The sequence below is a fragment of the Montipora foliosa genome, chromosome 9 (assembly GCF_036669935.1).
Source record: "Montipora foliosa isolate CH-2021 chromosome 9, ASM3666993v2, whole genome shotgun sequence".
Taxonomy (NCBI): Eukaryota; Metazoa; Cnidaria; class Anthozoa; order Scleractinia; family Acroporidae; genus Montipora; species Montipora foliosa.
The window spans coordinates 25,531,282-25,588,781 of NC_090877.1; the positions used below are offsets into that span (position 1 = coordinate 25,531,282).

Below are 57,500 nucleotides of genomic sequence, written 5' to 3' on the forward strand. Positions count from 1 at the left end.
AATGCCGCATCATACAATGTTTTCATGTCGTCTCTCAAGTCTTCCTCCCGCTTTTCTACTAACTGAACTGCTGCATCTCGTGTACTTTAACTGCCACTCTCTCTGATTCATTAACCCGCTTAGGTTTGCTAAACTTAACATCGTCTATTTCGCTTCTCAATAACTCCTTTAATACTTTGCGACTTATCGTCCTTTTGTCTACCCCGTTTTCCTTCAGTATGCTATTATAAGCATCTTGAATTTCTGCCATAACCAGCACATGCCCGTTTCTCAATGCTACCTCTGTTGTTCCCAGGAACTAAAATTTTGCTGCAATTTCTGATGCGATGAGTACATTATAGCTTCGCTCACCGTTCCCTTTTAGGGCTGCTTTGGACACACCCGTCCGGTACTTTTTTATAGTCCTACAGGACCCAGATTACGTCTCGTAGCCATTGCATAATATGTCGACTTCTGTATCAGTTTAGGATATTTGCCACGTTATATAACTGGCCCCAATATGTGAAGCCATTTTCTTTGCTAACAGATCGCTTGGATAGAACTCAGTTCTACCCGGACGATCGAGGTCCTCTCAGTCGCCCCGGTCATTAGCGATCTGGGTAGTGCACATGTTTCCATATAATCGTCCCGATCGCCTCTGAACATAATTTGAAACGAATTGGGGCAATAGGGACGATCCTGACGATCATATCGAACCAGGCTTAAATTTTGTTAAGTGTTCACGATTTTAATTTCCTCGAACTGTTTCTGTATGCGATGCGATTTGCCGGGTTTTCAGGATTGGCAGGGGTGGTGCAGTTGTGAGAGCACTCTCTTCCCACCAATGTGGCCTGGGTTCGATTCACAGATTGGCGTCTTATGTGGGTTGAGTTTGTTGGTTCTCTACTCTGCATCGAGAGGTTTTTGTCCGGGTACTTTGGGTTTCCCCTCTCCTCAAAAACCAACGTTTGATTTGATTTGCGTTAATTTGTTAATTTCAGTTTGCAGTGTCCCCAATTAGGACCAATTAGTGCTCCCAGCGCTATCCAGGGCTTATTTGAATAAAAACAAAAGAATATTTAAATGGCGGCCATTTTGGAATAAGGTGTATTTAGATGTTTCAACCACTTTAGAAGCAACGGATGTGGTAAACTTCAGATTTCAAAGAAATATCCGAGGCGTGACCCACCACATTACACCTTTATCTTGTGTGTGTAATCGGCATTGTACCAACCTTCTGTTACTATCTTAGGATTGTGTCAAATATGTCCTCTGCTATGTTGGAAGATATACCTGGATGATATAGTTGATGCGTGATCACACCACAGGTAACCCAGGCTCACTGTGTGCGTCACGTAGGTATTAAAATATAGAGAACATATGAGGCGAAGTTTAGGTCTGAAAATTTGCTAGAAAATGGTAATAAAAATCGATAAAACTTACCATGTGGTGAGCTGTTGTTGTCTTTAATACGTACACGAAGTTTCGGGGAAAATGGTCCCCGTTCACCTTCCTTCATAATATAGTGACAAGGTAGGAGACGGAAGCCGGCGTCGGGACTCCGATCGACCCAAAACAAGCACGATTTTTTCCACGAAAATCAAATCCAGTCGCTAAATAAACACGCCAGGTTCGTGGAATAGGAATTTCTGTAAACCATGAATCCACTGAAGCATCTCCAGGTAGCAACGCGGAGCCACCAGACTCCGTAAAACTTGTAAGTTAACCTGCTAAAATGGCGGCCAGAAAGCGTGGTACTCACGAAGTGCCCAATTCAAAATGGCACTGAACTCTGGACGCCTGGTGACGAGTATAATAAGTCTCCCTCGAGGGAGGGGAGTCCCAAATTGCTAAAAACAAAACTCACTGAGCAATTTGGGACTCCCCTCCCTCGAGGGAGACTTATTATACTCGTCACCAGGCGTCCAGAGTTCAGCGCCATTTTGAATTGGGCACTTCGTGAGTACCACGCTTTCTGGCCGCCATTTTAGCAGGTTAACTTACAAGTTTTACGGAGTCTGGTGGCTCCGCGTTGCTATCTGGAGATGCTTCAGTGGATTCATGGTTTACAGAAATTCCTATTCCACGAACCTGGCGTGTTTATTTAGCGACTGGATTTGATTTTCGTGGAAAAAATCGTGCTTGTTTTGGGTCGATCGGAGTCCCGACGCTGGCTTCCGTCTCCTACCTTGTCACTACATTATGAAGGAATGTGAACGGGGACCATTTTCCCCGAAACTTCGTGTACGTATTAAAGACAACAACAGCTCACCACATGGTAAGTTTTATCAATTTTTATTACCATTTTCTAGCAAATTTTCAGACCTAAACTTCGCCTCATATGTTCTCTATATTTTAATACCTACGTGACGCACACAGTGAGCCTGGGTTACCTGTGATCACACTGCCGACCGGCATATAATCCATGTTAACCTCCCATGTATATTCTCCATAGCGCTTCACTTCCGTTTCCAAGTTTTGAACGATGCTCTTCTTCAAATTACAACTGGGATAGATGAGCTGATTGTCAGGATACAAATGTTTTCAGTCTGGAGATGCAGCTTAGTATTAACTTCATTTTAAAATAAGTAAACGATCTCTGATAGAATACACCATTGGTTTATTTGTATTTGATGCATTTTTGGCGAGACAATGAAGTAATGGTCTTTGTATAAACAAGAGCAATAGCACTTTCTTTAGTGATGTTTTTCGTTCCGGTTCTTGTCACTTAGCCCATTGTTATTTAATACAATTTTAATAAAGTAATTCTGTTGTCAGAATAGAATTTATTGATAATATCTAATAAGTACAGTACAACATAAGGCAATTGGATATTTTATTTTACTGATTTTTATATTAAGGAGGCTCGAAAGAGTTTTCAGCTGAGGGTGCGCGCGTAAGCCACACACGCAATTCGTAAGCTGCTCGCGTCAGCTCACGATTTAAATGGGTCACCAGGAATAAACAGCCTTAAGCCCCGTTCAAACGGTCATGATAGTTGATGATAGTTGATGATAGTTTCAACTATCATTCACTATCATTGACTATCATGTTTGCGATCAAACGGTCCATGATAGTTCATGATAGTTGACGAAATCGCGCAATGTGCTGGCGTAGCTAACTGGTACCTAGTCTCCTACCGCGCGCGATTGTAAACAAATATGGCGGGGATTTGAATTTCGTGACGAAAATGGCTGTGTATCAGCCGAGAAGAGCAGCTATTGCCACAATTTTAGTGGCTGTAATGCAGGATGACATACGTGAAGAGTTGCTGGGCCGCCCCCGCTGACCGAAAAACTATCATGCACTATCATCCGCTCGGTCAAACGGTAAAAACTATCATGAACTATCATGTCGAATTTGAACATGTCCAAACTGCATGATAGTTGATGATAGTTGATGATAGTGAATGATAGTTCGTGTTCAAACGTGCGTGATAGCTGAAACTATCATCAACTATCATCAACTATCATGACCGTTTGAACGGGCCTTTACATTGCGCTTCTCATGATGTTCGACTGTAAATTTAATGAATACCCGGACCCAGATTATCTTCATTCTTGGTGGTGACACTGGACCATGGAAACAAGATAAAAATTAGTGTATTTATTCCAAAATGGCTAGGCACACTGTTTTTTACTGATCGATGGGTATTGCGAAGTGTTTGAAAAAAGGAAACGCTAATTGAACGGTTTAAGATGAAACGACATAACTCATCGAAACATCTTTTGCAGATGAAAAAGGAATATTATTCTTGAGACCATTTATTTTCTACAAGAATTCCAAATGTCAGGATGAAGAAACCGTTGTATTCCTTCTTTCGAACGTTTTTGGTAAAAAGGGTCCCTCGACACTTAGCCTGCGAACAAAGACGTATTTCCGGCTGTCACTGGAACCAGTGACAACCGGAAATACGGCTACTCGACACTCGACGAACCGTAGAACTCTCGACCCTAGCCTCAAAATCGACAAAACGGCCGCACTGCACTCCCCCTAAAACACCAAAACCAGATGGCAGCGGTCTCTATGGGGTTATTAAGGGCGTCATGTATAGGAACGCGACGTACCCACGAAGAAAGTAAATTTTGGCTGAGTGGATAAAAATTGGAAAAGATCAGTTTGTAGCCATCACATCGTTCATGGTTTATGGCGCAGTGTTGTTCTTGGTTATCACTAGCTAGAAAAATCGTTTTCCACTAGTTTTTAGTTCCTGGAGACAATGGACAATCGCTGCAAAGGAACAGGTGGTAATTTTTTCCATCAGATCCTCTCAAGGCAAGAGAAACTCGCCTGATTTCCCAAACTAGGATAGACGCTCTCTTGTATGAACCAAAATGGAAGAAGCTATAAAAGCTTCTCAGGAAAAAGAAACAAAAAATTTAGATGACAAAGAAGAGGAATCAGTTGGGCACAAAACGAGAAGTTACGGAATATCAATTGATTCTGGTTTGATTCCATCGGTGCCTGTTGAGAAACAAGTGTCAGTTTTAAGGAATTTGGGCGTTAATGTATTCAATCAGGAAGAGTTTGAAGAAGGTGTTTTAAAACAAGTTGACCAAGCGATCGCTGTTAAGGAGACAGAGGAGATTGTCAAAGGATGGGAGAAGAATTTAAAAGTAGTTGATGAAGACATCAAGTAAGTGGACTAGTAACTGCTGAATACCCTGCACTTTGTTAAAGCATTTACTCAGGGAAACCACTATGAAAAGAGGATCAAAATTTAATGTTTTGGTCTTTTCATGCGATTTTTACGTTTTGAAATGCTATGTTACAGTTTCATTCCTTAATCTTGATCTTTTTTTTTTGTGGTGCCTTTACAGTAAAAGAGCTTAAAATTTTTCTTTTGAAATTGAGGAAGCAGAAATGAAGGAGAGGAAACTGGTATCAAATTGGAATTTCTTGTGGTTTTCTCAGGGAGGGTTATAAAGCCGGGCTAAAACTTGCCAGTGGCCAGGGCATCCGTGGCGACTTAAAGACTTACCAGGGCGACTAAAAATTGAGGTTTAATTGCCCAATATACGACTACAATGCCAAAGAAATTCGTTCTGATATATTACCAAGTTGAAAGTTGAAATAAAAGAGCAAGTTGTTTAATTTAGCTACCTTTCAGTTCTTTTCCCCAACTGAAATTTCACTGAATCCTGTGAATTTTTAGCTTTTGCAAGTGGAAAATTCAATGAGGAATTAACCATTATGAATTCTGAGACAAGTGATCCATAATTTTTCTGTTGCCATGTTACTCCAGCCTCACCAAAAGTGCTTTGTTGTAGTACCCAATCCTTGAGACATGCGTTCATTTAAATTCAACTTACGGAATCCATGTGACTTAATTATGTCCCGGGCGACCATGAAATCAAAGAAAGTGGCTCCCCTGGCCACCAAGCACTGGAGTTAAGGTGGGATGGAAGGGAAGACCATTGACTTTGATCCATCCATGGATCGTCATGGTAATGGAAATTTCTCATCTGAATTAACTTTTAGGACTGTAGAAATAGAACTGGAAGAAATCGAAAAGTTACTAGGGAATCTTAAGAGAAAAAGTGGGACAGGATATGAAGTATGGCGTAGAAGCCAGGTGGTGCAAAAACAAAAAGATATTAAGGTATGAGTTACACCTGCACGCAATTCAAACAATTTTTTAGGAAGTTGATTGTCATCTCAGTCATCCCTAGATTTGATAAATTACTGAATTACCAGGATAGGGGTATTTCAAGTTTTAGGAAGGTTCAAGATTGCACAGGGTACTTCAGTGGCTCAATTTAAAGACCTACGTTGTAGGTGGCACACTTAAGTCTTCAAATTGAGCTGGTTTTAGAGAACATGCTTTTTATGACAAAGATTTCCTGTTATGGTAGAATTAGGTAAGTTTATCCCCAGTTTTTTTTGTTTCAATGTAAGTTTCTGGGTCTCTTAAGTCCAGTGCCTTGCATATGTTTAATTAAAATACACGCACAGCATAATGATTGCCTCTTTCCTAGAAATGCTAAAAGCCCAGACTTTTCAACTTGTTACAATGGATGCTAGCATTATTATTTTAATATTATTGTGTATATCACATTGTATAAAATTAAAACAGTTGCTATGATCTAAAGGATTGGATTTCCTCTATGACTTCTTCATCAAAATGAAAACTGTCTGTCAGAAGACTGAATCTTTTAAATGTGCAAGCATCAGCAACAACATCATTTTGAGATTCTGGTTAAGCTAATGTCTCACAGGCTTCAATGTTAGGACAAACCATGTTGATTTTGTTGACAAAGAGTCAGTCAATGTTATCAACCATTTTTGAAGAAGTGTTTTAATTGGCCATTTAAACAAAAAATAGTATCAGCCAGACACTGAATGAAATATGAAAAATGTTATCCCAATTTGTTTGAAATAATAGTTGTATTTGCACACGCTGTTCTTTTGTACAGCTGCGACAGTTGAAGAAACTGCAAGCAACTCAAAGGTCTTTACATCACAAACTGGGTCTAGGACAGGAAGATGTGCATGATTCACAATTGCAAGGTGAGAGTTTAAATAACATGTAATCTATCATGTAGGCAGTGACTTAAAAAAACCATAAATAATTTGGACAATTTTCACTCTCTTTATTGACCAATGATGTTAAAGATTTCATTAGATCATTTAATTTCTGATGGGATGTTAAATTATTATTATTTTGCTCTTTACAAAGTCTGACTGCATTTGTGATAACTGCATGGTTTTCAGGATAATGGGATGTGACAATACATTCACTGTCAATAAAACTCATCAAAGCAAAAAGACTTGAACATTATCGAAAAGTTATGATAATTGTTGCATATTATCATAATGGAAAACCCCTATCATCTATGAGAAAACTAAATGGCAAACAGTAACATCAACAGTAACTTTAAATTGTAGGTTTGCTTTCTTGTCTTAATTACTGTATAATGCCATTGTGCACTTTACAATCAACATCCCCAAAATATTTCAGTTGCATTCACTGTTTTCAAAGCTTGATTGATCCCCTGAAAATATCATTGTGATAGATTTAAACTCTTACTGGTACACATGTAAACATACAATAATTATGTCCACTATAAGCTATCGGCTTCATGGTGCTTATTTTTGATCAATTTTTCATATCAGAAGAAATTCAGACAGCTGATGATGCTCGTCATGATAAGAACCTACACAAGTTTCCACCTGAAAAAGGAAAAGAACAATCTGTGAGAGATATGCTGGTCAAAACAGGAGAGATGACACCCTTTGGCGGCATTGTGGAAAATGTGCAAGGGATAAGAGATCTGGAAGCTACAACCAAAGAGTTTGACTCACAAAGTTTAGGATTAGAAATGATGGCTACTGAATCTTGTGGATATGATCATCTAATAACAGAAAAAGAAGAAAATCAGAAATTGCTTGTCAGATCGCTAGGAGGTGGAGTAAATAGTGATGCTGATGACGATGATGATGAATATCTTCCTAATGAGGGTGAACTGAAGTACAGCTGGTATGAAGATGATTTTGATGAAATGGAAAGTGGAGCAAGGGCCAAGATACGTAGAGGCAAGAAGTCAACTGCAATGTCGAAACAATCGCTCAATGTTGCATACAGAGAAGATGATGCTCTCACACCAAAGAAGAAGAAGAAGACAATAAAGAAAGCAAGGAAGAAAATTGATACCAAACCTCTTGACGATGGAAGTGAGAAAACTTACCGCCAAAGAATCAGGTAAATCTTGCCGTCTTTGCCATCAAAGATTATTCAACACAGAGTTGTTTGACCCGTAATTAGCACCAATCTAAGTTAATCACTATCACTGGTAAATTACAGGTTTTGGAAACAGCCCAGGACCAATGACCAAAGAATTAGTTTCCTGAGAGCTACAAAACGTTTAGGGTATTTCTGGTACCAAAGCAAGATGTTTCGATGTATCAAGCTTGCCAATTATTGTGTTTTAAAAGACTTACGTAGTCTAGCATTTGGAATAAGGTGCTGTTCATAGTTTAACAATATTAACACATGCAAATTTAATTCTCTGAGATAAATGTACAAGACAAAGGACCTACTCTAAGGTTCTGTGTAAAGTTACAAATTATTTGTTCATGAGGATTTTAGATAAACACTAGGCATTCTTGGTGATAATTACCAAGAATGCCCAGTGTGTTATTTTTAATTGACATCTTTATCATGTTTGGCAAAAATTTGTTGAGAGTAAGGGGAGCATAAAGGATACTTAAAGTGCCTTTGAAGTGAAAAATAAATTTTGCTTATTTTAAAGACCTTAAATAAAAAGAATGAAGAATGGTGTTTTCTATTTTGGAATATCTTCTGTCATTTCCGAGATATTCAAGTTTTTCAAAAATTGATGACGTCACCAGCTGTTCACATGCCAGAAATAAATCCCAAGATTGAGAATACCTCTGATAATATTGGATGGGTGTTGTTCAAACTTGTCACCAGTAATGAACATAAGATGAGACGCAAAGTGACGCAGATTAAATTGTTTTCATGGCAACACTCTTGTTTCCAGTCCCTCTACCATTAATCAAATATCTCAGCTTTTGAACGGATAAGTCAGGCAGATAGATGGCCAGACTTGAAATGCATGTGCTGCTCATAATGCTTTACATCTCTGTATAAGCTTACTGAGAGTGAGCATGTCTTATTATGACAATAAATGACAAAATCAATTGTGCATTAAACAGACCCAGAAGCAAAAATGTAGATTAGCGCTGCCAAGTTTTGTGATTTATTGCAGTCGTGTACAGTTTAATTGTGATGTTATCATTTTTTGAGCAAAAACTTGAATATCTGTGGAACAAAAGAAGATATTTCAAAATAGAAAACACCATTCTTAATCATTTTAAAAGTAAGCAAAAGAAATTTTTTACTTCATAGGCACTTTAAGCTGCATTGGAAGACAGAGAATAAAAGCAAAATGTTGAAATGAAAAGGAAATTTGTAATTTTTTATATTTAATATGCTTATACATATGCTTATATGCTTCATCGAATCATTTTGAAAATGCTAAGTTGTAAAATGAGCTGCTTAATAATATCTTAAAATGGAGGTTTCAACAGCATCTGATTTTAACCCTTTGAGACCCAAACCAGCCTAAACTGGCCAGACTTAGTATTTTAGTCTGTCTAGCACCAGATGATTTTACGAGTTCGTCAATGGGGAACCCCCGGGAGTCATTGGGTTAAGATAGAAAAATGACTTTGTTATCAAACTTGAAAGTCTCCCAGCAGATTTCATTAAAATTCACTTGTACATCCAGGGCTTCCACTGTTTCGGAGACATCCTGGAGCTTCCAGCTCCAAAATGGAGACTGACCCAATGGCTGGCAAAACCTGACAATCCAGCCATTAGCCTTCATGCCCCCGAGAAGACAGGCACCCGTCACACTGATAGACAGTGGAGAGTGGAGGGGGAAAGGGAGGGAGAAAACCGCCAAACGCTCCACACACACTCCTTTTTCCCTCCACTCCAATGGATAAGCTCTACAACCCAACACACAAGGAATCCAATGCATGTGCAAATATAACAAAACCACTGACAACAATTTACTGCAGTCGCTCCTAGTTTTTAACTCAGTTAGACTGCATTTAACTTCATTAAACTATTATTATCATGAAATTACAGTAATTCAGTTTATCTTCTCGTAAACTAGTGTCCATTCCATCAGTTTTATGTTAGCTGTCTTAATTCCATTTGGGTGAGTTTACTAACGTTTGCTTCTTTCTTAACAAATTATTCAGGGAGGTGAGAATCAAAGAACTTCTAAAAAAGAGAACTGAGTCTCTCACTGATGACACTGATGTTGAGGAGCTTCCTGATATGGAATTTGACAAAGGACTGAAAGTTCCTGGCAAAATTTGGCACAAGTTGTACAAGTAAGCTTAAGTGACAGCAAGTGCAAAATGATTTATGTGATTTAAGTAATATGCCTGCCCTGTAATGGACTGCAAGAAGAGATTTGCTTGCTTATTGAAACTTTGCTACCTTGTATAATAACTATTATATTGAAAATATGGTTAAGAACACCAGGATAAAGGGATTCTTAGAATTCTTAGATACATTTACATTTGAATGCAGTTTCTTGTCAAAAAAAGAGGATCAGTCACTTAGTCAACCTTTCAACTAGTCCACCACTAAGCAGTCTGTCAGTCAGTGAGTTATAGTCAGTCTCTCAGTCAGACAGACAGCCACATCATAAGTCAATCAGTCAGTTTGTCAGTCTGCAATTCAGACAGTGGCTTAGCCGATTGGTACTTGATACTTTTTTGTTACATTTCCAGGCTGAGTGGTGATTTTGCCATAACATTACATAAATGTATTTTTTATTCCCACATCCATTGTTCATTCTGTGTTGATACAAGCCATTCATTGTGTTCTCCACATGCTTTGATCAAGGTACCAGCAGACTGGTGTTCAGTGGTTGTGGGAGCTTCATTGTCAGCAGGCTGGTGGCATCATTGGTGATGAGATGGGTCTGGGAAAAACAATACAGATGATTTCTTTTCTTGCTGGGCTCAAGTACAGCAAAATCTCAGCCAAAAAATCAAAGTGAGTTTTTAATATCAAAAATGTGTTAAATTTTGCCACCCTCAAATTTGTAGCACTGTTGTCAGAAACAGCCAATAGTTGGCCAGAACTTCCGCTACTCAAGCATGTTCAACTTTTACCATTATTAAAAACACCATGGAGAACATTCTTTGTTTCTACCTTAGAGTGAACCAGAAGTTTGTCATGATGGCATCCAAATATTACTTTTTTACCTAGCACTTTTTCCTGGATTTGGACTTATAAATACACATGTAAGCATCACTTGCAGTTTGGCTGGGGCTAGGTCTAAAAGAAACACTGGTATGCCCTCAAAAAGTCATTTCCTTCACCTATTTACAATAATATTTTGGTGTACAGACGTGGGGGTCTTGGCCCAGTGTTAATAGTCTGCCCTGTCACTGTTCTTCATCAATGGGTGCAAGAGTTTCATATATGGTGGCCGGACTTTAGAGTGGCTGTACTTCACGAGACAGGAACTTATCAAGGTTTCAAGGTTAGTTAAATAAATTTACCAGGCTTCCAAGGTAATTAAGCTCTGGTCAATGAATTTGATGCTCAAAATTGTCTGGGTGTTACTTCATTGTTATTCTGTAGTCTCAGGTACTGAAGCAACTTTGTTATGTGTTACTGAATATCAAAGTTATATTTTAAGCCCACAGCAAGTGAAAATGAATAACAAAAGGCTTGGGAGGACATATTGTTTTACCGTTGCATTCTTCATGTTCTAACTTTTGAGTATTATTATATAGGCTGGGATTGATTTTTAACTCATTCACACCTCAAACACCCTAGTCCCCCCCCCCTTCCTCCTCCATTGTCTGGCATTAATTAGACAGAGTAAAATCTCTTAAGTGTCACTCTCATGGGTCAAAATTGGTTGATGCGGACATGTAGTTGTTGACTGCGTTTAACCTAGGACACCCCCCATTGACAAGTAAAATCGTCTGACGTTAGACAGAAATCTATTGAGTGTCAAGTTATCTGAGGGGTTAATGGGCTAAAGAGGCACTGTCATGCTAAATTTGCTGTTCTTAGGTCAAAACTGGGTAAAAAATGTAAATTAGTAGCATTACTCACACATACAACTTGCTAATATACCTACAGAACATTGTCCATGGATTTCTTTTGCAATTCTTGCAGTTCTCTTCTTTCTTGATTTGTGTGAAGAGTCGAAGGTCGTAAGGTGGCCATCTTTGTCTCAAAATGGTCAGCAGTTCTTTCCTTCATATAATACTCCACAGTGTGTCATCAAGGGAAAATGACAACCAACATTTTCTTCATTATTCCTTCTTTCACAAAAAGATCGCCAAAAGGCTACTTAGGTAACAAAACTGCAGCCTTACTTTTTGGTCTTCATTGATGCATCTTTAGTGTTTTCAAGCTCAACTAAAATAGCGTGACACTGCCCCTTTGAGTTGTTATAATTTATAGATAGGATTGCATTTGCTTTATAAAATTAGTCGTATAAACATAACAACTTTCTTTAATTTTCCAGACATGTTTCGACGGTACATCCGTCATCTTCAGTGTTACATATTTTGAAATCGCCGTTGAATTTAAAGCGCGCGCGATCTTACAAACTTCGTTACATTGTGTTGTCAATATTGCGTATTAAATCAAAACAGAACAAAACAAAAATTTAAATGAGTGACGCTTAGTTCCTTACAGGGAGAGAGTCAGGTTAATGTGTTTCACCTGCTGGTTGAGATCGGGCTTCTCCCATTTTATATACATGGATTCCTTAAGCTTCACTTGGTACTTAGTGGCTGCAGAGTCCAGAATCTCGAAGCAATCCTGTGTGCAGGATGCCTTACAAGACTCTGAACTCTGCAGATGTTTAAAAACGTTCGAAGATCTGTCTGAAAGTAAGTGCTCGCGCACTCGTGTGGAGAAGTGTCGGCTGGTTTCACCAACATAACAAGCATTCCAACTTGCACACGAAAATTTATAGACCACACGCGTGCAAAGCACTGTTCGGTTTGGTTCAGTTTGGTTCGTCTTCTGCTTATGATATGAGGTGTTGTGTGAAGAAACAGCCATCTCTCTTTTGCCATCTTGTTTGCTTCTCTCATGGATAGGCCTTGGTAGGAGACGATCTCTTTAATCCCATCTATCCATCGCATCCTGGGTCGACCTCACGCTCTGCTACCAGTTCTTCTGATGATATAGGCTCTGGATGCAGACTGATTTGACCTCAATCTAGTCATGTGACCGAACCAATAGATTTTCAGTTGGTCAACATACATGTACTCCATCACATGTCTTACTCCTACCATTTTCCTGATATCTTCATTTCTGATCTTGTCTCTTCAGGTCTTGTTGACGGCTTTTCTCAGGCACTTCATCTCGCATCTGATGATTTTCCTAATGTGGGCCGGGTTGTTCGAAAACCGATTAACTTAATCCAGGATTAGCGTCAACTTTGTTTCACGTTTTCCACTTTTTGGCAAAAGTTTCTTTTGCTTATTTTTGTTTTTCAAGATTGACTTCCTCCGATGTAAAGTTTTGCCGAATATCAGCGTTGAACAGCATTTGGGAGTAGAGAAATAAACTCCTTGGTTAATTTTTAATCTGTTATTAGCGTTAATCGGCTTTTGAACAACCGAGCCGTGGTGTTTAGTTGTTGCCCATGTTTGGCTCTGGTAGCACAGAGTAGGCATGAATATGGCATTGGTGACTTGGAGTTTTGTTTACATCTTAATCTTTGGATGTTTCAGGATCAGGGTTTATCTGATAGATGATGCCTCAATTTCCCTGTTGAGTCTTCCATTTTGGGTGAATACCCTTCCAAGATACTTGCGACAAAACTGTGAAAGTTAGAAATTAAAGTACCGATGCAAAAGTATGGCTTATTTTTTAAGGCCATAAGCTATATAACAGCAAACAGCAATAATATTTTATATTAATTTTCATTGTTAAGCAGGGCAGTTATTTGTTCTGGTTCCTTAAATCTAATTGTATTTTATTTAATTTTGCAGCAAGAGTTGATCAAAAAAATCTGTGATGAAAATGGTGTGTTAGTGACTTCCTATTCTGGTATGCGTCAACATCAGGATAACTTGTTATCTCAGAGGTTTGACTATGTGATTCTAGATGAAGGGCACAAGATTAGAAACCCAGATGCTGAAATCACTTTGGCCTGTAAGCAGGTAAGATTTCCATGACATTTTTTTCCTTTTTGATAAGAAAAAGTTCCAGAAATGTTCCTGTGAATTGAGCATGTTGCAGTGGTTGGAGCATATGGGTCAAGTCCTAGAGGTGACTCGATAAGTTTGCTTATTTTACGTTTTTTTTTCCTGGGTTTTTCCATTTTCTTCCATTAACAAAACAGCGTGCAGCTAATTCTGCTGCTGGTAGATTCCTTAACTTACATCCAACTCTTTAAACTAATCATAAATTACTAAGCATGTTTTCTATCAAAAAGATTATTTCCTGCACTGAAAGCATAACATGATACAACTAAATTACTGACAGAGCAATCAGTAGTATTCATACCTATAGAAATAGTTATTTTAAGTTATCACAACATCTTCATCAGTCAAGTGTTTGATGTAACTATCGGTCATGTGATTGTAAACGGAGGGAACATTTAATTGTGCCATAAACAGGGAGTAGCACCAGACCCTATCCCTGTTAATAAGTTTCAAACTTAATTCCTCACAGGCTTAATTTCCCTTGGACCTCAGACTTCCTCCATTCATGTGTGGCTGATGGTTAATAATAATATTAAATCAAATTAATATGTGAGGGATGAAGACATTGTGATAAACTCTAAATATTCTGTCTAAATACTGATTGCCCTGAGTTGGCTTATTTTTTTGGATCGGGTTGACCATGTTTTATTGTTTATTAAATAATATTAGCATCATCATGATCATGGTCATCATTATAATTGTGTTGAGTGAAATAATTTCATTGCATTAGCTGGGTCTTGGGTTGCAAGGAAAATGGAATGTAAATATAATGGAAGTAAATTTGAAAATTAATGACTGTTTGGTATTGCAGTAGGTTTTCAGGATGAAGAAATAACAGTTACATGTAAATTTCAAATCCCTCATAATCATAATTGATTATTTAATAAATTGACCCGATTTTGGGACTTTGTTTAAGGGTGCTTTGCTTTCCTCAGAACTGGCCAGCCAGGGCCAGCCAGACCTGTCAGTTCGCAAAGAAAATGCAACAGTTCAAAGGAGCATTTGAATGATAATCCCTCTGGAGGAGTATATATCATTCTTGAAGTGTGTTAATCTGAAGGCGTTGTAGATTTAGTCCTTCCAAATTCCTGGTCTGGCCGGTCAGTTCTGTCAAATGAAAAGCATTCTAAGTGACACATGATATTGTGTCTTCTATATTTTCTTTCAGCTTAGAACTCCTCACCGCATCATTCTCTCTGGATCACCCATGCAGAATAACTTGCGCGAACTTTGGTCACTGCTTGACTTCGTATTTCCTGGCAAACTTGGCACATTGCCAGTGTTCATGACTGAATTCTCTGTTCCAATCACCATGGGAGGATATTCTAATGCTACCAAAGTACAGGTATTGACTACAAAGCTGTTACAATGTGAGATCAGGGTTGGTAAAATGTCAGAAGTGTCATGACTTGTTCTCTCACTGATGTCAATGCCATTGTTTTGAATAGGTCCTTATTTCATTAACTCCTGTGTTAGTCAGTAGCCACAGAAATAATTGAGTGTTAAAGTCCAAGCTCTGTGGTTCCATCTTCTCTAAATGTAGCCAAACAGTTAATGTTCTACATTACTTGCTCGTAAAAGCAAGGAAAGTAACAGACAGAAGATTCAGGTGCATTAGTTTTCAGGTCACGCATCATCATCATCATCATCATCATCATTATCATCATTCAATTGTCCTTGTAGTGTGGTGGTAGTGATTCTACCTCTGGGTGATTGTCGTAAAGGGTTTGGCCTGTTTGTCATTTAACACTATATAGTGCTACTCCAAATATCCTTATGAAGATTTTATTTAGCTTTCTTCCCTGTGCCTTAGTTAAGGTCCAAGTTGCACCTGTTAGACGATTACTAGACCTCCCCAACTTCAAACTAAAAGCAGTGGACAGTTCATTATAATGTTGCAATGAAACATAGTTCCTTATAACTTCATTTTTCAAGGCATAATTGCTTAAGGTCAATTCCTCTGTATTCAGTGCCCTCAGTGGTGATTAGGCATAGAGCCTGTGACAGTCATAACTTGCAGAAATTATTGATAATACTTCACACTTGTTTTGGTAAATCCTGCCTCCAAAAGCAAGCTAATGAACTACCGGTAATAAAACAGTTAATGAATTATTCTAAAAAAGGTAAAGTAAACCAAGTGACAATTTAATAAGCCACTTTCAAAAATACTTTTTGTTTGTCCCCCAAATTTTGCATAGGCATTACTTTTGGTTTCCCTTGTGACCATTGTAAGTCCCAAGAGAAATTGGAATCAATGCTTATAAAAACTTTTGGAGGGCAAACAAAGAGTATTATGGTATTTTTGAAAGTGGCCAATTGTGCCAAACAACCGTGGGTTGATCAGACGGTGCAGGTTCAAATCTCGTTTTTAGCACTACCTGGATTTGTGGTCGGTGGTTAAGAATTCAATGACTTGTAAATAAGCAACTTGTTGGCTCCTGTCAGTTGAGGTATGTTTATGTGTGTTGATCGCTTCCTTAATTTTCCCCGCAAGGTGCACGCTGTAATTAATCACTGTGTAAGTGTAAGTGTAAGTGTAAGTGTAAGTACAGGTTTTGACACTAAATTCATCATCCCTGTTTGGCAGGTGGAGACTGCTTACAAGTGTGCGTGTGTCTTACGAGACACTATCAACCCATACCTATTGAGAAGGTTGAAGAAAGATGTTAAAATGAGTTTGGATCTACCAACTAAGAACGAACAGGTCCAGTAATATATTTTTTGTCGAGTTATGACTGGATGTCCATCTAAGAAATAATACAAATTCCTTGAAGGTGTCTTTCAATACACTGACACAAGGAAGCTTCCACTTATGGTGATGAGTCAACATAACATTGTGTGGGTAAACTGACTATGCAGAGGAGTTTTTGGTGTGATCTTGAAGCATACTTATCAAGCTTTTCTATTTAAACTAAATGAACTTAGTGCAAATGCCAAAATAAACAAAAATCTGATAAAACGTACAAACAACAGCAACATGGTAAACTATGAAGTTCTTTTATTACTTTGTTCGAAGGAACAAAGTACAGGATTCGGCTCTGACTCTTCTTTTCTTTCTGCGCGTGTGTAAGATTTCTTTGCCACTGGTAAGTGGGTACCCCAAGTAGGATTTCGAAGTCGCTATCTCCTAATTCAGAGGCGATCGCTGGGTTTGATCGTACTGACCAAGCTACATGTATTGTAACCAGAACACTGAAATACTGTGAACTTTGAGGAAATTGGCTGAAAATTCTTCGAACAAACTGTAGGCTACCCGTAGACTCCTGTTCTTGGGAGTGACATCTAGGGTCTGCTAGATTTTACAGCATAAATTTCTCACAATAAGACACATTTAAAGCATCGGCTCTAAATCCCGCATAACTCATATTCACATTTTGCTGCATTTACTTGTGAAGTGGAATCTCTCAAACCTGGAGGCCATTTTTTTTCCGTAATAGGACGAACAGGTGTAAAGAGCAATCATAGTGGTTGTTCTTCCAATCTTAGCTAACCTCTTTTGACGCTATATTTTTTCTTGTTCAGGTCCTTTTTTGCCGGTTGACAGAAGAGCAGCGTGAACTTTACCAGCAGTATTTAGATTCCAAGGAAGTTCAAGCTATTTTAGCTGGTAACTACAAGGTACAATTGCTCACTTTTTATTCACATGAAGCTTCTTAAGCTCAACCCTCTTTCTTCAATCTTTTGCCCCTTAGCCACTCACTATATGACCTTGGAGAAACTAAATTCAGACCCTGACACCACATTGAAGTTGTATTGTATTGAATTTATCCTCTTGACAGGTCTTTCCAGGTTTGATTATGTTACGAAAGATTTGCAATCACCCAGATCTAACATCTGAAGCTGGGTCCCTTTGGAAGGCCAAACAAGACGAACTGAAAAGTGAACAAGGGGAGATGGGAGAGGCACAGGAACCTGACCCCGAGGAGGGCTATGGAGACTGGAGACGGTCCGGCAAGATGATTGTCATTCATGCTTTGTTTAACATGTGGCGAGAACAAGGACATAGAGTGCTCGTTTTTTCACAAACGCGACAGGTTTGTGAACGACGGAAGCATCAAGTATCAGTAAACATAGCTGATAATTCATTCGCAGTGGCCAATTTACCTCAGGAACTCAGCGAATAACAAATCTTAGTCTGTCGAAACAGATCTTTTTGCATGGTTATCTCAGGTGACTTGAAGCGTCTGTACCTTGGAACTCTTTTCCTTGGAACAAAGCTGGGGATTTTAGGATACCAATTTTATGCCCAAATATGGACAAAAACAAGATCGTAGTTGGTCGTAGCTGCACGCGCGGGAAAATGCGCAAGCTACGTTACTTCCAAATGACGAAATTTTTAAACTCAAAAAACCCCAGCTCTGAACCAGAGTTCAACGCTTCAAGGTCACGAGTTTCTGCCGTTATATGTTTATTTCTCCTTGTTTCCATGGAGACTAGACTTCCACCGAAAGTTTAGTTGTCTTTTAACTCTTACGACTTATTATTGATTGACGGAGTTGATCTTTTGTCTGAACCTTATTCTTTCAGATGTTAAACATCCTAGAGCCATTTGTTGCATCGAATGGATACACTTATCTCCGCATGGATGGTTCGACCCCAGTTGCTTCCAGGCAACCGCTGATCAAAAGCTTCAATGAGGTACTCATGTCTACGACACTATATAACAGCGATGTATTGTTTGCCTTTCCTAGATTGGTGTATCCAGCATACAAGGCTTGCCACACCTATGACCGGTGCACTCTCTTAATTTTCCTGCACGTAGGTTATGGAGTAGAATAAACTTTACTCTCCACAGTCCGTCAAATGGAATACATCCGTTTGTGTGATGTAGGTATATATAATTACTCGTCATGTCATGTAACAGCTTTCACATGGTCACATGCACATCACTGGGTTGATAACCTTGCAGAGAACAAAACAGTAAGAACACATCGAACCCTGATAACAAGAAAAACTGTTACTATAATTACCAGCTTACCATTGTTGCAATATTATAAACCTCTCACTGCATGCTATTCCAGGAGGAGGTAACGCACTCGGAGTTGATCTCAACCGTACTTTGGTTCGTCTCAAAAGAACTCCATTCACTACTTGCACAAATCCCATGCATAATACACCTCTTTAACCCCCCCCCCCCCCCCCCAAAAAAAAAAAAAAAAAAAATCTGCGTAGGCATTGTTTTCGACTTCTCTTGGGACATTTTCATGTCCCAGGAGAAATTGCAAACAGTGGTTATGCAAACGTTTTGGGGGGTAATAGAGGTGTATTATGGGATTGTGCAAGTAGTGAATTGCCGCCAGAGCACATAGTTTGCCGTCTCTTTTTGTAGGATAACTCCATCTTCATGTTTCTCCTTACCACTCGTGTTGGAGGTCTAGGTGTGAATTTAGTGGGCGCTGACAGGGTTGTCATTTATGATCCCGACTGGAACCCCAGCACTGACACACAAGCGCGAGAACGAGCCTGGAGAATTGGGCAGACTAAACCAGTGACGATTTACCGCTTAATAACTACAGGGACGATAGAGGAAAAGATATATCATCGGTAAGGAATGCAGCTGCAATTTTTAGCGCAAGAACTGTACCAAGAAGCCTTTTCTTTTGCAATTGTTTTCTATATTGATTATTAAGTGTGCATCTGGATGAAAAAAGCCGAAAACAAAAAAAAAATTATCGCTATCTTCTTGACATCATTCTCCAAGTAAAGACAATGAAAGACCTTTTACTTCAGTCGGAACGCGTGGTTTTTGCGTATTTTTGTTCGTGTATTTATGTATTATAGCGTGTTTTCTGTATTTTCTTTTCGTAGGCAAATTTTCAAACAGTTTCTAACTAATCGAGTATTGAAAGACCCAAAGCAACGGAGATTCTTCAAATCAAATGATCTCTATGAGCTGTTTACTTTGGACAACTGTGATAAGCGATGTGGGACAGAAACTAGCGCCATATTTGCTGGGTCTAACTGTGAGGTCAAAGTTCCTGGATCCCACAGGAGGAAAAAGCAAAAGAAGACAGAGGACGATAAAAACTCAAAGGCTGTCGAAAAGGTTAAATTAGGAGAAAAAGCACTGAACAAGATTCCGCCAAATGCAGCTGCAGATACAGGAGGCTCATTTTGCATTGATTGGCGAGACATCGAAGAGACTCGAAACTTCAAGTACGATAACGACGAAAATCAAACAGAATTCAGTTCAAATGTATGTGAAGGACAAGAAGAAGGAGAAACGTCGTTGAAGAAGGTTCTTAATGAAGGGGAAAAATCCGAGAAAAATGTGTTGGTTAATAAAGTTTCTGATGAATATTTCGCACTGGATAGCAAAATTAATGACGATTGCAGCACGGTTCAGGAAGGGAAGACCTTAGCCTTTCAAGGAGTTAAACTCGCACCTGTGAAAGAGACTGCTCCGGCAACTGAGGTGAAAACGGAGGAACAAACAGAACGAGTGAAACGGGTGGTTTTTTCATCAGATAAAGCAGCAGTTCAAGGGTCAAGTGGCCGCGAAACAAGTAGGAAGGGAAAAAGAAAGATTTCATCTTTGAGCGACGAAGAGCTGAAAAAGAGAGTCAGGCTTAAAGAAAAGAAGAAGAAGAAGAAGAAGAAGAAGCGTCGAGCAAGTAAGAAGTAGATCTAGAAAAGAGTTTTCACTCGCGGTAAACTGCAAACAGTCACTCCATTAATTATTATTGTGCTAGAGTGGTTTTCAATTGAGTGTCGAAAGTAATTAGCGAATTGCTTTGGTTTATGATTACTTCACTCAGTGATTGGTTCAAAGTTCTCGCGCCACTCAAAACCAATCGTGGCTCGCGCGTGCACATTTTCCCGCGCTTTGTGTCGGCTACGTGAAATTACTTCGAGTTTTGATTGGTTTACTGGACTGTCTACGTCCTTTTTGATCGGCCAAAGTAATTACTTTGGTTTTGGTTTTACGACACTCAATTGAAAATCGCTCTATTGAGAGGTGTTTGCTTTTAAAATAATGTATATTTTTGAAGTGCGGGTGATAGGCGACATTAGAGAGCTTAAGCACGAGCATTTTTGAGACTCGGACGGTAACCGGAAGTGAGCTGTTTTCCCTTTTAATTTGTCTTCAGACAACCACATTTACATTGCTAAGTATCTTTTCTCCATTAGAAATGATTCGTATAAAAACCTGGGAGACACCACTGTCCGGTACGAGAAATGTCCTCTTCCGGTTGCCGTCCTCGTCTCACAAACGCGCGTGCTTAAGCTCCCTATTGAAAGAAGTGAACGTCAGTTGGTAGAGCATTGCACGGGCATCGCGGCGGTCATGACTTCGAATCCCGTTGAAGCGGCCTGGATTTTTTGTGTCTACATATGTGTTTGCTTCTGTAACTTGCTTTTGAATGGTGCGCTGTGTTGTTACGCAAATGTCTCTTTAGCAAAACAGTTGCCGTCGTAAGCAGGCTTAAACCGCGGAAAATAACTTTTCGATTCCGAATTTTGTCTCTTGTTCCCTTTCTTAGAAAGGAAACCCAAGGAACCAGACTATTCGGGCGCATCATAGGCTATATTTTATTAAGGATCGCTTTTTAATTGTTAAGTTAACCACGTTTGGGTTTGTTTGTTTGTTTCCGTGGTTATCACGTACGCGGAAAAAATTACTGAATGCTGATTGGATGAGACGGAGGGCAATTTTTGGTAATCAAGAGGGCATGATTACTTGATCCTGATTGGATAACAGTTGTGCAGTGAGAGCAAGGGAGGTCACAAGAGAATTTTATCCACATATAAAATACGTTTTTAGCGCTATTTCTGTTGAAAGTAACGATTTATCGAATTGAAGCGTGTTCACTGTAATTTTAAGATTAAGTGTTCATTGAAAGGATTGCACAGCTAAAGCCTAGTTTTCATATGTCGGGAAAATCCAAGACGATCGGGGATTTCGCAGTTTTCCGACCGTCCCAGATTTTGCCGACATATCGGAAAACCGCCAGATGCTTGTTCTAGATTTTCCCGATAGTGACTTTGGCGGAAAATGGAAAGTACGCCAAAAACTGAAACACGCGATTTAACGGATTGGTAACGAGCTAAAAACCATCGTCGACGTCCCCGAAAAGTACAAATTTGAGTTTTCATATATCGGGAATGATCGCCGACGATCGCAAAAATCTGGGACACGTCGGGAAAAATGGAAACGCTTCCTATTTTCCCGATTCGTCCCCGACCATCCTATCCCAAATTATTGGGGATGTCTACGATTTATGGTTTTCATTAGTCGGCAAAATCTGAGACGGTCGGGAAACTGCGAAATCCCGGATCATCTGGGATTTTCCCGACAGATGAAAACTTGGCTTAACTTGACTGTTATTTGTCGTGGCATTGATTAGGGTTCCCTAGATAAGTTTACCCTTTGTGTGATAAACATGTAATTGCAATGTGCCCACATGTATTTTCAAAGTTTTCCAAATTGCCCTCGTGACTAGGGCAAGTTGGAAACTTTGAAAAGGCTCGTGAAATGAATCCTTTAATTGCCCTCGGCCATGTAATTACATATACTAACCATACTTTAGGAAAGTCTCCTATTCCATACATGTCTCTAATTTGGAAGTGACATTCCCAAAATATTTTTTAAGTCTCTAGTTTTTGTGATTTTTAAATACTTCCACATGACCCGCGCAAAACAGTGTCAAACGGCGTTCAACTGAAAAATGACCTAACCCCTTGAATTTTAATTTGGAGACGAGTGGAATTTCTAAAGCATCTTTCCCAGTTTCCATTCTAATTCAGAAACGGGCAACTGCATACCACCACCAAAAAGAGCAATTCTTATGCGACGCTATGTAGATACGAGTTTAGATCGTGTCAGCTTCCTGTGTTATGACTCGTCACGCAGTTTCTCCAACAACGGGAAATTGCGTGATGCGTGACCAGTCAAAAAAGCTTTTGTCGCACTCTTTTTCGCAAAGTAATCGTTTTTTTCTTTGGTTAACTGACGGTGTTTCAGTTTGTCGGTGGCTTTGTCTGATTTAGTGGCGGCTTTGTTCGTTTTACTGCTGTGGTCTCGTTTCTTCCTTTCTCTCATGATGGCTTTAGCTTCCTGCTGACATCATTTCTCTGCAAAGCCGTATTCTGGTGTGCACTGAACTCATCAACTTCATACATGTAGTTAGATTTCGCCCGCTCCACGGAGGCATTCATCTGGCTCAATAAAAAGGAAGATTGCGTGCGATACAAAAGGAGACTAGTTTGTCGACCCTCCCTGGCTTAGCTGCAACTTAAACCCTTTTGTTGTTTCAGCTCCTAGCAGCCTTTATTATGTACGGCCTGAATATGGCTTCTCTTGAAGACTCCCTTATTGAGAACTGCACTGTGCAGATTTCTTTAAATGACAGCTTGCTTTGTTCTAAATGTTAATTTAGTGGAACGTATGTTATTTGTCCTTCCCTACCTACTCGGGTAACGAAACAGAAACGATGGACAGATTTAACACGATTTATCATACAAATCTGACAACCAAGGTGGCAGCTTTTGAAGACGACGGGTATTCCCCGATGGAAAGCAACGCAATAAATTAGCCACTAATCTCAAACCAGTCGAGAACTTCCCACTGACAAAAGCCGATATTCCTGGGATTACTAACGTTAAAATACTATTTTTCTCTTCGAATGTTGGTCATTGCTTTTATTGATTTGGTGGCTCCTAAAGGAGCCATTTTTTTTAACGAGGAATGTAAGGCATTTATGCTCGCTCTCCACGGATTCGACGGGCCAACTGAATGTCTTTGGGCATAATAGTGACTCGCTTGGCGTGAATAGCGCACAAGTTCGTATCTTCAAAAAGACCAACCAGATAAGCTTCACTTGCTTCTTGAAGAGCCATCACAGCAGAACTCTGGAAGCGTAGATCAGTCTTGAAATCTTGAGCGATTTCACGCACAAGACGCTGGAAGGGTAGCTTGCGAATCAACAGCTCGGTGGATTTCTGGTAACGACGGATCTCACGAAGAGCAACTGTTCCGGGCCTGTAACGATGAGGTTTCTTGACTCCACCAGTAGCAGGCGCACTCTTACGAGCAGCCTTTGTCGCGAGTTGCTTGCGTGGAGCTTTTCCACCGGTAGATTTACGAGCCGTTTGTTTTGTTCGAGCCATCGTTGACGAAATGAAAAGTCGGTGACAAATAATGGCAGTTGGGTTTGAGCAAAAAAATTTATACCTGGCGGGTTACTCTTTGATTGGTTCAAAATTTAACAATCCCATTGGCTAATCGCAATTTGTAATTTTTTTTCAGGGCGAGTTTTGATCCGAAAAACGTTTTGAAGTCTTTGAATGGATTTAGAGTCAATTTTTGATAAACCTACCGGCTAGAATAGCCTTTGAATGATCGTAATCGTTACAGAATACATCGTTTTATTTTAAACAAGGCGTTTTCAGTCGAAAAGTTGTAAGTGGATCAGGCAGATGTCTGCCGATAAATCAAGAGAATGGTATATGCTAATGTCAATCATCCTGTATATTGACCTTTGGAGTGTATTCTCTTTTATAGCCCAATAAGAATTTTGTAAGGTTTCCTTAGGGGTCGTTCTTTGCCTTATAAAAAGGCGAATGAATTACCTATTCCACACAAACTATCAACACAAGAAAGAATAGTCATGTCTGGTCGCGGCAAAGGAGGTAAAGGTCTCGGAAAAGGAGGCGCTAAGCGTCACCGTAAAATCCTACGTGATAACATCCAAGGCATCACCAAGCCAGCTATTCGTCGTCTTGCTCGCCGAGGGGGAGTCAAGCGAATCTCTGGTCTGATTTATGAGGAGACTCGTGGTGTTCTCAAAGTATTCCTTGAGAATGTCATCCGTGATGCTGTGACATACACTGAGCACGCCAAGCGCAAGACTGTGACAGCCATGGATGTGGTGTACGCTCTGAAACGACAGGGACGCACTCTCTATGGATTTGGCGGTTAAACTGCCCGGTCACTTCAAAACAAACGGCTCCTTTAGGAGCCACCAAAGCATTCAAAAGTCATAACCAATAAAATATCTTCCACCAGTCTTCTTCCTTATGTAGTGTAAAGAAAGATTAGACACTCTTATCATTTTCTTATTTTTTTCTCATGTTTCGCGACGTGTGAAAGCTGAGTTGTGGAATTTAGGGTCCCTTATCTTCCAAAGCTTTGATTGTTTTACAGAAGATGCGCTTTGCATCGGGAAGAGTAAAACACAAAGTGCTGAATTTATTCAGCGAAACGTGCTCTTCGTAGACTTTGACAAGTATCTAACTTAACATCGCTTTCATTAACACTCTTCGAAGATACACGTCGATGCAGTGATGATATTTGATCAAAGGGTTGTAGCCAAAAGGTCATAAATATTTCGTGTCGCAAAATACAGGAAGCCGTTTAAAAAAATATTTGAGGCCTCGTTGGTTAGTCAATATTAAATTCAATGTTACGAACGGGAAAGGAGGATATTTTAGTGGCTTGTAGAGTCCAGTCGTGACTAGCGAGGTGCCTATGTCAAGAAATACTTGTTTAAAAGCTGGCCTATAACCTGTCGTTTATCCCTTCGTTGTTCCGTTTTGAAGTGAGAGTAAGTAGGTTTGAATAATTTGCAACGGTCAAATGGCGGGAGGTAACGCAATATCGACACATACTTGTATATCAAACCATTTCTTTTATAGCGAACAAATTTGTGATCGTTTGGTTATGAAATTGATATTATTGTTCATTGTTGGTCATGACCTTCTCATTATTTGGTGGCTCCTAAAGGAGCCGTTGTGGTATTTGAGAGCTTAATTTAAGCTTTCGGTTTCTTCTCAGTCTTCTTGGGTAAAAGAACAGCTTGGATGTTGGGCAGAACACCTCCCTGCGCGATTGTTACTCCAGCCAAGAGTTTGTTCAGCTCTTCATCATTACGCACAGCAAGCTGAAGGTGACGGGGAATGATTCTTGTCTTTTTGTTGTCACGAGCAGCGTTGCCCGCCAACTCAAGAATCTCCGCGCTCAGATATTCCAAGACGGCTGCCAAGTACACAGGAGCACCGGCGCCAACACGCTCAGCATAGTTGCCTTTGCGAAGAAGACGATGGATACGACCAACGGGGAACTGAAGCCCTGCTCGAGATGAGCGGGTCTTAGATTTGGTGCCCTTTGCTTTTCCTTTACCGCGACCAGACATGTTGAACTATCGGATCAGTTCTTCTATCGAAAAATAGAGGAGAAATGAAACTAAGTGGAGGCGAAGGACAATATTTATAATACTTTCTTTTGCAGGAAGGATCGAAATGCACCAATTAAATCATGTTCATTGTTTTCGTAATTTGATAGGTTTTGTTTCGCAAGTAAACGTTTCTTATTATTGTGCAAAAGACAATGTAACGTCAAAGGTCACATTATTGAAAGACCGCAAGTGAAAAACACCAATCAGAAATCGAGAATTTCGATCCGTATGTTAATTGATCTCTCCTAAGTTTCGGTATAAATTCAAAATGCTTCAACTAGTAGCAAGTATTTCAATCCGTTCTGATCTACAGTTATGGCTCCCAAAGTTGCTGGAAAGAAAGGCGAGAAGAGAGCTGGTAAGGCAAAGGCCGCGGCTGATGGAAAGAAGAAGAGGCGAGGAAAGAGAAAGGAAAGCTATGCGATCTACATCTACAAAGTGTTGAAGCAAGTTCATCCAGACACTGGTATCTCCAGCAAAGCCATGGGCATCATGAACTCGTTCGTCAACGACATCTTCGAGCGCATCGCTGGCGAAGCTTCCCGCCTTGCTCAATACAACAAGAAGTCAACCATCAGCTCCCGCGAGATTCAGACCGCCATTAGACTGCTTCTGCCCGGTGAACTGGCTAAACACGCTGTCAGTGAAGGAACCAAAGCCGTGACGAAGTATACCAGTAGCAAGTAAACTCGCTGAGTTTCACTGCCCGCCAAAACATACAACGGCTCCTTTAGGAGCCACCAAATATTATTAAAGCAATGGCCAACCTATTATATCACTCACTATAATTAGCCATATGTCCCTAGTAATTCTGACCTAAAGTAGAAATGAAATGTGACATTCACTCGTCGTTCTCGTTCATTCGATTCGAGAGTTCATTTCTCACCTTTTAAGTGAAACACGGATTAGGTCCATCTTATTGCTACTGCGAGTGAGCCGGAAGCAAACGAACGCGGCAGTTCTCTAATCGGGAGAAGAACACATTTTTCTTCGAAACGCAAGGAATTGTGATTGTGCGCGAATGTGATCTTGTCACATTGAAGATCAGAGCCTGTTCTGTTTTTCATTTCGCTCCTCGTATCCTCAAACTGCAGATAGTTCAACTGTCACGCAACAAATAAGTAAATTCGAAATCGTTCAATGAAAAAGGTCAAGAACTTGAAATGTTGTAGAAAACAAATCTTTTAACCACTTCTCCAATTCTCAGGTCTGCGAGGTGCGGTGCATCGTAGGTGTCGAAGCGTTTCACGCAACTTTCTAGAGTTTGGTATGGAGACGCCACGTTGTCCACTGGCCAACAACATCAACGGAAAACATCTGGAGTTCACTTTGCGATGAAAGCTCTTATGTTTCGCTGATGAGATCAAATACATGTGTATGACAAATCTTCCTAATTTATTTGAAATGTTCAGACTGCTGAGGTTCATAGGGATAGACGTAGGGCTATGCGATATTCGAAACTCGAGTTATTCGTCAAAGGGTACCACTCGTGTATCACGAAATTACAAAAATTCGAAAATTCGAAGATAGCCTTTCAGAATCTGCTTGGTCAAAAGCTATCCGTCGATAAACCTTTTAGGTCCTGATTTGAATGCGTTCTCTACTTATCATTTCATAATTTTGTCGTAGTATGTTATGTCTATATTTCTTTAAATATTTCTATTTGAAGTCGAATAGTATCCAACAACATGACGGATTGCCGAGGCGAACACGTTTTGCTCGCCGCTCCACAAAGACAATAACCTCTGCCACTCTTTGGAGCACAAGCATCTTTACAAGAGCATTTTACTTCTGTGTTCCAGGTATCCTAACAAATCGAAACTGACAAAGTAAAAAGTAAGCCGTGCATTTCAGCACTGAAATGATATCACCTATTGTAGCTCGTTAGCTTCAGAATTGTTTTATTCGTCTTGCTAAATAGCCGAACCGTAAAAAATTTCGCTCTGGTGATTCTCCAATGTCTAAATCAGTCGACTCCATAAAGATAAAAGGTAATTTTAGCGGTTTGACATGTTAAAATCACCCGGTAAACCACACAACAATCAGGCTGATGGCGATGTTTCTTGTTTTCAACAGCACGAAGTGGCGCGACAAAAATAGTTGGCCGATCGGAATACACTATTCGAGATTCAAAACAATAACAAGCGATCGCGTTGCGTCAAGGGTGAAAATGGGCCTTATTGGTTACCCAGACTCGAAAGCACAAAGCGAATCGATATTTTCGTGGACGTGACATGTTCATGTCTCAGAAGCAATCCAGATGTCACACATTGTAAAAAAAAGTTGGAATTGAAACTGCTCTATTTTCAAAACAAAGCATGCTACCGAGCTGAAAACAAGCCAGCAGTTATATCTTAAAAATGTCTTTTACCCGATGAAGGTAAAAACTCAAAATTTTTAATAGCTTTGTATCATCGTGTCACGCACTCGCGCAAGGTGACGATTCGTAATTCAAAATGCTGTATTTTCGAAACGAAAGAGTCACGGAACTGGAAATTTAAGAAAAGATTTATTCTAGGTCATCTTCAACCTCCTTCAGATAAAAATCCAGAAGAGCTTGCGGTTTTGATTTTAGAATTTGATGACGTCACAATGAAAACCATCTATTGTTTTGTTTCTTCTCTTGTGGGGTCCAGAAGGAGTTCAAGTAGGGGGTCCAGGTTGGGGGTCCGCGTTTTGTACTGTCTCTTCTCAAGACGTATTAAAATCTCCTTTCAATTCCACGCACGAACCGTCGTTAAATTACCGCAAGCATAATTGTACACTTCCCTTCCCCCCGCCAGCATTTCTGCCATTTAGGTAAACTTTTCTTAGTGATATAGTTAACATAAGGCGAGAGTCATCATACCATCTTAGGTCAAACGATAGTCTACTATTGGAGTGTCCCAAGGAAAAATGCTTTCCGCACACTGTGCACAAAATCTTTTCATGGAGCGGCTCATGCCTTGTGAACAGCCTGCCTGCTCAGTTACGTGACATTCAGTCGCTGGCTGTTTTCAAAAAGGGAGTGAAGACCCGTATTTTCAGGGGAGCTTTCTTAGCTTAGATTGTATTTTTGTTCCTTGTAATCCTACGTCTGAATTTCACTAGGTTAGCTAGATTTTAGTAATTTTAGTAGATTCAAATTGATTATTAATTTTGTTTTGGTCGTAGTTCAACTACGTTTCCCAAATTTGTCATTTATTATGAACTAAATATGCTTGTTTTTTTGCAGAGATTGACGGCCGTGAGATAGAAAATCTGGTCTATCAGGAAATGTATAACCCAACGAATGCCAGTCACTCAAGTGTTGAAGATATTGAAGAACAAAAACAACACAGCGCTCGTCAAGATGAATTTATTCTTAAGCACCTTTTCAGGAAAACGGGTCAGGTTGTCACGTGCTAAATCATTATTGTAAAATATTCAATCACTTACTGAATAATCCAAAGAGGTCATATAGCTCTTTTCCGTTAATCAGGGCATCCGAAAATGGTCCGCAAAATGGTCAAAATCCCTTTAAATAGAAACTATTTGTAGGTATTTCCATGTTGGAGACGGGTTCGCAATCTTCTTTTTTCAGGCTGCCTCTTCAACCTATCGACATCAATCTTAGATTAAGTGAAGTCAAAGCAACAAATTCCTAAAACTGCGTTTATTCACTTTCTTAGGTGTGCACAGTGCCCTGAAACATGATGTCATAATGGAATCCAGTAACCCTGATTTAGCTTTGGTTGAAGGTGAGGCAAACCGAGTAGCGCAGAGCGCTGTGGAGGCTCTTAAAAGATCGCGCCAGCGATGCCTCGGTGCGGCCAGCGGTGTTCTCACCTGGACAGGCCTGTCAGGTTCATCTGGTTTATCGGAGCCACAGCCCAAGAGGTAAAATAAGAAAAGTGTTTTGGTTGTGTGAAACTTGCTGGCCGAAGATGAAGAGCAACCTCGTAATTTACCGCGTACTCGTAGAGATTCCATCGGAAATCGTACGGTGCTTTTACGTTTTTTCCGTTTGGTTGCCTTGGAAATTTAAAAACTTTGGCCATTGTCTTTGGTCCTCTTTTATTTCATTTGGATGGCGCAATCTGCTGAAATTCGTTCGGGTTGTACGTGGAAGGCAAATTACTAATTTATGAATTATACGTACTGTGGTTAAACTCAGTTCCACCACGACATTAAAACGACAGGGATAGTTCTCCTTGTAGCTTTAAATAGACCATTTTTTGATTCTAAAGAGTTCTTTTGTCTTACTATTTTTTCAGGCCGCGTTTCGGGAAAAAGAAGAAACCTGTGATAAATGAAGTCCCAAAAGTAAATACCATTCATTTTTATTAACTGTTTTGATCATTATCACTAGGAGATACGAACTGTTTGTATGTTTTTGGACTGCGGAGACTCACCTAAGGAAACAACATACTGCCGTAGCACAATCTAAGCAATTAGCTTGACATAACCTACACCCCCAATACAAGCGTTTGACGAAGCTTGGCACACACAACGGCTGATTTGCTGTAGCAACTGGAAAAATTATGGTATGTTTTGTTGTACTATTTCTTAACATTTTGTGTAAATGCTGTTATTCCAGACCTCTTCAAGCTCAGATAGTAAGCCTCACTTCAGTGGTGACCAAGTGGGCATGAGTAGCACAACCGCAGGAGAGTCAGAACCAGTCCACTCCAGTCATCTGCTCGCCAAAATGAGGGCGCGAAATAATCTGGTTCCTAATAGCGATTCTGGCGCTGATGGTACTGCGAACGAAAGTGACAGTTTATTGATGGAGATGAGGAATTTTATCGCTTTACAATGCACCGTAATTGGTCAAGCAACTACTCAAGAAATTCTGGGCGAATTCGGCTCCAAACTTCCGAGGAGTGACTCGGTTGTTTTTCGCTCGATGCTGCGGCAAATTTGCACTTTTACAAGGGATTCATTGACAGGAAAAGGCATTTGGATGTTAAAAGAAGAGTTTCGATAAATGGCTGAATGAAAACGCAATAAAGATTGTTTTTAACTATGGACGGAGTGAGAGTCGTAATGGAGAGATTAACGACGGGAACGCCACAATTGTAATATGCGTTTAAAATTGAGCAAACAAACATGGCTTACAGTTTGGTGCATTTCTCTGAAGTTCTCGTGAAACAATCAAATTTGAGTTTGCAAGTGTTTATAGGTACATGGTTTGAATGAAATTAAAACCAACAGAAAAGGGAAACAGAGGAGAATATTTGGAATACACGTAAATCGTAAGCGTAACCACACTATCGCAGAAACTGCAAATCCCCTATTTAGTGGTTTAGGTGTTCGGGATTGTCTGTGGTCTGCAGTCTGCGATCTGCGTGGAGCCTGGAGGGTATAAACTGCAGTTTGTAGCTTATTGTTTCAATATGCATATGGCTGAAACAACCCAAACCTTTACTGTTGCTAACATTACGCCAAAAAAAAAAATTGTAATGTTCAAGCCAAAGGCTAGCATTTTTGTAAAGGTTTGGGCTGTTTCAGTTATGGTAAAACAATGACCTACAACCCTAACCTGCAGTCATCCTTTTGCAGACACTGGAGATCTACCCAGATTTTAAGAACATGGAACAAACTGAGAATCAGCTAAGAACGTCTTTCTTGGTTTTTTTAAATGACCGCACTAGCAAAACAATGAAGCCAATTACAACTTGCTTTGTTCTAAATTTTTATGGTAGTAGCCAAACGCGGGGCCGGAGTCGGGTGTCTTTTTTTTTGCCAAATTTTGTTGTATCAAATTTTTGCCATTCCCCTGTACTGTTATTTTCGAATGTTCGGCATCTTTCCTTTATTAATGGTGGAAGTTAGTCAAAAAATAGGGAAAATACGGAAGCTACGAAAGGGACATTTTAGTTTGTTTTGCGAAATTAAGGACAGTGCCTACTAATTCAAAGGTATTTTTGCGCAGTTTACTGAATGTGCAGGAAAAGCAAATCTTAGCAAGGTTTATTGAAATCCAAAAAGAAAATTGGGGGTTAGGTAACCACGCATTAAAAAGAACAAACAAGACGCTCCCGCACAAAGCGTACACTGGGTTGCCTGTGGTACATGTTACACAAAAACAGAACGCACTGAATTGGGTGGTTTGAACTGCAGCGTTCCAGTTAATTTTTTCAAGTGGGGGGTCATTAAGACCATTTGAGGGTCACCGACATGTTGCGCCAGCAGAGGCCCTTTGGCTCACACGTTCACACCTTTAATTATTTTGTAACGTCCTGTCCCATTTTGAGATCTTTTAGTTTTTTAAGGCCGGGGTACACCAGGCGACAAGTCGCAGGGACATGTACCCGAGGATCATTTTTGATAAATAACCTCATCTTGGAGAGTAAATTTTTGACTTTGCTGAAACTATGGTCAAACTCAAGAGTTGCACGATTGAGATCTTTGTGTTGAATTTGCACATTTCTTGTCAAACTTTATAACACTTGAAAGAACAAGAAAACTAACAAAAACAAAACCTTGTATCTTGCCATCGTTTGACACAGATGCTTCACTGTTTCGCCGCCGCGGTGTAAACTTCATCACGGCGCCCGCTGAATCCGATGTCACTTCGATTTTGCGCTTTACTTCTGCGGCCAAAAGTACAGTAGCAAAATTGAACGTAGCAAAAATATCCCAAAATGTTTGTCGTTGATCGTAACTTTTTATATTCGGGGTTCAAAATTAATGTTGTTTTCATGTCGTAAATGTTGTTGCTGATGACAAAATATTTTATTCTCGATCGACCATCCTGAAAACTTCCTTCTGCTGTTCCTAAAAGCTGTGTATCAATATTTATTCACTTTTGCTTCAATATTTGTTTTGAATAAAGCAAGCTAACAAAATCTGTACCTTGCTTAGTTCGCATTTTTGGGCGTTAAAATAGAACTTTCGGTCCTTTGCTTCTGTTACGGAGTGGTATAATTCTTAGGTCACCCATCCAAATACTAACCCCGCCGGATAGGGATTGACTTCAATGAACTTTTGTAAAATACAAAGCTGTCAGACGCTCAGAGTGCACGCTTAAACTTGTGGTAAAAGAAGTTGTGAGGGAACTTGGAAATGATCAACATTTCAGCGTAGAAGCCAATGTTATTTTCTTCAATCTTTCTGGGTTTGGTACTTTGCGAGTAACCACATGTCTTCTCAGGGGGCTATTTACCTAAGACTTTAACCATGGCACTACAATGATAGACAATACCAAAACAATATCGTGCACTGTTAGAGCTACATATTACACAAGGATACCTTGAATCTCCTGGAAGACAACACACAGCTCAGTTGACATTATGAAATAATTTGCTCTGTTACTTCACTACCACACGTAAGCAATGCGTGTCAATTTTTTCTAAAGAGGACAGGAATTTCTTCTTTCTGACAAATGATTAATTAATAGGCCGGTAGCCAGGTTTTTTATCCTCAGAAAAGGATCTGTTTCGTCATGCGAACGTGTGAAGACCTGTGAGCCAAAGGGCCTCTGCTGGTATGACTTCTGGGTGACCCCTTAAATGGTCTTAATGACCCCTCAACTTGAAAAAAATTGCCTGGAACGCTGCACGTACTACAGGCAACCCAGTGTACCCTCACGGAGGGTCTAGTTGCTATTACAGTATCCTGTTTTAAACACGTTCAACAATAAAGTTCTGCTCTGAGGGGAAAGAAATTCATTAAAAAAAATCAGTTTTACGCACATACATAAAAGTATTAAAGCTGTTGAAATGAATAGCCAGCACTGTAATCGCAATTTTTAGGAATGTTTGTAAATGATGCGCTTCATTGAGTCCCGTGGGAAGCAGTCTCAGCTTGGCAGCCGAAACTGGTTTGACGAGAAATCTGATCTGTCTCTTCGCATCAGTGGAAATGAGGTTCTGGGGTCGTGCGACCAGAGCCATTTTTGGGGTCTTATGCTCATGCACACAGGCCATTAAGTCAGAGGCAGATTGGGTTTGTCACTTTGAGGACGAGATGACACGTGACAGATCTCCGAGAGTATAAATAGTCTGGCATAAGACTGGGTACTAGTAATTGCGAATCGTTCAGTTTTCAACTTCGAAGTAAAATCCGTCGTTTTCTCTGTTTTGGGAAAATTGTGAAGAGCTTTCCGTCGCAAATTAGTTGTAATTGTTCAAGGTCAGTTATTTCTGTTTCAAAATTGCTCTTTCGGGCTGTTTCTGATTGGTTTTCTTTCTTTCATTTCGAAAATTAACTAACACTTTCCTGCCTTGTTTGTTCTTTGTTATTTCATCCAGGTGACATCGCTGAGTGGAGTTTCCTCGGCGATATCGATACGGGAGTTGTTTACTCACGCAAGCCAACATATCTAAACTCGGCTTCTGTGTAATGCGGACTGCACTGAAGCTAAGACGCTTTCGCAATCCCACATTCATTGTCTTGAAATCCGGTGCAGGTTGCACCACGTATCTCACAAGTATCCCACGAGTATCTCACAAGCTCTCACAAGCCAGTATTTATCGGCAGGTACAAAACACGCAGGTCACAGGTCACACCACAGAGGCACCAGGGCACAGGTCATTATTTAATCTATACAGAAAGTATCCTAAACATTCATAAAAGCTAACCTTAGGCCTTATTAGTCCTAATTAGGCCTTTTTAGGCCTAATTAGGCCTAATTAGGCCTAAAGAAAAGTATCCTAAACATTCATAAACGCTAATTTTAGGCCTAATTAGGCCTAAAGAAAATCTTTTAGGCCTAAGGTTAGCCTTTATGAATGTTTAGGATACTTCCTGTATAGGTAAAACAATGACCTGTGACCTGTGACCTGTGCCCTGTGCCCTGCGTTTTGTACCTGCCGCAGTATTTATCGGCTTGAACTATCGGTGTGGGTTACACCTCAAACTGAAAGAGTTATTGTACTCTAAAAAATACTTGCATTGAATAAGAGTCTTCCACTCTCAAAGAATAGTATTTAGTACTCTTAATGTTGTCTGCCGCCAGCATGGTGACAACAATCGAACAATACCGGTCAAGGATCGGCTGTCACAACAATCTTGTGAAAGCCAAGGATGCATTTTCACGTGTGCGTGGGCAATTTTGGAATGCGATGCTTATGATGTTTTACTTAAATGTGTTTTACTTGCCAACATTAAAACAAGTTGTTGGACATTAGAAGTCGTGTAATGAGGTGATGTTTTGGTTTACACGAATGATGTACTACAATGTTTATACATCCCATTGCTTATAAGGCCACAGGTAACCCAGGCTCACTGTGTAGAGAACATATAAGGCGAAGTTTAGGTCTGAAAATTTGCTAGAAAATGGAAATAAAAATCGATAAAACTTACCATGTGGTGAGCTGTTGTTGTCTTTAATACGTACACGAAGTTTCGGGAAAAATGGTCCCCGTTCACCTTCCTTCATAGTATAGTGACCAGGTAGGAGACGGAAGCCAGCTTATGGACTCCGATCGACCCAAAACAAGCACGATTTTTTTCGCGAAAATCGAATCCAGTCGCTAAATAAACACGCCAGGCTCGTGAAACATGAATTTGTATAAACCATGAATCCACTGAAGCATCTCCAGGTAGCAACGCGAAGCCACCAGACTCCGTAAAACTTAGTTAACCTGCTAAAATGGCGGCCAGAAAGCGTTGTACTCGCAAAGTGTCCAATTCAAAATGGCACTGAACTCTAGACGCCTGGGCCCGGTTCCTCGAAAGCCGATTAACTTAATCCAGGATTAGCGTAAACGTTTGTTTCACGTTTTCAACTTTTTGGTGAAAGTTTCTTTTGCTTATTTTTGTTTTTCAAGATTGACGTCTTCTCATGTAAAGTTCTGCCGAAAATCTGCGTTGAACAGCATTTGGGAGTAGAGACATGAACTTTAACTGCTTGGTTAATTTTTAATCTGGGATTAGCGTTAATCGGCTTTTGAGCAACTGGACCCTGGTGACGAGTTTAACAAGTTCTGGAGGGAGGGGAGTCCCACATTGCTAAAGACAAAACTCACTGAGCAATCTGGGACTCCCCTCCCTCCAGGGAAACTTATTATACTCGTCACCAGGCGGTTTGAATTGGACACTTCTCGAGTACAACGCTTTCTGGCCGCCATTTTAGCAGGTTAACTTACAAGTTTTACGGAGTCTGGTGGCTTCGCGTTGCTACCTGGAGATGCTTCAGTGGATTCATGGTTTAGACAAATTCATGTTTCACGAGTCTGGGGTGTTTATTTAGCGACTGGATTCGATTTTCGCGAAAAAAATCGTGCTTGTTTTGGGTCGATCGGAGTCCATAAAGCTGGCTTCCGTCTCCTACCTGGTCACTATACTATGAAGGAAGGTGAACGGGGACCATTTTTCCCGAAACTTCGTGTACGTATTAAAGACAACAACAGCTCACCACATGGTAAGTTTTATCGATTTTTATTTCCATTTTCTAGCACATTTTCAGACCTAAACTTCGCCTCATATGTTCTCTATATTTACCTACACACAGTGAGCCTGGGTTACCTGTGATAAGGCAAGCAAATGATGTGGAGGAAAATCCAGTGTGTAAAGTGTATTCATTACAATATAGTGTATTAATGCCATTTAGTTAACAAACAACAATTATTGTAATTCTGTTAAGAGTTTAAAAATACTTCTAGAAGTGAATTTCTAAGAGACATATATGGAGCAATGTTTGATGTCATGAACGAACTTCCAGTAAATGACTCACCATATTGTAATGAATACACTTAAACAAATATTGAAACCATGTCTGGAACATCAGTTAACAGCAAATAGTCATTTGTTGACACAGAACATCTTATAGCACTGTATAGATTATTTCCAATAACCAAAATATTGTTCAAAGTAGAATTAGTCCACAAACTAATATCTTGTATTTGATGGTATATAATAGCAGTAAGTGACGTTGCTTACCAGCATTCACACTAAAGATTGCTTCATTTCCTTGAGTAGAGTCAGTGGACACAGTGATTGTTGGATCAATGATATCAAATATTGTAGGACCTGGATTTTCCCCCACATCATCACCTGTACTTTTAGGTATTGCTAATGCTGTGTGTACCATCAATGTTTATTACTGCTACTCCAGTAGATGCTGCTAGTAACACTGTTGGATTCTCAGGATTCATTGGAGCATGTCTATAGGTTTTTACTACAGTGTGGTAAATTGTTTTAATTAAATGGCTTTTCCCAGCACCACCACCTCCAGTTATAAACAAATAAACTAGTTCAACATTTTGTGACTTCAGGCTGTTGAGGTTTTCATTTTATTTCTAGTCCATGAAAGCACCCTGTTGTAAACTTTGCGTTGCATTTTTAATTATTTAATGATCTAACTGATTGACGTAATTGGTCATCAGATATTCCTCTTGGCTGTTTATACATTGTTATTGCTGATGGACTGTGATTTCCAGTAGTTTGGGAATTTGCACCAAGCTCTGAGGGTACTTGTTCATTGAACACCTTATCTACTAATGATTCATCTTAGAATTCTAGTTGAATTTCAGCATTCTCTTGACATTTATAAGATCACATGAATGTATGACAGTGCCATGCTTGTTTCTTAGCCATTCTAGTGCTTCTGTTACTGGTAAATAGCTGATAGAAATGATGTAGTGTGCACCAAAAGTTGTCTAAACTGTTCAAATGGCAATAAGAGAAAGATTAGCAGCAAGTCATCGATGTAAAATTCAGAACAGGTCCTGAAATTTGAAGCATACTTAAGGAACCCATTTCACTGCTGCATTGTTATGGCAAATTTTCAACCAATCATGCATGGACACATGGTGGGCTGAATGGAGTTAAACTAAACATAAGACCCCAAGTACGTATTGCGGACCTATTTTTTTTCGTCCTCGACCGTTGATTTAGAATCACTGAGCGTTCTCTCCGACCTTGAAAAAAATAGGTCCGCAATGCGTACTTGGGGTCTTATGCTTAGCTTAACTCCATTCAGCCCTTACAGAATTTGGTACTACAGTCTCACTTTTACCATGCGTGATTGGTTCAAAATTTGCCATAACAATGCAGCAGTGAAATGAGTTCCTTAAGTATGCTTCAAATTTCAGACCTGTTCAGAATTTTACATCGATGACTTGCCACTAAAATTTCTCTTAATGCCATTTGCACAGTTTTGACAACTCTTGCTGCACGCTACATCATCTCTATCAGCTATTTACCAGTAACAGAAGCACTAGATTGGCTAAGACACAAGCATGGCACTGTCATACATTCATATCATATAAATGATCAAAAGAATGCTGAAATTCAACTAGAATTCTAAGATGAATCATCACTAGATGAGGCATTCAATGAACAAGTAGTCTCAGAGCTTGGTGCAAATCCCCACACTACTGGAAATCAGTCCATCACCAGTAACAATGTATAAACAGCCAAGAGAAATATCTGATGACCAATTACGTCGATCAGTTACATGTTGATCATTACATAATAAAAAACGCAACCTAAAGCTTACAACAGGGTGCTTTCATGGACTAGAAATAAAATGAAAACCTCAACAGTCTGAAGTCACAAAATGTTGAACCAGTTTATTTGTTTATAACTGGAGGTGGTGGTGCTGGGAAAAGCCATTTGATTAAAACACTTTGCCACACTGTAGTAAAAACCTATAGACATGCTCCAATGAATCCTGAGATTCCAACAGTGTTACTAGCAGCATCTACTGGAGTAGCAGTAATAAACATTGATGGTACACACAGCATTAGCAATACCTAAAAATACAGGTGATGATGTGGAGGAAAGTCCAGGTCCTACAATGTTTGACAACATCGATCCAACAACCACTGTGTCCGCTGACTCTAGTCAAGGAAATGAAGCAACCTTTGGTGTGAATGCTGGAAGCAATGTGTAGCAATGTCACATACTGCTATGATATACCACCAAATACGAGATATTAGTTTGTGGGCTAATTCTACTTTGAACAATATTTTGGTTATTGGAAATAATCTATACAGTTCTATAACATGTTCTGTGCAAACAAATGACTATTTGCTGATAACTGATGTTCCAGACATGGTTTCAATATTTGATAAAGTGTATTCATTACAATACACACCCTTTTAATAAGTCTAATATATGCCGTTTTCCGCTAATGACGTCAAACTCATGCTTTTAAAATTTATTCAGAAATGTACAAAGGCTTCAAAAAAGAAGAGATATCAGAAAAGTTTTAAGCCTTTGTACATTTCTAAATAAAATTTGAAAGCAAGAATTCAACGTCATTAGCGGAAAACAGCATATATTAGACTTGTTAAAAGGGTGTATAGTGAGTCATTTACTGGACGTTTGTTCATGACATCAAACATTGGTCCATATATGTCTCTTAGAAATTCACTTCTAGGAGTATTTTCAAACTCTCAACGGAATTGCAATTGTTGTTTGTTAACTAATGGCATTAATACACTATATTGCAATAAATACACTCTATTAAATATTGAAACCATGTCTGGAACATCAGTTAACAGCAAATAGTCATTTGTTAGCACAGAACATCTTATAGAACTGTATAGATTATTTCCAATAACCAAAATATTGTTGAAAGTAGAATTACTCTTGTATTTGATGGTATAATACCAGGAAGTGACATTGCTACACATTACTTTACCAGCATTCACACCAAAGATTGTTTCACTTCCTTGACTAGAGTCAGCGGACACAGTGGTTGTTGGATCAATGATATCAAATATTGTAGGACCTGGATTTTCCTCCACATCATTTGCTTGCCTTATAGGCAATGGGATATAAACATTGTAGCACATCATTTGTGCAGACCAAAACATCACCTCATTACACGACTTGTAATGTCCAACAACTTGTTTTAATGTTGGCAAGTAAAACACATTTAAGTAAAACATCATAAGCATCGTATTCCAAAATCGCCCTCGCGCACCTGAAAATGCATCCTTGACTTTCACAAAATTGTTGTGACAGTCGATCCTTGACCGGTATTGTTCGATTGTTGTTCCCAAGCTGGCGGCTAGTAGCAGACAACAGTAAGAGTACGAAATACTATTCTTTGAGAGTGCAAAACTCTTATTCAATGCCACTATTTTTTAGAGTACAATAACTCTTTCAGTTTGGGATGTAACCCACACCGACATTTCAAGCCGATAAATACTGGTTTGTGATAGCTTGTGAGATACTTGTGAGGTATGTTGTGCGCAACGGATTTCGAGCCAATGAATGTGGGCTTGCGAAAGCGTCTTAGCTTCAGTGCAACCCGCACTAAACACAAGCCGAGTCTAAATATGTTGGCTTGCGAGAGTAAACAACTCCCGTATCGATTCCACTCAGCGACGTCACCTGGATGAAATAAAAAAGAACAAACAAGGCAGGCTAGGATAGTTAATTTTCGAAATGAAAGAAAGAAAACCAATCTGAAACAGCACGACAGATCAATTTTGAAACACAAATAACTTACCTTACAACTAATTTGCGACGGAAAAATCTTCAAATTTTTCCCAAAACAGGGAAAACGACCGCAGATTTATTTGCAAACAGCAATGGCCGACACTTGAAAACAATGACCTCGCAATTACTAGTACCCAGTCTACAAGCCAGACTGTCACGTGTGTTCTCGTCCTCAAACAAGATTTGCCTCTGACTTAGGGGTCTTTATGCATAATGCATAAGACCCCAAAAATTCCTCTGGCACCCAGGGTAATTTGGAATCGCTGAGCGTTCTCTCCGACGTTGAAAAAAAAATCCTCTGGCATCCAGGGTAGTGCCGATTATATGGCGATGGAAAAAATCTGAGCGAAGCTTGAAAATCGAGCAGGATTTTGAAGTTGCGGAGCCGTGTAAATGCGATGATTTATGGCACGATGCTAGCCAAATTATCTACTTTTCACTTGCCAAAGGCTGGGAGGCGACCTTTAAAAGTGGATAAAATTCGGCTAAATTCTGGAGGCAGTCGGCCGTGAGCAGTCTTGGAACTTGCACGCCTTGTCTATTTCTATTGTATAGGAGGTTTTCACGTGACGTCATCGCCGCCATGTTGTTGGACGAAAACAAAAGATCTTTCATTAGCTTCTTTTGTTCGTCCACCAGAAGTCGCACATTTCTCTATTGTTATTGGTGTCCCTAGAGGTTGGTTGAAAACGTCCTATGTGACGACGCGTCGGATCTGATCGAGCGTCCCAAATACCCATCAAATCACTCAGGACAGCGCAGAAAATAGTGGGTGAGTGAACTTTATTTATCTGGTCCATAAGATGAATTTTCGAAAAGAGAACATTGCGATTTGAAGTCTTTATGGTACATTTTCCGCGATCAGTTGAGTCGGCCGTATAACGTGACGTCACGCACTCTTGCATCCTTAGAGTTGTCTGTTGTAACGGTCAGATATGATCATGAGTGATTTATGTTTTTCGGATCGAAACTTAAGGCAAGCCAAACATGACAAAAGTACATTGAGTTTGAAATCATCTATCGAGTTTTATTAATCGATATGTGAGATCAAGAAACCAATGTATGAGAAATGAATATCACCCTACCAGTTAAAGTGATCTGTAATCGAGATTTAAAAACTACAATGCAAGAATTAGAAATCACTAATCGAGAATTATAATCACCAAACGAGTTTCAGTGTTCGATGTGTGAGATAAAGAAATCACCATACGAGAAAGGGAATCCACATATCGAGCGTAAGATTGATGCCGCAATGTGCTGAGAACCAGTCATCGCATGACGAGTTTGAGAAAGCTCCAGACGAGAATAAAACCTCACCATGTGAGAATATCGATTACCTTTGCTCGAGCCAGTGAGCTACGGAAGTCAGCAGTGCACGCAAAAATGTACGTAATAATCAATCATACGTGAAGTAGTCACTCAGAGAGAGTGGAAAATATGTCGAACCTTTTCGACACCAGTGACACTGATGACTTGAGAGACTTTTTGGATCCCCTAAGCGGCACCATCTCCAGACTTCTGAAGAAGTTTATGGAGAATACGAGCTCATAGGATTGGAATCTTGCGAAAGAGGGTTCGATAAACAAATAAGCAGAGTTTTTGTGGCTACATCTGTGACATGGATTGTTTTGGGTGTTTTCACCATTGGAAGATGAATCTTACTTCATTCTGGACCGCTTGCAATGTGTTCCGGTATCGAAGTCATCCTGGACCAACGTCACCTCTGGTTTCCTTCAAGGCACCGTCTTTGGACCTCTCTTATTCCTGATTTGTACTAATGACATGATTTTAATTTAACCTTAGTTTGACAATTAAATTACTTACTGATGATAGTCTTCGTTACTCTGACAATTCAAGTATTCATGATGACAGTCTATTATAAAAGGACCTTTACACTCTATCTTCTTAGGCCATTACTTGTTTTATTCTAACTAAATGTAATATTATGTCAATGACCAAGTCACCCCTTAATCCTTTAAGGCTTCATTGACGAGTAAATCGTCTGTTGCTAGACACAGTAAAATCCGTAAGTGGCCATTGAGAGTTAAGGGGTGCTTCCAGCCAACTATAGGCTTTGTAGCATACCACCTGTTAGAGCCAATCTCTTGTCATAAATATCGTCGTGTTTTCATGCAGAATAAGGTAGAATGGGATTCCCACGTCAAATTTGTTAAAAATAGTAAGGCGATGAAGATACCTCTTATGTCAGTGGAAATTTTTGTTAATGTAGTCAGTATGTTAAGACCCAAGCGTACAATTCTCTTGTAAAACTTCATGCTGAATATGGGTCAGCTGCATGTAATCTTTTTGAAAGACAGCACATAAATACTCTGGAAGCCTTTCAACGATGTGCTAGAGGATTCGGCTGCTCCGTTTACTCAAGGTCCCCAGTGTCACCTCCATGCAGCAAATGCTTGGCTGGGACACCCTTAAAGTCCGTCATCACCTTAGTGCTGTAACTATGACATTCAAAGCTGTACACAATTTAAACCCACCTAACCCTTCCTTCAGCTATGGATTTAGCTTATAGCGGCACTCGTTCTAATCATCCGTGCAAGTTTAGACATATTTTTGCCCATCGTAATGTGTACAGATTTTCCTTTTTTCCTCGTACCATCTTGTTGTGGAACAGTCTCCCCCTGCTCACTATGATGTTGAGTCAACTGCTACCTTTTAAAGATATGCACTTCCAACTATAAGACAAAACTTAACTGTTGTACCTAGTGTAAATTTAGGTCCTTGTGTGTTGATTTATTCTAGCTTGCCAATTTGTTAGGTCTTCTTTTTGTCCTGCTTCTTTTTCAGCACTGACCGTTTCTTAACATCCTGTATAGGGAAGATATCTGTTTACAAACATTGCTTTTGTTATTCAAATAAGCCAACCACACGAACAAAAGACACTTTGACACCAATGAGGCTATGGTTGACACATTAATGACAATAGGTGATGCCAATGATATCTTTTCTAGTCTCCTGACTGCTAGGAGTATTAGATGTGCATGTATATACCGGTTATTGGCGGAGTGCTCAGCAGAGTTATTGTGCCATATCTCGAGTATGCTCAGAAAATCAAGAAATTCTAGAAATCACAAAACGCTAATGACACAGACAGTAAATAAAAGTACTGGAGCATGACCTAAACCGTGACCTCCAATAATAGCGTACGAAAGAGGTAAATCTCTAAATTTAAAGGCATGCTCGCTGGTGCAAAAAAATAACGTTAAGGCTCTAATGCGAGGTGACCACAGAAACCACACTAAACAAGTCCATGCAGACTTGTCATTAACTTCCTGTCCACCGGCTGTTCGCGTTTCACTGCTAGTTGACGATGGGCCATCACAGTACCTTTCCACTGGCCTGTAACTTCATAGAGGATTTCTATCAAATGTCCCAAATAACCTGCTGACCAAATAAAGACTCGCTGGAATCCAAAAAGTCTCTCAAGTCATCAGTGTCACTGGTGTCGAAAAGGTTCGAAAAATTTTCCACTCTCTCTGAAAGACTACTTCACGTATTATTGATTATTCTCACATGGTGAACTTTTATTCTCGTTTGGTGCTTTCTCAAACTCATCATGCGATGACTGGTTCTCAGCACATTGCGCCATCAATCTTATGCTCGATATGTGGTTTCCCTTTCTCGTATGGTGATTTCTTTATCTCACACATCGAACACTAAAACTCGTTTTGTGATTCTATTCTCGATTAGTGATGTCTAATTCTGGCATTGTAGTTTTTAAATCTCGATTACAGATCACTCAAACTGGTACGGTGAACTCTTGTTCTTAGGCCATCGTAGCTTGATTAAAGGGGCTAGGTCACGCTATTTCAGGCATTTTCAGCACTGATCGAATGGTCATAGAATTAACTAAATATCAAAATAACTGTTCAAAACTATAGAAGAACTCTAACAAAACACAGGGAAGCCAAGAAGGGACATGGATAGACAAAACTGGAGAGGATTGAAATGGATTGAGTTTGGGTAAATTTGAAAAACGTCGGCCCACCTTTTTTCAAATTTATATCAGTTTATATCAAAATGTCATTTACAAAGCTTCAAAATCATTCTCAGTTGTTATGTGGCCGTGATTTTGCAAATGAAAGACTCTTGCTCTGCCAGTATGACGTTTAGAGCTCATAATTAACAAAATTAAACAAAATTACCTAAAATAGCGTGACCTAGCCCCTTAAAGAAAATAACACAAACAGCGTTGATAAACATTGTATTCCAACGCATTTTTTATAAAACTTGACGTTTCGTATGCTACTCAACATACATTTTCAAAAGTGACCGTTACAATTTTTGAAAACTATATATTTATATATTGTAACGGTCACTTTTGAAAATGTATGTTGACTAGCATACGAAACGTCAATTTTTTTAAAAAATGCGTTGGAATACAATGTTTATCACCGCAGTTTGTGTTATTTTCTGGTAGGGTGATTTTAATTTCTCATACATTGATTGCTTGATCCCACATATCGATTAATAAAACTCGATAGATGATTTCAAACTCAATGTACTTTTGTCATGTTTGGCTTGCCATGGAAACTCACACTAAAAAAAAATACAAATTGAGATTAGACAATGGGATTGTTAAATTTTGAACCAATCAATGAGTAGTTCGCCAGGTATAAGTTTTTTTGCGCAAACACAACTGCCACAAACACAACTGCCATGATTCAGTGATTATTTGCACCTACCTATTCGTTTAAAAACGATGACTCGAACAAAGCAATCGGCACGCAAGCGATTTTGTGAAGTGAAGAAACCTCATCGTTACAGGCCTGGAACAGTCGTTCTTCGTGAGATCCGTCGTTACCAGAAATCCACCGAGCTGGTGATCCGCAGGCTGCCCTTCCTGCGCCTTGTGCGTAAAATCGCTCAAGATATCAAGACCGATGTACGCTTCCAGAGTTCTGCTGTGATGGCTCTTCAAGAAGCGAGTGAAGCTTATCTGATTGGTCTTTTTGAAGATACGAACTTGTGCACCATTCACGCCAAGCGAGTCACTATTATGCCCAAAGACATTCAGTTGGCCCGTCGAATCCGTGGAGAGCGAGCATAAACTCCAAACCGGCTTAACTGCAGAATACACGGCCACTTCAAAACACTTCTGGAAATAGGGCATTGTAAAATATGGACTGGATTGGACCGGGGGATTGGATTTGTAAAAGATGGACTGGATTTGTAAAGCCTGGATTTGCGAAAGGTAGATTTGTAAAACATGGAATTGTAAAAGGTAGATTTGTAAAACATGGATTTGTAAAAGGTGGATTTATAGAAACATGGTAGCATGATTCGACTGTTGATTTGTTTATTTCTTTGTCTATCCCATTTTAACTTTAACTATTTTATTTTATTTTCATTTTTTTTATTGCTTGACGTTTAAATAAGTACTGACAAAAACTTTTTGTTCGTGCATTGTTGATTACTACCATTTGCGTCCATCCTTGAAGCGTGACGAATTTTGCGCGAAGTTTTACTTTTCAAACGTTAACGGTTTGTCCGGTTGTGTGTCACTTTTGATCAATGAAACGTTGGCGGTTATGTTTTAAATTCACCACGTTTTTGACGGCATACCACAGGCGGCCCAGAGTCAGAAGGTAAACAATTATAAGAATTTGTATGGGAATCTCGATAACAAACTGAAAAAGATATTTACCAGCAAAAGTTCTCAATAAAAAAGCCGTACTTTATTGTCGTGGTGAACTGCTCGCTTTTTGTGTGGTTATTTGCCTGATTGAATGCGATTTAAGCGACTTCTCAAATTCCCGAGTTGTCACTCGTACCTAAATAAAGGAAAGGCTGGAAAGTAATTTCTAGCTTACCTCACATCTCGCCGATAAAATCACACTTCTCCGGCATCAGTCACGCTCAAACTCCGGCGATGGCTACACTGATAAATTTACTTCTCCTTGACCAAGTTTCAAGGTCCAGCGAGTATCAATCGCTGAGAAACAGCGAAAAATATTCAAATTTTCAAAATCCCTCGAGGCTCGCTTGCAACGAATTCAACCGTTCTCTTGAGCCTCGATACGGTGAGAGCAAATAAGTGAGCGGTTGACCAGCCGTGTAAAAATTCGTTGCAAGCGAGCCTCGAGGGATTTTGAAAATTTGAATATTTTTCGCTGTTTCTCAGCAGTGGATGCTCGCTGGACCTTGAAACTTGGTCAAGGAGAAGTAAATTTATCCGTGTAACCATCGCCAGAGTTTGAGCGTGACTGATGCCGGAGAAGTGTGATTTTATCGGCGAGATGTGAGGAAAGCTAGAAATTACTTTCCAGCCTTTCCTTCATTTAGGTACGAGTGACAACTCGGGAGTTTGAGAAGTCGCTTAAATCGCATTTAATCAGGCAAATAACCACACAAAAAGCGAGAAATTCACCGCGACAATAAAGAGCGGCTTTTTTATTGAGAACTTTTGCGGGTAAATATCTTTTTCAGTTTGTTATCGAGATTCCCATACAAATCCTTACAATTGTTTACCTTCCGATTCTGGGCTGCCTGTGGGCATACCAGCATGTTTTGTTCACGTGCTCTTCAAGTTTTCAGGTTTTCCGTGAGCGGAGATATTTATGAATCTGCCTAGGAATCTAGAAGAGTCATAAACATCTATCTCCCGTGTGTTTCCAAAGACGCAGAATATGGAATTTGGTATACTTTACCAAGAAGAGATACGTGATTCAGCAACTACGAGAAAAAATATACATGAAACCGAAGTGAAACTAGAAAGATCGAGGACGAAATATTTCTGCGTCTAGGGCATTCTGCGCACACACGCTCTTCAAGGAGCATTTAAAATCTTGATCTCAAGCGACTCCAGGACGGTAATTTACCTCATTCCAAACTTGTTGACTTTGATTTTTTTTTGTTTTCATTGCAAAACGAGCAGAGGCGTTATTAGGGCGGTCATGCAAAACCTGAACGCTCTCACGAAAAACTACACTTTCGAAAAGTCCTTCGTCTAGATACACGCGGAACTCGCTCATCTTAATCACGATTCGCTCGGCAAAACACTTTCTCCTGGGATTATCGTGAGGTCGACTTGTGGCAAGTGTAACGAAAAACCTGAAAACTTTGAGAGAACGTGAACAAAAAATGCTGGTATGTCCTCAAAAACGTTGTCAATTTCACAACATAACCGCCAACGTTTCATTGGTCAAAAGTGATACATAACCGGGAAACCGTTGTTTGAAAAGTGAAACTTCGCGCAAAATTCGTCACGCTTCAAGGATGGACGCAAATGGTAGTAATATTAGCATTTGGGAACTTTTAAAAACATTCGAGAAGTAATTACGCCTAGTAAGCATTCTCGGCATTCTCTCGTGTTCAAAAACAAATTCCGAACAAACGACCACGCTGCCAAAAGACCGGGATTTTAAAAATGCAGTGTAATATGGTTGCCGAAATGTGTCAATATTCGATGTCGCGTATATGCGTTTGATAATTTCCACATATTGACAATAAAATTCAAACATATTTGAGTTTGTTCAATACATTCGATAAACTTGTCGCAAAATTCGATAAATTTGCCTTCATACGCATTCGATTCTCTCCTCCATTTATGCACCCTGCCAGCAGAGCCTCCCTTTGTCTTTTTCTTTACTGAGGAGGAGAAAAGTAGGCTCTGCCCGAATCGCGTCAACTCTTTGAAGCCGCCGCAGCCCGAGCTTCTGGACTAGTCAATCTTGTTTTCTCTCGTGAAACCGGTTATTCCAGTGCGAGCGTCCCTTTAGTGACAAAACCGATGGTTATAATTGAGCCCGATGTACCATGAAAAACCAAGATGGCAGCGAGATCTGGCATACTAGGCTTGGGTTTGAGACTGTATCCTGGCAACATGCAGCGCATATTCAATAAAGATGTTACTCGATTCATGCTGAGCCTTTCTCGAGAACTCCAAAATCGAGCAAGCAAAAGAAAGGCTCTGCTTGCAGGGTGTCATTTATGAAACAATTCAAGCAATATCCATTGGATGATTCCAGCAAAGTTCATTCGATTATTCAAACCGGCCAATATTCCCAACGGGAGCTGATTAAGTGTTGGAATGTGACGGAAAGCATGGGACTCGCACTATTTAATATATTCAAGGCTATAAATGTGTATGCCCCATCTGGTGGGCCTCTGTTTTCCCGTAAAACCCGCGGCCACTCGTTAGAAGTGCGTTTTGTTTCCTTCAAATGGCTCAAGTCCCTGTTCCACCTCAGCCACCTGCTCCACCGGCTCCACCAGCTCCTCCTATACAAGTTCAACAAGTTCAGCAGCCCCAAATGGCGCAACAAGATCAGCCGCAAGCTGCGAACTTGGAAGTAAATGTCCGCTGTTTATTGGATTTATTTGTATGTATTTACTTCTTGCTTAGTCCTTTGTGGCCAAGTGGTGAAGTTTGTTATTATCTTGGCATTCAAGGCTGGCACACACTGAATTTGTGTTAGGTGCCAACTAGCTGTGTTGGGCTACTTCAGGACTAGGTGTTCGGTGAAATTTATTTTATTCTATTTTGGGCCTTTCTGGCCGTGGCACGCATACTGAATTTGCTTCAGGTGCCAACTGGGTGTGTTTGGCAATTACCGAACCCCGTCTTTGGTTAAATTTGTCTTATTTTGGGGCCTTTCTGGCCGGGCACGCATACTGAATTTGTTTCGGGTTCCACCTAGGTTTGTTTGGCAATTACCGAACTCGGTGTTCGGTGAAATTTAATCGATTTTAGGCCTTTCTGGCTGGGCACGCGTACTGAATTTGTTTCAGGTGCCAACTAGGTTTGTTTGGCAATTACCGAACTCGGTGTTTCGGTGAAATTTAATCGATTTTGGGCCTTTCTGGCTGGGCACGCGTACTGAATTTGTTTCAGGTGCCAACTAGGTTTGTTTGGCAATTACCGAACTCGGTGTTTCGGTGAAATTCGTTTTATTTTGTGGCCTTTCTGGCCGGGCACGTTTACTTAATTTGTTTTCAGGTGCCAATTAGGTTTGTTTTGCAATGACCGAACTCGGTGTTCGGCGAAATTTGTTTTATTGTGGGGCCTTCCTGGCCGGGCACGTATACTGAGTTTGCTTCAGGTGCCAACTACGTTTGTTTAAGGGAGGGTGGGGCCCTTTTTGGCCGGACATACTTACTGGGTTAGGTTTAGCTGCCATCACTTATGTTGGGCGATTACTGAGCTTCCTCTCTGTTGAAATTTAATTTTATTTTGTCCCCCTCGCTGGGCGTGCATCCTGAACTAGTTTCAAGCGCCATTCATATTTGTTTGGCGGTTGTCGGACTCTGATTCTTTCTGCCATGCAGGTTGACCTAACTGATGACTTTCTTTTTCGGCCGAAAACCGCTCAGGATGCAATCTCTCCTTTATCTATTTCCTCGGAAGCGATGAATAGCAGATTGAAAACGTACCTCAAAGAGACTGGCATCGATGAAGGTGAGACGGCACATAGCTTTAGGTCTGGCTGTGCCATAACACTGGCTCTTTCGGGGTCGGCATTGGCAAATGTTATGAGCCATGTGGGTGAGAGATCACACACAGCTACCTATTACATGCAGCTTGAGAAGGTCCTTCGCCGCGATAATACCAGTGCTCTCCTAACAGAGGCTGTTGATGACCACAATACTATTTCTGACCTAACTCGGTTGTATCAAAACCTGAACTCGGTGAAGAACTTTGTGCAAGCGTTTCCTACGGAGCAAACCCTGAAGCGCAAGGCTTCCTCGGAGACGACTTCCTAGAACAACTATGTGTGTCACTTTAGCTTTCTGATTAATGTCATGTTTGGGAATAAGTTTTGGGAAGGGTTTGTGAGATATGGGAATATGGGCTGTCTGTGTGGGGAGAGGTCGTTCTTTTCGGGACCATGATCCCAGTGCCTCGCAAGGTGATCCGCCTCATTGTTCATACACAGAACAATGGGTCCAATTTTCCCCAATTCTTAATCAGCGATCCGTGGAACAATGGCCGGTTTGGATAAACTACAATTCAAGAAATATTCATTCGATAATGCACGTGACTTATCTTCCATATTTGGATAGAAGGCTTGGCTACTGAGTTTACAAAATGGCGGAACAAATTGAATGGGAGCCTTTGGCGCTAAGCCTGCTCAATTTACTGGATAAATGTGAAATTGATTCTGAAGAGCATAGTTAATAGAAGGGACTGGTTTTGAAGCTCGGCAAACATCAAAGGAGCAAACAAAGATGCCAAGATTTAGGTTGGAAAATCCGCGACCGTGCACAATCTTTTGTTTTGCTCTCATACACTATGCATGAATACGTAACCAACACGTTTCCATTTGTTAGTTCCTCAGTACGGAGTAAACAACTATTGTGTGTTCTGTGCGGTCAAGGTCCAAAAAGAGAACAAAAACCTACAATAAAGAAATTTGTCGGGTTTCATAACCATTCCCCGCTATTAACTATGTGAATAGGTAACCTGTCCTATCGCAGCCAATGTATTTATTGGCGTTGAAATGGCTCTTTCTATTATTCTTGTCATGGCAGATACTATTAATGACGAACGACGGTCTTTGCAATTGTTTCTTGAACTTGGTGAGTGTTTTTGCGCAATTCATTGATACTGGTGGCAACAACTTGCTGAGACTGAGAGAAAGAAAAACCAGTGCTGTAGATTTAGGCAAGCCCTCTTGCAAAAGGAGCGGACGCGGGAGACCATCCTTCTATATACCACTAGCTATTTTGGAAGAATTGAGGGAGCTTGGGTTCACTTAGACTCGCATTGCTAAAATGTTAAATGTTTCTCGTTATACGATTCACAGACGTGTGACAGATCATGGTCTTGAAGGTCTTAGTAAGTTTTCAGACATAACTGATGCAGAACTTGATCACGATAAAAAAGACTATATTTCCCGGCATGGACCCACCAAAGGCCAATCCTACCTAATTGGGCACCTAAGATCCCTGGGACTACGAGTTCAAAGTGACGGAGTAAGGTCAAGTCTAGCATGAGCGGATCCTGACAACACTGTATTACGTTCGGCCGCGGTAATATCAAAGACTGTCGTTCATCATTAATAGTATCTGCCATGAAAGGATAACAGAAAGAGCCATTTCAACGCCATTAAACACATTGGCTACGATAGGATAGGCTACCTCTTCAGAATCTATTTCACATTTATCCAGTAAATTGAGCAGGCTTAGCGCCAAAGGCTCCCATTCAATTTGTTCCGCTATTTTGTAAACTCAGTAGCCAAGCCTTCTATCCAAATATGGAACATAGGTCACTTACATTATCGAACAAATTTTGTCCGAATTATCGAATGAACTTTGCTGGAATCATCGAATGAATATTGCTTGAATTGTTTCATAAATGGAGGAGAGAATCAAATGCGTATGAAGGCAAATTTATCGAATTTTGCTACAAGTTTATTAAATGTATTGAACAAACTCAAATATATTTGAATTTTATTGTCAATATGTGGAAATTATCAAACGCATTTACGCGACATCGAGTATAGACACATTTCGGCAACCATAGAAATGTAGGGGCAGCTCATGTGAGCTACATCGAGTGCTTGAGCGAATCATTTTTGTGATTTTATATATTTCTGAGGTAGAAAAAACAAACAGCACTGAAACTAGTTTACATTTTAAATCTCCCTCCAAATTCTGGGGTTTCCGAATTACTTACCGACTTCCTGTCGGACTGCCATTGTTATGCAAGCTACCAATCAAAGAAATAGTTTAAAGGGCCACCGACAACCAGTGTCCTTTGCGCGCCTTTGTTGTTGTTATTATCCGGGCAATCGAATCGGCCAGTTCGCTTCAGAAACATCCCGTGAAGAAGAACTTCTGCGAATTCGCTGTTCGATTTGTTTTTTAATCCAAACGCCTTCCTCCTTTCGTTCCATAATCTTAAGGTTGAAGTAGTGAGCCAAATAACATGGCGCTTTTCCTTCCTCGGCGGACGACCTTTCTTCACAGTTTTCATTTCGCTTTTAACACGAACACAACACCCAAATAACGCCAAAAATACAATATTTAAACATTAAGGAAAATATTAACAAAGTTTGAAGCTACTGGGCATCCAAAACACGACGATGTGAGGCGATGGAATTTGACTATTCAAGAAATACTAGTTTCTGTATTACAGAAAATGGCGCCGATAGCTTGCACGCCCGCAAAGACTTGTGGTTGTCGGTGACCCTTTAAGCCATTATCCCAGAGTCTCTCCAGGCGCTCACCCGCTGAGGATTGCAATTTACATAGACCAATCACAACGGACTTCCAGATTCTGGAAGTGCACTTTACACCCTGAGAAATTTTACTTGCGGTCACTGCAAAAAGATGGCTTCGTGTGTTGAGCATTAAAATCGCTGACTTAAATTCTTATTAAAGAGAAACTGGAGCGTATAAATTTCATGCTTTGGCTTTGATGTTTGCGGCTCTTCACAGAATGAGTACGGTAGAATTCGTGTGGTTGAAAAATTTTGCTCCAGTGCGATTCAAACCGTTCTTGAGACGCGGACGGCAACCGGAAGAAAACATTTCGCGCACTAGGACAGTGCTGTCTCTCAGATTTTTATACTAACATTCTCTAATGGAGGAAAGGTACCTGGCGATGTAAATGTGGTTGTGTGAAGACAAGTTAAAAAGGAAAACAGCTCACTTCCGGTTGCCGTCCGCGTCTCAAACACGCGCATGTTTAAGCTCCCTATTTACATTTCTTTCCGCGCTATTTCAGTGGAGTCGTTTCGTTTGAATAACCCCATTTCTTGTAGTTCTTTTGTTGAACTGGTTTGCTTTATTTTTCAAATCGAAACGAAAGGGTACGAAGGGTTCAAAAACACAACACAAAAACGTTAAATCTATTCGAAGTCATTTGAATATTCATATCCTGTTCATTGTGCGATAATTTACACTTCGTAGGCCGCCGTTTAGATATTCGGATTTCTTGGTTGGTAAAGGTTTAAAAGTTATTTCGAAATCAAGAAATCGCCTTTTGCAAGTTACCGCAGGAGGGACGAAATTTGCGATTATGGCATCGCCACCCGAAGATGCCCAAATACCAGCCGCTCCGGACGCCCTAGCTCTTCGAGAAGTTGTCCCGGCTCAAGCTCAAGCTCCAGTGGATCTAGTTGAGGGAAATTCATTTTTTCTGGTTTCTTCCTTTGGTGCTTTTAGCTTATTTGTTTCGCCACACTTTCGTACTAGTCGTTGTTCGTTGTCCCTTACACGTGCTCGCGCCAAATTACGTTTGGGCCTACCGGACTCTTTTATGAGTTTTGTTTGTGCTGGCGTGTTTCTTTTATGAGTTGGGTTTGTGCCTGCTGGTTTCTTTTTCTCTAGAATTTATCGTGCATGCGGGGCTTGTTTACGATTATGTAAAGAATTAGAGAATTAGAATTAGAGAATTTGTTGTGCCTGCGGGCTTGTTTAAGAGAATTTACTGTGCCTGCGGGTTTGTTTACGACATTTTATTTTACATGCGGGTTTGCTTAACAGAATTTGTTGTGCCTGTGGGCTTGTTTAAGAGAATTTCTTGTGTCTGCGGCCTTGATTATGAGATTTTATTGTGCTTGCGGGCTTGATTACGAGATTTTATTGTGCCTGCGGGCTTATTTACCAGTATGTGCTGTGCTTGCGGGATGACAGTATTTATTGTGTCTGCGAAGTAGTGTATTGTTTCGCACCTGTCGCTAGGTGTGTACTGCTCGGCCTGGTTGTTTTCCGCGTCTCACAATTTTAGTCGCCCGGCATTGTTCTTTCCTCCCACGTTTGTTTTCAGTGTCCAGTTTCAAGCTGTTAAGGATTGTTTTTTCTTTTTTCTGGTCCTTATACTCAAGATTACTGGTTATAAGACAACGACCCATTGCAAGTTTTGAGGGAGCAACTCCAGAAGCTTGAAGGGGGAAAAGAGGAATCGGTTGAAGATGTTTTATCCAAGCTCGCGTCCCTCCTCTTGTGGAAAAATCCCCCGTTTGACAAGGATGAGGCGTTCGATGTCCTGATTGAGCTTAATAGCGGTGGCCCGTTTATCGAACCACGCCGAATTGCCTTATTTCCAAGCTGTTTTTCAAGCCCTCAAAGACAAGACTTCAGCCCCCCCTGATCAGTTCGGGAAATATTTGGCTGCTCTCCTGGGAGATAAGCATCAGGAACGTGTCCAAGATGTCATGTCCAAGGTTGATAAGTCTGTTCGGAGATCCGCTTCAGCGCTACCCCGACCTTCGCAGTTTCCCGCTCCTAATCAAGGTTACAGATGCTCTTTCAGTTCCTTCCAGAGCTTCTATTGTGGAAAACTGGGCCACATACAGTCGAGATGTTTGAAGCGCCTATCTGATCTACGGCTTAACGCAGGTCTTCAAAACAGTTCAAGTCAGACCGTTCAGGTCCGAAATCTAAACCTCCAGTATAAGGGGGAGCTTGTGTTTTTCTCCTCGTAGGAAGATTATACGGTCCTGTTTGGAAGCAGTATGCTTGTTCATTTATTACCAATAACTCTGTTTGCTATTTGATACTTATTCATATCTTGTTTCTATAGTTCTGTATTTCTCCTTTAAAGGGCCAGTAACTCACGCGGGTATGTCTATTTCCTGGGCATCCTCGTGGGCGTTCCGATTCGTCGGGCGCGGGAGTTCTGTCTCCGTCTCTTTCGGCGCTGCTCCTGTCGAGGAGTCCTTACCCACGAGTTTTTCCCTATGCTAGTGGTCTTTTATTTCCTTACGCCCTTTTCCCGTTTAAATTACTTTTCTAGAGCCCAAGGAAAAGGCGGAAGTGTGATGAACATTTTTTTTCCACTCCAGAATGGGAGTTTCAAGTTCCTTTTAACCCCCTTGAAGCTGTCCACAAGACCACTTTTAGACAAGTGGATTGGGTTTCCGTGGGTGGGGCACCTTTCCAGGGAGGGTGGAGTGGGGCACCTCTCCAGGGAGGGTGGAGGGGGGGGTTTCCTGGCGCCTGGCATTCACCAGCTTTTTCGTTGTTTGGGGGTGTATTTGTAGTTCGAGGGTTTATTAAAGGGAACCTCCACTAAAACAACAAAATAACTTTTAACCACAGAACATAATGTTTACAATTGAAGTTGCTCGAACTTTTCCAAAGAAAGCGTTTGCATTCGAGAAAAATAAATTTCGAAAACGCTTGTTTTGCCTTTCAAATTTCCCGGGTGCCGCCATCTTGAATAATTGTGCCGTGTCGTGGTTGCCCTATTGTTCCAGAACAAACGCTCTTTGTGTCAGAACAATAGGGCAACCAAGACACGTCACCATTATTCAAGATGGCGGCGCCCGGTAGATTTGAAAGCCAAAACAAGCGTTTTTGAAATTCATTTTTTTCGGATATAAACGCTTTCATTGGAAAAAGTTTGAACAATTTTAATTGCCAACATTATGTTCTGCGGTTTGAAGTTATTTTGTTATTTTAGTGGAGGTTCCCTTTAAGGTACGGGAAGTGGTGTACCAAGTAATAAATTGTACCTTTTCTCGCCAAGAAGTTGCGTTTTGCTTCTTACAGTTGGTCTAGTGGTCTTTTGCGGAGACCGGAGTGATGTACCCCTCCCTTATTAATCATGAGTTGGCACAAGGTGATCACGTGCACCTTTATGGTTGCCTAGCACATGATCAATTTCTTCCTTTTGACAAAACATCAGAGACTGCAGAAATCTTCGTGTTTTTACGATCGATTGTCATTAATCTTTCGATGAGAATTCGGTTCAGAGTTATCAGTTATTGTGATGGAGGCAAATAAACGGTAGATAAATAGATAGATAGATAGATAGATAGATAGATATAGAAACTGTTATTTTTTTTCCTTCATTTGTCTTTTGGCTTGTCTTTTTTAGTTAACTCCTGGCTTTTTCGGTACTTTTTGGTGCAAACGTAAAGACAAACAATGTTTTGACCTGGCATCAGATTAGACTAACAATTAGAGGAATTATGAAGCGGAAACAACACCTTCAGTCCTTTCTTAGTGTGTGCAATAAATGTTTGCTTAGTGCAACTGCAAGACATGCATGACATGCTGGAAAACGTCCGTCACAGCAATTTGCAGTTAGTTTTTTGCAGACTATTTGTTTAAAGAAGAATGAGTGAATTTTACTCAAGAGCGTGTTTTGTTATCTTTAAACTGAATTTATTATCAAAGCTTAAAGGCCGGGACACACTAGGCGATAAGTCGCTGCGACACGTCGCGGGGACAAGTCGCCGCAACAAATCGCCTTGTGTGACACGGTTAATTTCATGAAAATCATTGTCGCTGTGACAGAATTTTGTCGCCGCGATCAGTCGCTCGAATTCAAACCAGTTTGAATTCATGCGACTTATCGCAGCGACAAAATTAGCGAAAGCAGCGTTGTCGCATCGTGTGTACACTTCCGGCAACAAGTCGCTGCGACAAAATATAAATGAACCAATGAGTGAGCGTCATATGGTCAGCCATATTGAATATAACCTGCGATCAGGCCCATTTTTAGCTTCGCCCATATGTTCTCTTATGTCGTCGCTCGCTAAAATTGGGCCTGACCAAAAGTCTCTCAAGAATTCCGGACGGTCGGCCAAATTTTGGCCGACCAAACTCGTGATCTGATTGGCTGTTGAAACGCCGGAAGTGAAAATGCCATCGTGATTGCGCGGAGCTCTCGCGAAGTCCTAGAGACTAATCCGCCATAAGTGTACGAAAAAAATTGCTGCCTTTTGTTCTTACAATGACGTGGACGGTGCAACTTGATTTTATTTGTATAAATGGAGATATGACATCTGAAACATCTCATTGCTTGTCCAGAATCGGGTTTGAATCTCTAAAAAGAGTGAAATTAGTGATTCCGTTGTCGAGCTCTGTGGCCATGTGGTTGAAAGTACTTTGGCACAAACTTCCCTGATGTTTTGAAAGCTAAATAGCTGGTTTTTTCAAATGGCAATGAAAGCCGATGCATATTGGTTTCCTGGATGAGACAAAGGACATATATATCAAAACGAGGAGATGCTGATTAAATCGCAAGTTACACGAATGCATGTTTTGAATATCTGTATATCACTTACTGTACATGACACGGTTTGTTTGCACAATTTGGAGTCAAGATTGCTTCGTAATATTTCCAGTTGGTTTAACTCTCGCTCCAGAGAGACCAATTTTGCGAGTCCATCTTACTGTTCGTACTCCATCAAAAGGTTAACGGCCAAATTTATCATGATTTTACTGCGCGCAACTTCTAGAAATACACTGCAACTGAATTAAGATATTACCCGAAAAAATCACCAAAGAAACCTTCATGGGCAAACAAAAGGAATAATGTATTTC

At 40.2% G+C, this 57,500-nt stretch overlaps 3 protein-coding genes across 4 annotated transcripts; 2 read left to right on the plus strand and 1 right to left on the minus strand.

Annotated features, from left to right (window-relative positions):
* The first annotated feature begins 4,040 nt into the window (after positions 1–4,040).
* On the plus strand, positions 4,041–31,075 carry LOC137971939 (DNA excision repair protein ERCC-6-like). 2 transcript variants are annotated; one of them, XM_068818683.1, is made up of 19 exons: positions 4,041–4,615; positions 5,461–5,581; positions 6,396–6,489; positions 7,096–7,681; positions 9,715–9,849; positions 10,370–10,522; positions 10,880–11,015; positions 13,501–13,671; positions 14,885–15,061; positions 16,304–16,420; positions 17,239–17,334; positions 17,496–17,750; positions 18,244–18,354; positions 19,046–19,260; positions 19,525–20,330; positions 29,107–29,259; positions 29,543–29,750; positions 30,128–30,176; positions 30,451–31,075. In XM_068818683.1, the coding sequence occupies exons 1-19, from the start codon at positions 4,314–4,316 to the stop codon at positions 30,838–30,840; spliced, it is 4,275 nt and encodes a 1,424-aa protein (XP_068674784.1). In that variant the 5' UTR covers positions 4,041–4,313; the 3' UTR covers positions 30,841–31,075. The 2 variants fall into 2 exon arrangements, with proteins under 2 accessions (XP_068674784.1, XP_068674785.1); XM_068818684.1 differs by having other exon boundaries at positions 4,054–4,615; positions 7,099–7,681.
* On the minus strand, positions 22,907–23,905 carry LOC137971940 (histone H3). The gene has a single exon (XM_068818685.1). The coding sequence runs from the start codon at positions 23,824–23,826 to the stop codon at positions 23,416–23,418; it is 411 nt and encodes a 136-aa protein (XP_068674786.1). The 5' UTR covers positions 23,827–23,905; the 3' UTR covers positions 22,907–23,415.
* Positions 25,899–29,078, plus strand: LOC137971941 (histone H2B-like). Its single transcript, XM_068818686.1, has one exon. The coding sequence runs from the start codon at positions 26,208–26,210 to the stop codon at positions 26,577–26,579; it is 372 nt and encodes a 123-aa protein (XP_068674787.1). The 5' UTR covers positions 25,899–26,207; the 3' UTR covers positions 26,580–29,078.
* Positions 31,076–57,500: the final 26,425 nt, after the last annotated feature.

Bases quoted from the DNA above. Each gene is read 5' to 3' on its own strand.
- LOC137971939 (XM_068818683.1), top strand. From the start codon at position 4,314: ATGGAAGAAGCTATAAAAGCTTCTCAGGAAAAAGAAACAAAAAATTTA. The intron at 5,582-6,395 runs GTATGAGTTACA...TCTTTTGTACAG, and splicing joins AAAAACAAAAAGATATTAAG to CTGCGACAGTTGAAGAAACT. The intron at 19,261-19,524 runs GTAAGGAATGCA...TTCTTTTCGTAG, and splicing joins GAGGAAAAGATATATCATCG to GCAAATTTTCAAACAGTTTC.
- LOC137971940 (XM_068818685.1), bottom strand. From the start codon at position 23,826: ATGGCTCGAACAAAACAAACGGCTCGTAAATCTACCGGTGGAAAAGCT.
- LOC137971941 (XM_068818686.1), top strand. From the start codon at position 26,208: ATGGCTCCCAAAGTTGCTGGAAAGAAAGGCGAGAAGAGAGCTGGTAAG.